The 59437-nt window shown below is 40.7% G+C and overlaps 2 protein-coding genes and 1 long non-coding RNA gene across 3 annotated transcripts; 2 read left to right on the top strand and 1 right to left on the bottom strand.

Annotated features, from left to right (window-relative positions):
* The first annotated feature begins 9029 nt into the window (after positions 1-9029).
* Positions 9030-30002, top strand: LOC116355376 (uncharacterized). Its single transcript, XR_004204391.1, has 2 exons — positions 9030-9604; positions 23912-30002. It is a non-coding gene; the product is annotated as an uncharacterized LOC116355376 (long non-coding RNA).
* A 12172-nt stretch (positions 30003-42174) lies between these two features.
* On the bottom strand, positions 42175-52345 carry LOC109875507 (zinc finger protein 180-like). The gene is made up of 2 exons (XM_031798756.1): positions 51745-52345; positions 42175-43353 (listed from the first exon to the last, which is right to left on the bottom strand). The coding sequence occupies exons 1-2, from the start codon at positions 52073-52075 to the stop codon at positions 42464-42466; spliced, it is 1221 nt and encodes a 406-aa protein (XP_031654616.1). The 5' UTR covers positions 52076-52345; the 3' UTR covers positions 42175-42463.
* Positions 52346-52700: 355 nt separating this feature from the next.
* On the top strand, positions 52701-58688 carry LOC116355351 (zinc finger protein 180-like). The gene is made up of 2 exons (XM_031798752.1): positions 52701-53607; positions 56463-58688. The coding sequence occupies exons 1-2, from the start codon at positions 53205-53207 to the stop codon at positions 57431-57433; spliced, it is 1374 nt and encodes a 457-aa protein (XP_031654612.1). The 5' UTR covers positions 52701-53204; the 3' UTR covers positions 57434-58688.
* Positions 58689-59437: the final 749 nt, after the last annotated feature.

Genomic DNA, 59437 nt, shown 5'->3' with positions numbered 1-59437 from the left:
ACGTATGATGCTTTAAGCACGCTGTTTGATTAAATAAATAAGTGACTAGAGGGATGACTAGAGGGAGCCAGTCATCAATATAACCTGACTAGAGGGAGACTGAGAGCATCCTGGCGGGCTGTATCACCGCTTGGTACGGCAACTGATCACCGCCTGGTACGGCAACTGCTCCGCCCTCAACCGTAAGGCTCTCCAGAGGGTAGTGAGGTCTGCACAACGCATCACCGGGGGCAAACTCCAAAACGTTTTGGGACTCTGTAAAGTCCAAGGAGAATAAGAGCACCTCATCCCAGCTGCCCACTGCATTGAGGCTAGGAAATACTGTCACCACCGATAACTCCACGATAATCGAGAATTTCAACAAGCATTTCTCTACGGCTGGCCATGCTTTCCTCCTGGCTACCCCAACCCCGGCCACAGCTCCCCCACCCCCCGCAGCTACTTGCCCAAACCTCCCCAGCTTCTCCTTCACCTAAATACAGATACCTGACCGGTTTGGCGGTGGGTCAGTCATGGTGTAGGGTGGCATTTCTATAGGGGGCCGCAGAGGTAGCCTGACTGCCATTAGGTACCGAGATGAAATCCTCAGACCCTATGTGAGACCATATGCTGGTGCGGTTAGCCCTGGGTTGCTCCTAATGCAAGACAATGCTAGACCTCATGTGGCTGGAGTGTGTCCGCAGTTCCTGCAAGAGGAAGGCATTGATGCTATGGACTGGCCCGCCCATTCCCCAGACCTGAATCCAATTGAGCACATCTGGGACATCATGTCTCGCTCCATACACCAACGCCACGTTGCACCACAGACTGTCCAGGAGTTAGTCCAGGTCTGGGAGGAAATCCCTCAGGAGACCATCCGCCACCTCATCAGGAGCATGCCCAGGCGTTGTAGGGAGGTCATACAGGCACGTGGAGGCCACACACACTACTGAGCCTCATTTTGACTTGTTTTAAGGACATTACATCAAAGTTGGATCAGCCTGTAGTGTGGTGTGGACTCCAAATCCAGACCTCCATGGGTTGATAAATTTGATTTCCATTGATCATTTTTGTGTGATTTAGTTGTCAACACATTCAACTATGTAAAGAAAAAAGTATTTAATAAGAAGAATTCATTCATTCAGATCTAGGATGTGTTATTTTTGTGTTTTTTTGATCAGTGTAGTTCTTAGCCATATTTGTAATTTGGACCACTGTGAAGAAGGAGAGGGCATTGCTTTTAACTAAGAGTATGCTGCTTTAAGTCTTTTTTCCTATGACCATAGGGGTTAAATAATTTTTCTTTGTGGAGTTTTTTCAGTTTAGTGATTTTAATTTGATTAGGTTAGTTGAAATTTTGTTTTATTTTTTTTCCAGTTTTGTTTTTTACATTACTCTCATACGGAGAGATATGTGTAAAAAATGGGGGAGGATTCAGTTTGAGGTTTTGAATATAAGTTATACACCTTGAGTGATATGTGAAGGAGTGTATTGTATTGTTGAGTGTATTGTATTGTTGTGTTTGTTTTGTTCTATTCCCGAGGGGTATAGGTCTAACTTCTTGATCCTTGGCTCTACAATGGAGTTGACAGTGAGATGGGGAGTATAAACCAATTTGAAAGAATAGTTTCAATAGAATGTGTTGATATTCTCTGTGAAATATGTTTAGATATGTGTATTAAGAATAATTGGTAAAAGTAATCATTTATAATGTAGTTAATGAACTGAACTAAACTGTTGTTCTGATCTGTTCTTTCGAGGTTATCATGAAAAGTGACATCAGGCGGTATCTTAATGCATGGAAGAGATAATTGGACCGAATAGTGTGTGTACCTCAAAACCCCCTCTAACTGGCTGAGGAAGAGTGACAAAAGCGTTGAAGAAGGCCTTCCGAACCACTTCTACCGAGAGAAAGGACCCAAGCCAGAAATGGGTGTACAGTATTAGATCTAAGCTATCAACTGCTTTTCTTTCATGTTTCTCTCATACTATGAGAGTCCACTTGGAGTGATCATGGAGAGAGATCTGTTCTAACATTTCCTTATGATGGTATATACTGGTATATTGGTTGACGAATGGACAAGACATGAATGGTAAAGATGAGACATTGAAATTGGGACATTATCATGGGCCGTCCACTTTGAACTGTAAAGCTATCTGAAGAAGAACGAAAGAGACGCCAGAAGAATCAGTGACTGAGAGGGGGGGGTTGGTCAACTGTGCCAATAAAATTGTTTATACTTTTGTGGTATCAGGTTGATTGTAGAGGTCTACACCATGTAAAATTATAGTAATTTAGATTAAGAATGCATTGAGATACTGATCTGTATTATAATCATGATTAAAAAAGTTAATAGTAGAATTATGGGATAATTATACTGAATGAATGTACAAATCTGCTAATATTGATGTGTGTTACATTGGGGTTTTTACTTTGAGTGATAAGACCAATTTGAATCACTGAGGAATGTCATTCTAAATTTTGGTTGGATAAATAGTTGGGTTGTTAATTATGATTTGGAATATGAATGATTTCCCTGACCTATTCTCTATTCCTGACTACTTCTCTGAGCATGAGGACTTAGAGGGATGTCTGTCCTATATGTTGTGAGGAGGCCTGTGTTTAGATACTGGTTCTCATGTAACTTAGGGAGCATTTCTATGTTATGTTTTTATTTTCCTCAAATGGATTATTCTGTGTTATTAAACATGTGCAAGTTTGTCTTGTAGAATAAAGTTTGTAAACTTAGAAAACTTACACATAAGCTAAGGTATTTGACATTGAGGGGATTTGATTTAAAAATATTTTAAATATAAATATATAGTATGTAATTAATGTTCTGATTCTTTAGAAGGGACAATGTCCCTTGAGAGGGGCATGTCGTGGCAGAATCAGAATTATTCAGGTAACATTTATAAATAAGATGTTTTATTCATTTTATAGTATGCTTATGTGGGAAAAATATACTTGAGCCCAGAGAGGGGAGAGGTCTGGTTAGTCTTATCTGTGAATGTGTCATGTGTAAACGTATCTTTTCAAATCAAATCAAATTTTATTTGTCACATACACATGGTTAGCAGATGTTAATGCGAGTGTAGCGAAATGCTTGTGAAGGGATGATTGAGGGGGAACCAATTATCTCTTGGCTCCACAATGTCTGTGTGCCAGTCACTGTCTCTCTGGGATCTTGTCCAGGAGGGGGTGTATTTGATATATGCCATTGGGTAAGATAATGGTGTTGGTTCTGAGTGGTACCAAGAGCGAGATAAGAACATAGTTTAGGAGACCAAAGCTGAACGATAATTTATAGGCAATGCTGTCTGGCTATGTGTGTCTTTGCTATAAAGTATCTCAGTTACAATGTGTAAGGACTCTCAGAGAATTCATTTATAGACACTGAATTGATCTGAGAGTCACAGGGTTGTGATGGAGCTCATATAATTAAAGATGGACTTTATGATAACTCTGACTTGTGTGTGGTTTGCTCTCTTGTGATTTGGTAATAAAGGACATTTCCACTACAACAGCAGACGTCCAGTTGCTGTTGCAGTCCCCCCTCTGGTGTGGTCGACCCGGGTAGGGTGTCTGCAAAGGAAGAAGTCCGCTCCATGGCTGGGCAGTGGATGTCCGGATTGTGATCGCCGTTCCGGACCCGTCGTCTGGTCGTCCAGACTGGAAGATCTGGGCAGTAACTTAGGCAGATGTTAACACGCACGCACGCACACACACTCATGAAATATATCATTACATTTCCTCCCAAATGAGCGACGTTGTGGCACTAACTTATGGTTGTATGTGGAAGTTGTTTATGGCTCTATCACTTTCTATGTGCCAAAGAAAATGAAACAAAATGAATGAAAGCATAAACAAAACAAAATATAGTTATGCCACCTTAATCATCTAATTGGACTGTATTCTATCTACGTCCATGGTCTTGGCAAAATGACCCTATCATGGCATTGTCTAATGTCATATCTAGGGCTTTCCTAATTTGCAGGGTGTTGCTTAGGGTACTATCCTAAGTTGATAACTATATGATAAGTCTACAGCTATAAGGCACTAGTTTTGGGCAATCTACAGGGATGACCTATGGACTTCTGAGAAGAAAACTGGTGAGTGCTGTAGCTGTAGGGTGGTGTTGGTATCCGAGGCGTAAACGAAAAGTTCGGACCCTATGTACGAGTTGTCAGTGGCCGCGTTATTATGAGAGTGGCTGTACCCTTTCAACCAAATCTTCTGGTGTTTGTGCTTCAACACCCTCAGTGGCTGTCGAGGTCTGTCAGTCACCACCGCATCCGCCTGTGGCAACCTCTTCAGTACCTGCGAACTGAGACGAGGATATCGGTCTGTGATATCGCAAAGTGTTTCACCAGTGGGAGTCATCGGGTCAGTTGCTGGACTGACACCAGTAGTGTCATTGTAAGAGTTGACAGTCCCCCACAAAGCGGAAGGTGTATCATCGGAAGCAGAGTATACTCTGCGCATCAATGTTTTTCTTGCTGAGACTGCCGCAGTGATTGCGGAAGTGTCCGAAGGGCAAGAGAAGTTCATCTCAACTACCGTATTGCATGACTGCAAGGAGGAGGGAAGTTGCTCATTCACAGAGACAGTTGGCTCGAAATCATGACAAGAATGGTCAACCAGATTGGCTGATGGAATGTGCCGAGATATCGTAATATCTCCTTTGATCGGATTCTGTGCCAAGTGTTTCTTAAACTTATTTTTCCAAAGGGGTGCATTTGACAGCTACCCCTCGTGAATGACTGCGTTGCAGCTAGCATTAGGGGAGGACAGTGTGGTCGGTGGAGAAGGCACTGTGGCCTGTGACCATATCTGGTTGGTTTTCCAATCCATCAATGGGAGTAACCGATCCATCACGTCTGCTCCAAGTAGCAGGGGTACAGTTTCGAGGCTGGTAACATACACAGGGTGAACGAGCGATACGTCCTGGAAGTGTATTTTCAGCATGACTCTCAATGTGAGAGGCGAGGTAGTCTGAGTGAACCCTCGAAGTGTAGTGTCGCATCGATCCACTTTTAACCTATGTTTAGTTGGCTTCAAAGCCCTTTTTAGATCATCAAACAATGTTTGAGAGATGAGTGATATTGTCGCACCCAAATCAATTAGCGTATGACAAGTTAAGCAGTCCTCCAGGACTGTTTCCAGGTATGGGTGTTTCGATTCGTGTGTAGGGGACATATTCCCCACAAAGTGGAGTGGTCGTTCGCAACGACGTGATGTGTCAATTCTGTTCAACGTGGAGGCAGATCGACTATTCCGATTTTGATTCGGCTTGGCTTTAACGAAGCGTTTTAACTTTTTCTTCGCAACTTTTGTATCAGAGTCTATAGACAAAGCCAGTGGGTTTGTTTCTTGATCAAGCGGGCCCTGGATAGGGTCTCGAGTGAGAGCGGGAGACTTTTGAATTTTAACGTCCCTGCTATGGGTGTTAATTCCTGCGGACCTGGTGTCCGGTAATTCCCTGTCTAGTCCTTGCTATGGGTGTTAATTCCTGCGGACCTGGTGTCCTGTAATTCCCCGTCTAGTCCTTGTGACTTATCTTTTACGCTTTTCTCAAATGTTTCTCGCTTTAGTTCTTCACGTAATGGAACTTCTGTAGAACATTGGTCTACGTTTTGATCATCCTTCAACCCTTTGTTACCCTTGTGCTCTGACACTTTGTGTGGGTTGGGTGCAGGAACGTAGTGAACAGGTCGATTGTAGCGGTAGTCATTTTGATGGCGACGTACTTTACAGTTATTTCGACCGTGGAGGTTATTGGAAGAAACTGTTGTTCTGCGTCATCTCTTAATGCTCCAATACCTGATAATGCACCCTCTGACTGGAGTGCGTGCTCCTGGTCACACTTCAAAACCAAGTGGTCAGGGCTCTTAGCGTTGTTAACTTTTGATGCCTCAAAAGCTGTGCTTGCAAGCTCTCTGAGTTGTAAGATAGGCAAGCCAACGTGGGCTGCAGGGCCCAAGTAGGTAATGAAGGTAGGATACATGTTCGACAGGAACATTTGTTTAAATGGTAGCAGGTCTTCCATGCCTGTTTCAGTGAGTAGGCCAACGTAAGCTGAACAAAGCCTATGATAGTAAGCTTGTGGGTGTTCGTTCCGAGCTTGTTTGACCGTGTTAGCCAGTGAGCTATCGTGTTTGCGATTCGCAGAACCACTGAATTCTAATTTCAAAGCTGTGGCAAGTTAAGCGTAGTCATTTAGCACGTGTTGCTGTTGTAGGCGAATGAACCTTGTCACGTGTCTATTTGACGTTCGCTTCAACAGGTAAACCCTGTCAGAACCCGTAGCGTTCGGGTAGCCATCCAACGCGTCCTCTATGTCAGCTAGTAACGTCTCAGTATCGTTTGGCTGACCTGGAACGGAGTCAAAGGTGGGGAAATTCTTGACGAGTTTGTCAAGGTAATTCCGTGTCAAGCGGGCGGAGAGGGTTGGCTTCATCCTGTGGGGAAAGTGGGGCCGAAAGGCCAAGAGGAGAAGCCAAGCTTTGGCTTTGTTGGCCAAGAGGCGCCATATTACTCAGTGCCGAATGGCCAAGAGAAGAAGACTGAGGGACACATGATGGAGGCAATGTCTGAAACCTATCGTCTTCACAACTTTGAGTACAGGGCTCCGGTTGCTTGGAGTCATGCTGAAGAGTGTGACCATTCTGGATTTCCTCCAGATGGTACGTAATGGTTGTATTCTGCTGCATTGCAGAGTCCACTTGAGCGCTTAGAGTACTGACTTTGGACATGTGAGTGTCGCACTTGCTCCTTTCGGTCTCAAACTTATCTGTCATGGTTTGCAGATAGAGGTCTTGAGTGAGAGATTCAGTGATGAGATTTCTTCCGCTTGCTTAGAAATCATGATTTCCATCTTCATCACCCGAGATCTCTCATCATTCATTTGGTCAGCGACTTCAATGAGTTCTGCTGATGTGTCATCCAACTTAGTCATTGTGTTCACTAATTGATCGTCTTTGTTCTGCAGAATTTTGAGTAGAACCGTGTTACTCTGAGTAACGTTCAACAAAACTGCCTGCATGTAATCAAATTCTGCCCTCCTATTTGTAGATAACTCAATAGATTTATCTAGTTTGGAGTGGACTACATCGTATTTAGTTTTGGCTAAATCGAGTTGTTCCGGGAGACAACGATTTTGTTGAAGAGTTTCTGCTCGTTCATCGTTATAAGTATTCTCAATTACTTTTAAATAAAGTGTGATTTATCAATGTTACATATATTTTGACCCGTCGTGGAGGTTAAATAAAGTGTGCTTTATCAATGTAACATATTGTGACCCGTCCACTGTGTGGCGCTGTAGAGTTATAATATCCATAACAACTACAGGTCAAACAGTGAAATGGATCACATTGTTTTTCCACCATTCATTTTTCCCACAGGGCTGTGTTTTGTTTAGGCTCACCCTGGTGTGACGTTTTGATAATCATGTAAATCTCTCTCGGACAAGGTGACTGAGGGCACACAGTGTGTTGTGAATTTATTGTGATGTTTTTAATATTGTATAACTGCCTTTATTTTGTTGGACCCGAGGAAGAGTAGCTGCTGCCTTGGCAGGAACTAATGGGGATCCATAATAAACCCCAGGAAGAGTAGCTGCTGCCTTGGCAGGAACTAATGGGGATCCATAATAAATACAAATACTTGAAGCAATATATTTGTGTCTCTTTACTCTCGGATTCGAAAATGCTAATTAACATCAAAGTAGACGACATGCAAGACTACAAATCCCTGCAAGCTCCTGCATGTCATCTCTAGCCGACAACTTTCACAGAATAGTTCACAGAATTGTCCATTGAAATACATTTTGACAATTTAATCATTGCTACATTACGGCCTGATTGGTGGAGTGCTGCAGAGATGGGTGTCCTTCTGGAAGGTTCTCCCATCTCTACAGAGGAAATATGGATAGTGCCTCGACACTATCCTGTCTCAGAGCTCTATGGACAATTCCTTTGACCTCATGGCTTAGTTTTTGCTCTGACATGCACTGTAAACTGTGGGACCTTATATAGACATGTGTGTGCCTTTCCAAATCATGTCTAATCAATTTAATTTGCCACAAGTGGACTCCAATCAAGTTGTAGAAACATCTCAAAGATGATCAATGGAATCAGGATATATCTGAGCTGAATTTCGAGTCTCACAGCAAAGGGTCTGAATAATTAAGTAAAATTATTCAATTTTAGAATAAGGCTGTAACGTAACAAAATGTGGAAAAAGTGAAGGGGTCTGAATAATTAACGAATGCACTGTATACCGCTGGCAGAGTTTTCTACCATTGGCAGTTTTGTACACAGTCACCTGATACGTGGTATAGAAAAGTCCAATCTTAGGAGAGTTCATGGGAGGCACTATACTGTGTGTCTGCAGATGTCAATTTGGTCAAAACCACTGATATAGGTGCCCCTCCACCCTGTGGCGGGATGGATCATGTCTACAGAGAAACCTAGATTCAAATACTTAGATTTGTGTGTATTGGGTATATGTTGTGAAATTGTTAGAAATTACTTGTTAGATATTACTGCACTGTCAGAGCTAGAAACACAAGCATTTCACTACACCTGCAAAAATATCTGCTAAACACATGTATGTGACCAATAAAATGTGATTCGGTTTTGATTTGAAATAAAAGTCCTATTTATCAAAGATGCTTTTGGCTGGGGTCAAAATGACTCCAAAGGATTTGAATTTGTTAAACGTCCATTTTGATACAGAAACATTAAGCCATGATTTAGATTTATTAAGAACAAGTTGATTGACAAAGTCATGAACATTTGGAAGAATTGAATAAACCACATTTTGGCTATGATAAAAGATATGCCTCTGGGGTCAAACTGATCTATGTCAGAAGTATGGTTCAATGCAAATATGTAGTGGGTGTACAGTTTGTTTTAAATTATCACTCATTAATCACGAATCAATCAACACATGCTTCTCTTTGAACGACTTAATATAATGTTAAACTTTTATGAAATCAATGAAAAATGTACTTTTGGTTCCTCAACTGCGTTGCCCACTCCAGTCAGCAGATGGCGATGTGCGTCTTTTAGGTTCAGGCGACGCTGCCAGTGTGACGAATAATTTAGTGGCTCAACAACAGCTTGTCAGACACCTCGCTAGCAAACATAGCTACAACATTCACGCTCTTTACACTGTTTTGGTGTAAATTAGTCGCTGTGTATTAAACACACTTATGTATGTATGTATGAACTTGTTGACCCATTCAATTATATATTTACGTTGATTGACAGCTAGCTGGTTTGCTAAGGTAGCTTGGAACTAGGCTAGTCGCTAATGCTAGCTTGCTAACATCCCCGAGCATGAGTTCACTAAGCTACTCTCCTGATGAAGAAGACGAGGTCTGCTGGACGGAGAAAGAAGCTCTGGTGAAAGAGGAGGAGGAAGAGGAGGATGTTACAATACAAAAACAATTAGAGGGTGAGGCTGTTACCTTTTCAGTGAAAGAAGAGGAAGACCCGTTCAGAGTGAACGAGGAGGAGGATGTTATAGTAAAAGAAGAGGAGGAAGAGAAAGAGGAGGAGGGGGTGATTTCTGTCACATTGGAGGAAGAAGAGGAGGTTGGAGATCTGTTTAACACCAGTAAGTACCGTCTCTGCAGTCGTTGAACCAGTATGCAGTAAAGGGGTTTTACACTTTAATGTTGTTCTGTGGGAATGGCTGAAGCTACACTGTAACGTGTAGAACATCAAGAGTTGACCATCAGCAAAACGTTAACAATTGATCATATGCATCCAATGACAATGCCTGAAATACTGTAGTCCTCAATATCTCCTATTAGCTTAGCCCAATATGTAGTCTTAAAGGGGCAATCAGCAGTTACATCCATTTTGGGACTTATACATGAATGATATGTACCCATTGTTTCATGAAGAATTCACTTATAAATGCCTCATGAGCTTAGTTAAACTGTCGTACCCCATCAGATCGCAAAATAGATGCATTTTTTATTCCAATGTTTGTCAGTAAGTATGAACAAACACTTTATATCCTCAAAACATGGTTAAAACTATCATGTTGATTAGAGGTCGACTGATTATGATTTTTCAATGCCGATTTTTCAATATTTTTTATTTTACCTTTATTTTACTAGAAAAGTCAGTTAAGAACAAATTCTTATTTTCAATGACGGCCTAGGAACAGTGGGTTAACTGCCTGTTCAGGGGCAGAACGACAGATTTGTACCTTGTCAGCTCGGGGATTTGAACTTGAAACCTTCCGATACCAATTAATCTGCCTATTTTTTTATTTGTAATAATGACAATTACAACAATACTGAATGAACACTTATTTTAACTTAATATAATGCATCAATAAAATCAATTTAGCCTCAAATAAATAATGAAACAAGTTCAATTTGGTTTAAATAATGCAAAAACAAAGTGTTGGAGAAGAAAGTAATATTTGGCAATATGTGCCATGTAAAATATGTGCCATGTAAAAAAGCTAACGTTTAAGTTCCTTGCTCAGAACATGAGAACATATGAAAGTTGGTGGTTCCTTTTAACACGAGACTTCAATATTCCAAGGTAAGAGGTTTTACGTTGTAGTTTATTTATAGGACTATTTCTCTCTATACCATTTGTATTTCATATACCTTTGACTATTGGATGATCTTATAGGCACTTTAGTATTGCCAGTGTAACAGTATAGCTTCCGTCCCTCTCCCCACCCCTACCTGGGCTCGAACCAGGAACACATCGACAACAGCCACACTCGAAGCAGCGTTACCCATCTCTCCACAAAAGCCGCGGCCCTTGCAGCGTAAGGGGAATAACTACTCTAAATCTAAAAGCGAGTGACGTTTGAAACGGTATTAGCGCACACCCAGCTAACTAGCTAGCCATTTCATATTGGTTACACCAGCCATTAGGCTGATAGACTTGAAGTCATAAACAGCACATGAAAGTGCTGTTTGAATGAATGATTACTGGCCTGCTGCTGCTCAGTCAGACTGCTCTATCAAATCAGACTTAATTATATCATAATAACACACAGAAATACGAGCCTTTGGTCATTAATATGGTCGTATCCGGAAACTGTCATTTCGAAAACAAAACGTTTATTATTTCAGTGAAATACGGAACCGTTCGGTATTTTATCTAACGGGTGGCATCCATCAGTCTAAATATTCCTGTTACATTGCACAACCTTCAATGTTATGTCATAATTACTTTGGGCAAATTAGTTCGCAATGAGCCAGGCAGCCCAAACTGTTGCATATACCCTGACTCTGCGTGCAATGAACGCAAGAGAAATGACACATTTTCACCTGGTTAATATTGCCTGCTAAACTGGATTAATAATTATAACTAGTGATTATGATTGTTTTTTATAAGATAAGATTAATGCTAGCTAGCAATTTACCTTGGCTTCTACTGCATTCGCATAACAGGCATGTTCCTCGTGGAGTGCAATGGTTAGAGCGTTGGACTAGTTAACTGTACGGTTGCAAGATTGGATCCCCTGAGCTGACAAGGTGAAATCTGTCGTTCTGCCCCTGAACAAGGCAGTTACGTTCCTAGGCCGTCATTGAAATAAGAATGTGTTCTCAACTGACTTGCCTAGTTAAATAAAGGTATAAAAAAATCGGAAATCGGCGCCCAAAAATACAGATTTCTGATTGTTATGAAAACTTAAAATCGGCCCTAATTAATCGGCCATTCCGATTAATCGGTCGACCTCTAATGTTGATATCATGGATGGTTACATTTCTCCAGCCCCATCCCTCAGCTTTTTACCGAAACGGGCAGGGAGTTCGCTTTGTTATTGTTTCTACTGCTGATTGCTGCCCCCGTTACTCCTCAAGGTCCAAGGACTGTATGTTATTTTCAGAGGTAGACTGGCTCTGGCAGCTAAAATAGTCAAATATTCCATCTAAATATGAATCGATTCTCAATTGCGATACGTTTCTAGAAACATAAATTGCTGTACTTTCATATCACATCAACATAATTTCACAATACTTTCATATCACATCAAAATATTTTTTTTTATGTGGTTTTAAAGCTTCTGAACCTGGTGGCTGGTAAAAGCTGTCATGGGATGTCAATGTTTCAAATAGACCTAGCTTGTGTATCACTATCACCAGCTATCACCAGAAATAGGATATTGGAAACTCCTTTCGATTCGTTTTAACAGCTTAAAGAAAAGGATATTGGCATGAATTACCCTCTGTGAACAACAAGCACAACATTACAAATATTTTCAGAGATGTGAGATAATTAACCTGTTCTCTGTAATATCGTATAGCTTTGCAATCGTGACATTACGTACTTTCAAGGTAAATAGGCATGTTTCTCGACTCATACCCTGACTTTAAAAAGTGATTTTGTGAGAATTAGCTTAGGAACTGTGTGTCACAGTATGACAATGTGAACACGACAGTCTCTTGGACGGGCATTATATACGCTTTGACATTTTCTGGAATAGTTTTTATTTGAAAACGGTTTTGTTTACTTGCCTGCCTGTTGAATTTGGAATACACTGTACTGTTCATCTCTGAAACTCACTGAGATAATTCCTTTGATACAGTAGTAGCAATACAGGGATATAACATCTACCTATGGGGGAGGTGTTGCTGTATACTTTGCATTCTGAAAGTATTCAGACCCCTTGACTTTTTCCACATTTTGTTACGTTAAAGCCTTATTCTAAAATTGATTATTCTTTTTTTACCCTTTCATTTAGCTAATTTATTTGGCACACCTGCATTTGGGGAGTTTCTCCCATCCTTCTCTGCAGACCCTCTCTAGCTCTGTCAACTTGGATGGGGAACATCACTGCACAGCTATTTTCAGGTCTCTCCAGAGATGTTAGATCAGGCTCAAGTCCAGGCTCTGGCTATGTCACTCAAGGACATTCAGAGACTTCTACTGAATCTAATCCTGCGTTGTCTTGGCTGTGTGCTTATGGTCATTGTCCTGTTGGACGGTGAACCTTCGCCCCCAGTCTAAGGTCCTGAGCACTCTGGAGCAGGACTTTCATCAAGGATCTCTCTGCACTTTGCTCTGTTAATATTTATCTCGATCCTGACTAGTCTCCCAGTCCCTGCTGCTGAAAAACATCCCCACAGCATGATGCTGCCACCACCATGCTTCACCATAGGGATGGTGCCAGGTTTCCTCCAGACGTGACACTTGGCATTCAAGCCAAAGAGTTCAATCTTGGTTTCGTCAAGCCAGAGAATCTTGTTTCTCGTGGTCTTAGCGTCTTAATTAAGGTGCCTTTTGTCAAACTCCAAGCAGGCTGTCATGTACCTTTTACTGAGGAGTGGTTTCCGTCTGGCCACGCTACCATAAAGGTCTGATTGGTGGAGTGTTGCAGAGATGGTTGTCCTTCTGGAAGGTTCTCCCATCACCACAGAGGAACTTTGGAGCTCTGTCAGTGACCTTCAGGTTTTTGGTCACCTCCCTGACCAAGGCCCTTCTCCCCAATTGCTCAGTTTGTCCGGGTGACCAGCTTTAGGAAGAGTATTTCATTTATGAATGATGGAGGCCACTGTGTTCTTGGGGACCTTCAATGCTGCAGTGTTGTTTTTTGGTTCCCTTCCCCAGATCTGTACCTCGACACAATCCTGTTTCGGAGCTCTACAGACCCATCCTTCGACCTCATTGCTTTTTTTTTGCTCTGACATGCACTCTCAACTCTGGGACCTTATATAGACAGGCGTGTGCCTTCCTAATCATGGCCAATCAATTTAATTTACTACAGGTGGACTCCGAACAAGTTGTAGATACATCTCAAGGATGATTAATGGAAACAGGATGCACCTGAAAGCAATTTCGAGTCTCATAGCAAAGCGTCTGAATACATAGAAGGTATTTAAAAAAAATTTTAAACCCGTTTTCACTTTTTCATTATTGTGTGTAGATGAATGAGGATTCTATTTGTTTAAATCCATTTAAAAATAAATCTGTAACGTAACAAAATGTGTAAAAAGGGAAGGGGTCTGAACATTCTGAATGAACTCTGTTTTATTTCATTTAAAAAAAATGTAACCTTTATTTAACTCCCAATCACGTCCGGTTGTGACAGCCTGGACTCGAACCAGGGTGTCTGTAGTGACACCTCAAGCACAGAGAAGCAATGTCTTAGACCGCTGCGCCACTCAGGAGCACCAAAATCATGTTCTAGTACTGTCCCCACCTAAAATAAATGTTTCTACCAATCGATTGGTTGAAATGCTATGTGTATTTGTCCTTATATAGACACACCCAACGTGTTTTAATAACATCTACTATATGTACTGAACTGGTCTGACTAGATGTCGACTGATTAATTGGAATGGCTGATTAATCAGGGCCGATTTCAAGTTTTCATAACAATCTGAAATCGTTATTTTGCAGATTTAAAAAAATAATAATAATAAATAAATAAAATTGTTTATATATATATTTTTTTACACCTTTATTTAACTAGGCAAGTCAGTTAAGAACACATTCTTAATTTCAATTACGGCCTAGGAACGGTGGGTTAACTGCCTTGTTCAGGGGCAGAACGACACATTTTTACCTTGTCAGCTCTGGGAGTCAATCTTGCAACCTTACGGTTAACTAGTCCAACACTCTAACCACCTGCCTCTCATTGCACTCCACGAGGAGCCTGCCTGTTACACGAATGCAGTAGAAGCCAAGTTAAGTTGCTAGCTAGCATTAAACTTATCTTATAAAAATCAACCATAATCACTAGTTAACTACACATGGTTGATGATATTACTAGTTTATCTAGCGTGTCCTACGTTGCATATAATCGATGCAATGCTGGGGGATGATTTAACAAAAACGCATTTGCGAAAAAAAGCACAATCGTTGCACGACTGTACCTAACCATAAACACCAATGCCTTTCTTAAACTCAATACACTGCCACTGTTCCTAGGCCGTCATTGAAAATAAGAATTTGTTCTTAACTGACTTGCCTAGTAAAATAAAGGTAAAAAAAAAGTATATATTTTTAAACCTGCATATTTAGCTAAAAGAAATCCAGGTTAGCAGGCAATATTAACCTGGTGAAATTGTCACTGCTTTTGCGTTCATTGCATGCAGAGTCGGTGTATATACAACAGTTTGGGCAGCCTGACTCATTGCGAACTAATTTGCCAGAATTTTACGTAATTATGACATAACATTAAATGCCATACAACTCTCCTTCAGTGATCTCCAATTGCTCTTAAATACAAGTAAAACTAAATGCATGCTCTTCAACCGATCGCTGCCTGCACCTGCCCGCCTGTCCAACATCACTACTCTGGACGGTTCTGACTTAGAATATGTGGACAACTACAAATACCTAGGTGTCTGGTTAGACTGTAAACTCTCCTTCCAGACCCATATCAAACATCTCCAATCCAAAGTTACATCTAGAATTAGCTTCCTATTTCGCAACAAAGCATCCTTCACTCGTGCTGCCAAACATACCCTTGTAAAACTGACCATCCTACCGATCCTCGACTTCAGCGATGTCATTTACAAAATAGCCTCCAATACCCTACTCAATAAATTAAATGCAGTCTTTCACAGTGCCATCCGTTTTGTCACCAAAGCCCTATACACTACCCACCACTGCGACCTGTACGCTCTCGTTGGCTGGCCCTCGCTTCATACTCGTCGCCAAACCCACTGGCTCCAGGTCATCTACAAGATCCTGCTAGGTAAAGTCCCCCCTTATCTCAGCTCACTGGTCACCATAGCATCACCCACCTGTAGCACGCGCTCCAGCAGGTATATCTCTCTGGTCACCCCCAAAACCAATTCTTCCTTTGGCCACCTCTCCTTTCAGTTCTCTGCTGCCAATGACTGGAACGAACTACAAAAATCTCTGAAACTGGAAACACTTATCACCCTCACTAGCTTTAAGCACCAGCTGTCAGAGCAGGTCACAGATTACTGCACCTGCACATAGCCCATCTATAATTTAGCCCAAAAAACTACCTATTCCCTACTGATTTATATCTCTACCTTGCACATTCTTCCACTGCAAATCTACCATTCCAGTGTTTTACTTGCTATATTATATTTACTTCGCCACAATGGCCTTTTTTTTTGCCTTTACCTCCCTTATCTCACCTCATTTGCTCAAATTGTGTATAGACTTATTTTTCTACTGTATTATTAACTGTATCTTTGTTTTACTCCATGTGCAACTCTGTTGTTTTATGTGTCAAACTGCTTTGCTTTATCTTGGCCAGGTCGCAATTGTAAAGGAGAACTTGTTCTCAACTTGCCTACCTGGTTAAATAAAGGTGAAATAAAAAACATTGAATGTTGTACAATGTCACAAGAATATTTAAACTTAGGGATGCCACCCGTTATATAAAATACCGAACGGTTCCTTATTTCACTGAAATAATAAACGTTTTGTTTTTGAAATTATAGTTTCCGGATTCGACCATATTAATGACCAAAGGCTCGTATTTCTGTGTGTTATGTTATAATTAAATCTATGATTTGATATTTGATAGAGCAGTCTGACTGAGCGATGGTAGGCAGCAGCAGGCTCGTAAGCATTCATTCAAACTTTCGTGCGTTTTGCCAGCAGCTCTTCGCAAGCACAGCACTGTTTATGACTTCAAGCCTATCAGCCTAATGTAACTGATGTGAAATGGCTAGCTAGTTAGCGGGGTGCGCGCTAATAGCGTTTCAAACGTCACTCGCTCTGAGACTTGGAGTAGTTGCTCTGCTAGGGCCGTGGCTTTTGTGGAGCGATGGGTAACGCTGCTTTGAGTGTGGTTGTTGTCGATGTGTTCCTGGTTCGAGCCCAGGTAGGGGCGAGGAGAGGGATGGAAGCTATACTGTTACACTGGCAATACTAAAGTGCCTATAAGCTCATCCAATAGTCAAAGGTATATGAAATACAAATGGTATAGAGAGAAATAGTCCTATAAATACTATATTAACTACAACCTAAAATCTCTTAACTTGGAATATTGAAGTCTCATGTGAAAAGGAACCACCAACTTTCATATGTTCTCATATTCTGAGCAAGGAACTCAAACGTTAGCTTTTTTACATGGCACATATTGAACTTTTACTTCTCCAACACTTTGTTTTTGCATTATTTAAACCAAATTGAACATGTTTCATTATTTATTTGAGGCTAAATAGATTTTTATTGATGTATTATATTAAGTTAAAATAAGTGTTCAGTATTGTTGTAATTGTCATTATTACAAATAAATCCCCCCAAAATCGTCCAATTCATCGGTATCTGCTTTTTTGGTCCACCAATAATCGGTAACGGCGTTGAAAACTCATAATCGGCTGACCACCGCTCAGTCAGACTGCTCTATCAATAATTAATTAAAACACACAAATGACTCAAGGGAGCCAGAGATCAAGATAACCTAACCAGAAGGAGAAAAATTCTGTTTTTATGCTCCTGATGTTTCCAGTAATGGGCTACACCAGCGGTTGGCAAACTTTTCCAGTTGGAGTGCCAATTTATCTGACCATTTCAACCCAACCTGCGTGCCAGTTAGGATTTTCATAGGCACATTTTACTGGAGCAGTTTCATTTAATTTATAATAGTAATAATAGTTATAATAGTCTTTATCTCAAAATCATTGTCTGTGATTAATCTACATTCTACATTATATCTAACTCTAAATGAAAATGATACAAATCTAAAAGTAACTTTTATTGCCATTGCCAACTATGTAAAAATAGCCTACAATGAAGCCAACAAATAAATATTTTGCAGCCTGCAGGTAGAAAATATCCTATAAATCACATTTGCTGCACATGGCCTATCTGGGCCCTCAGAATTTCCCATGCCAGTGAGTTTGGGACAGACACAACTGTTGGCTATTTATGCAAAGAATAAGAAGTAATCCGGTATTTTATGACATTTCCACTGCATCAGAGCATTACATTTTTTTCCCTTTCATGCCAAGTGGTTATCGAAAGACCATGAGCTGGAAATATTTTACGAAAATACTTTGAGGAACTATTGTCATTCGCAATTGATTTTGATTAGACTTTGTTTACTTGCTGTTTGATGTGAAGAAAAAATTACTTTGAGAAGTGTTAGAATTGCGTAAATTCGAATCTGGTATCAGGATAAATATAACAATGAGTCACCGATTGTATACAAATCAAATCAAATTGATTTATATAGCCCTTCGTACATCAGCTGATATCTCAAAGTGCTGTACAAAAACCCAGCCTAAAACCCCAAACTGCAAGCAATGCAGGTGTAGAAGCACGGTGGCTAGGAAAAACTCCCTAGAAAGGCCAAAACCTAGGAAGAAACCTAGAGAGGAACCAGGCTATGTGGCCAGTCCTCTTCTGGCTGTGCCGGGTGGAGATTATAACAGAACATGGCCAATATGTTCAAATGTTCATAAGTGACCAGCATGGTCCAATAATAATAAGGCAGAACAGTTGAAACTGGAGCAGCAGCACGGCCAAGTGGACTGGGGACAGCAAGGAGTCATCATGTCAGGTAGTCCTGAGGCATGGTCCTAGGGCTCAGGTCCTCCGAGAAAGAAAGAGAGAATTAGAGAGCACACTTAAATTCACACAGGACACCGAATAGGACAGGGGAAGTACTCCAGATATAACAAACTGACCCTAGCCCCCCGACACATAAACTACTGCAGCATAAATACTGGAGGCTGAGACAGGAGGGGTCAGGAGACACTGTGGCTCCATCCGAGGACACCCCCGGACAGGGCCAAACAGGAAGGATATAACCCCACCCACTTTGCCAAAGCACAGCCCCCACACCACTAGAGAGATATCTTCAACCACCAACTTACCATCCTGAGACGAGGCCGAGTATAGCCCACAAAGATCTCCGCCACGGCACAACCGGAAGATCACATCAGTGACTCAACCCACTCAAGTGACGCACCCCTCCTAGGGACGGTATGAAAGAGCCCCAGTAAGCCAGTGACTCAGCCCCTGTAATAGGGTTAGAGGCAGAGAATCCCAGTGGAAAGAGGGGAACCGGCCAGGCAGAGACAGCAAGGGCGGTTCGTTGCTCCAGAGCCTTTCCGTTCACCTTCCCACTCCTGGGCCAGACTACACTCAATCATATGACCCACTGAAGAGATGAGTCTTCAGTAAAGACTTAAAAGGTTGAGACCGAGTTTCTCTTACATGGGTAGGCAGACCATTCCATAAAAATGGAGCTCTATAGGAGAAAGCCCTGCCTCCAGCTGTTTGCTTAGAAATTCTAGGGACAATTAGGAGGCCTGCATCTTGTACGTGTAGGTATGTACGGCAGGACCAAATCAGAGAGTTAGGTAGGAGCAAGCCCATGTAATGCTTTGTAGGTTAGCAGTAAAACCTTGAAATCAGCCCTTGCCTTGACAGGAAGCCAGTGTAGGGAGGCTAGCACTGGAGTAATATGATCAAATTTTTTGGTTCTAGTCAGGATTCTAGTGGCCGTATTTAGCACTAACTGAAGTTTATTTAGTGCTTTAGCTTTAGCCGGAAAGTAGAGCATTGCAGTAGTTTACTAACCTAGAAGTGCCAAAAGCATGGATTAATTTTTCTGCATAATTTTTGGACAGAAATGTCAGATTTTTGCAATGTTACGTAGATTGAAAAAAGCTGTTTTTGAAATGGTCTTGATATGTTCTTTAAAAGAGAGATCAGGGTCCAGAGTAACGCCGAGGTCCTTCACAGTTTTATTTGAGACGACTGTACAACCATTAAGATTAACTGTCAGATTCAACAGAAGATCTCTTTGTTTCTTGGGACCTAGAACAAGCATCTCTGTTTTTTCAGAGTTTAAAAGTAGAAAGTTTGCAGCCATCCACTTCCTTATGTTTGAAACACATGCTTCTAGCGAGGGCAATTTTGGGGCTTCACAATGTTTCATTGAAATGTACAGCTGTGTGTCATCCGCATAGCAGTGAAAGTTAACATTATGTTTTCGAATTACATCCCCAAGAGGTCAAATATATAGTGAAAACAATAGTGGTCCTAAAACGGAACCTTGAGGAACACCGACATTTACAGTTGATTTGTCAGAGGACAAACCATTCACAGAGACAAAATGATATCTTTCCGACAGATAAGATCTAAACCAGGCCAGAACTTGTCCGTGTCGACCAATTTGGGTTTCCAATCTCTCCAAAAGAATGTGGTGATCGATGGTATCAAAAGCAGCACTAAGGTCTAGGAGCACGAGGACAGATGCAGAGCCTCGGTCTGATGCCATTAAAAGGTCATTTACCACCTTCACAAGTGCAGTCTCAGTGCTATGATGGGGTCTAAAACCAGACTGAAGCATTTTGTATACATTGTTCGTCTTCAGGAAGGCAGTGAGTTGCTGCGCAATAGCCTTTTCTAAACATTTTGAGAGGAATGGAAGATTCGATATAGGCCGATAGTTTTTTATATTTTCTGGGTCAAGGTTTGGCTTTTTCAAGAGAGGCTTTATTACTGCCACTTTTAGTGAGTTTGGTACACATCCGGTGGATAGAGAGCCGTTTATTATGTTCAACATAGGAGGGCCAAGCACAGGAAGCAACTCTTTCAGTAGTTTAGTTGGAATAGGGTCCAGTATGCAGCTTGAAGGTTTAGAGGCCATGATTATTTTCATCATTGTGTCAAGAGATATAGTACTAAAACACTTGATCCTAGGTCCTGGCAGAGTTGTGCACACTCAGGACAACTGAGCTTTGAAGGAATACGCAGATTTAAAGAGGAGTCTGTAATTTGCTTTCTAATAATCATGATCTTTTCCTCCCAAAAAATATGTACTATGTATTTTTTATTAGCTAAGTAATAAATGGCAAATGCAACTTTCGTATATACGGGCTCACTGTAATACCACGCAGGGCAGAACAGAGAACTGACAAGATGTATGTAAACAGTGTTCTTGTACTGTGATAGACATTGTTCCAACCCGTCTGTTGGCCTATCACAGTAGAGGCTGGGCGTGGTTTAAACTTGCTCAGCCTATCGCAGGCGCTCAGGCGGGTCCCCGCCTCTTGGCGCTTCTTGGAGTCCTCCCTCCGTTGATGTATAGATTCCTACTGTTCTGGTATCACCCCCTAGTTATAACAGTTGCTCAGTTCCTGCTATTGTGTTGTTCAGTATTTTTCCATCTCACTTAAACCTCGTGATGACCACCCCTCCCTATTACAACTTTATAAGATACAGCAAGTCACACCATGTGCTCAATATTGTTACATACAAACAGAAGGACAAAGCATCTGCTGGGCTGTTATCCACAGTTTTGCAACATGCAGGTCACACCATGTTACTCAGTTCTTGTCACACACACAAACAGGCAAGTAGCAAGCAGTTGTTTAATCTCATAATGATGTTCCAGTGCACAAATGTAGATACCTCACACAACCAACATCAGATAATATTTAATCATATATATGGTAATGGCTATAATATAAAATACAGAATCCCACAGAAGCTGCACTACTCATTAGTGGTGCAGCGTTAAGACAATGAGAAGTACTATCAGACATCCCCAAATGGGCACATTTTATAGGCCTAGGTCAGGTAGACTTATCCTACTTCTATATGGGTAATCAGGCGTGCGTCCTTACTCAACATTGACAGGAGTGTTTCAAACAAAAGACAATGAATAAATTAACATAACTAACACATCTTGCGGGGTCAGGCCTGGGTGGTCTGCCATGGGGCGTTTAATTTAGTATCCGTTTGGGTCGGCATGGGGAATGATTGTATTTCCCCATAGTATGTTGTACCGAAGTTGACCGACTGACTGTAAGGGAGTGTAACTTTATGACTCTAATTACTGTTCCTTGAAGGAGGGACGTGAGGTACAACACCTGTTTGGCCCCGCCCTTTTCTGGGTCGGTGAAGAGCGGTATGAAATTGAAGGAATAAATCTGAGCCTCACGCTCATCACCTGCGGAAGGCCGGGCTTCAAACGAGGCGCGGATTTTAATAGTATGTTGTACCTAGTTTCCCTACTTCAGGGAACAGTAGTTATAGACATAATGTTTACGCTTGTCATATGATGAACTTAAACTTAAATACTGGATCTTGCTGTGGGACAGGTTTTTGTATTCAGATCTCTGAAATGCTCTCTAACTACGTAACATTTGGGGCGGCAGGGTAGCCTAGTGGTTAGAGCGTTGGACTAGTAACCGGAAGGTTGCAAGTTCAAACCCCCGAGCTGACAAGGTACAAATCTGTCGTTTTGCCCCTGAACAGGCAGTTAGCCCACTGTTCCTAGGCCGTCATTGAAAAGAAGAATTTGTTCTTAACTGACTTGCCTGGTTAAATAAAGGAAAAATAAAAAAAATTGTGTCTCCTTAAAACAGGTTTTCATGGGCACAGAGATCCTAAATCCTAAATCATTTCAGAGTTTGCTAAATCCAATGGATCGGAGTCACCTTAACTTTATTGACACCCAAATCGATACTGTCAGTAAAATGGTTATTCAATGATTACACACAATTCTTAATACGGTAGCTGTTTAGTTACAGTCAAACGTTCCAACTATCATCAGCTGATCCAGGAAATCATTTTCTGAGATACAGTCAATTGACAAACATCACGACATGCAACAACAACCAAAGTGCTTCTTCATTCATTACTCTGGTAAAGACAGTTATGCCGTGCTTCATGTTGGATCCATCATCCCAAACAAATAGATGTTTATAATGTGTTATTGTCTGCTTGATTTACAGTCGGGTCTTGTTAGTCTGTTTGCACACAGAGATACTTTGCTCATAATGTGTAGTGAACTGTTCCTTGATGGATAGGCTATTGTACAACACACAGCTATTTTCCTTTATTCAGGACATTTATAATGACAACACATTACAGAGTAGCCTAGTGGGATTATTCACAAAATTATCTGGTGATCAGGTTATGAAATGTCATGAAAGACATTTTAGTTTCCATGTTTCACCTGAAATTTGAAATGATTTATAGTCCTATGTCTATATTATTGTTAGGTGGAGTTATGGGTCCTACAGTAGGTTTATGTTGTTGTTAGGTGAAGTTATGAGTCCTACAGTAGGTCTATGTTATTGTTATGGGTCCTAGTTAGTGTACAAACCCTCATTGTCAGGCTGATGGCAAAGCCAAAGAGCATTTTACTGGTTGAAGTGTTTAAGTATAAAGCAGTTGATTTGCGGAAATAACACAAAGTTAAGTTGGAGATTCAAACGAGCCTTACAATTATAATCTAACAGTAGTGTGAAATACACTCATAAGCAACCTGTAAATGGAGGCTATTTTTGCTGTCAGCCTATGAGAACTCCCCTGAGTTTTCCCCCACGGTGGTGAATTAGTGAATAGACACAGAGCTTAATGTGAGTTTCCTTGAGTAGCACTCCTGATCTTGCGCTGATAGTGTGCTGTAATATTCAGAATACATTGTGAAAAACTCAAATCTTTGCTCACCATTTTTGCTCAAGGCTACATCCATAACTTGTGGTTTCCTTGTGAGCAGGGAGAAGTTTCTACAACCAGATATACTACATCCATAACTAGCGGTTTCCTCATTACCAGATATAATGAGGAACAGAGTGGTTTCCTCATTACCAGATATACTACATCCATAACTAGTGGTTTCCTCATTAGCAGGGAGAAGTTTCTGCAACCAAATTGTGTGTGCTTTCCCCTCGTGCCGCAATTTTAGCAAACACAGAAAGTGGCCTATATTGGAGACCAAAAGTCGTCTGGCACATTGCTTAGGGTTTCAAGAACTTTAACTTATTTCTAGCCTGCAATCATCGATGTTGCTAATAATGTGAAAACAAGACTAAATATGACTATTGTTGCTCATTTTAAGACAATTGTCAAATAATTGTGTAACATTCATTAGACGTTAATTGTTGTACAACATCATGGCTACGCTGTTGGCATCACCTTTTACAGTCGATTCAGCTGTTGTGGGTCTTTAACCATCTGTCTGACTTTGTTGTTCACACAGGAGAGAGACGGGACTACCGTAGGTCCTCTGGGGAGCCTCAACAACCTCAGGATGCTGATGAGGCAGAGAAGAGTCTCTCCAGATCAGAACACCAGCAGAGATCCACAGGGAAGAGAACTCACTGCTGCTCTGACTGTGGGAAGAGATTCTCCTCCTCATCAGGCATTCAAATTCATCAGAGAATCCACACAGGAGAGAAATCTTATGGCTGTGATCAATGTGGGAAGAGTTTTGTTCAATATCGCCGTCTGAAGATACACCAGAGGACACACACAGGAGAGAAATCATATAGCTGTGATCAATGTGGGAAGAGTTTTACTCAGCTAAGCAGCCTGATATCACACCAGAGAACACACATAGGCGAGAAACCTTATAGCTGTACGCAATGTGGGAAGAGTTTTACTCAGCTAAGCATCCTGATATCACACCAGAGAACTGTCGTGACGTTGTATTAATTAATGTGACGACTGCTCATTGAATTATTAAATGTTTCTAATTGCGTGATTAAATGAATCAAGCAATTATTAACTCATTAACCTGGGGCACCATGGGCAAATGAGTTTTATTGAGTTTCTATTTCCCAAATTAACTCAAAGAATATCAGAATATCGATTTTATAACCTTCGCTAATTAATCAGTTTCCTTTACAATCTCATTCTGAACGTCGCATAATCCGTCAATCTGCACAAACCCGAGTCCCACCAATGAGTTCGTACCACACCAATCTTAGTTGAGTATTTATTTACTAGAAAGCTAAAATGATGATAAAAGATACACATACACCAAAAACACAGTCTAGGCTATTGATTAGAACTTAGTATTATGGGCCAACACACTATGGCGCGTGTTACCCAAAATGGGGATTTAAAAGAGAGAGAAAAAGTAAAAGCACACGAGAGAAATATACATTTGGATGCATTTGTCAGCTATGCTTATTTTAACCCAAGCCTTGCCCCAAACTGCCGCTCTTATGGGTCAGAATATAATGATGTAATTACCTGTGGGAGGTCTCAGATGGGAAGCTCCGCGTGGGTCGCTTTGGCCTCTCAATGACGCACTTCTCCGGCGCAACTCTCTGGTCGTCCTCACAATGTCAGTGTCCATTTGGTCTGATTCCCCGCCCTTGCTCTGGGAGGAGTCTTCTGAGGACAGACAGATCTGTAGCTCGGGGCTCACAGCTTAGGAATGAAACAGTGTAGATACCACGATTCGATGGAGAGTGGAGGTTAGGTGGTCCGGCTTGAATTCACCCGCTGAGACACAGCTACTCATCAGTAGCATGGGTAGAAAAATATTTATTTGTCTTCAACCTTGGGTTGAGTTTTGGGTTCGTTTACTTTTTAGACCTAGGCTGCAGCTTGGGTCACTTAGTCTGATCTGTTCATTCTGACTCACAGGTCTTATACCCTTGGGTCAGAAGTGGGCGTAACCGCCTTCAGGGCAATTCTCTGGGTGTACCAAGTTAAGAGGCAAGGTCTAGATTTTACTCAAATCCAATTTTAGACAACTAACTTAACATTTCAACTTTACCAAAACATTCTCTTTGATTTGGACATTTTCCACACAACGTCCAATGAATAAACATCAAGTGTATCCTAGGAAAACTCTTAAAATTACAATGTTTCCGTAAAGACATTGTCCTTTAACCTTTAATAACCAGACAAAAATGACATACATTTTCATATTCCATTGTGGCTGACGGAAACCATTGTTCCAAAGTCCCTTTATTGCATGTTTAATGTTCTGAGGCTGGTTCTCCATAGTGAAAGGAATGTTGTCTGTGGCCTAAGATTTACCATGGGCGTGAGGGGTCATAAAAACCCCACATCTTCAGACCCCTAGATCTCTCCTCCTCTGTTGGGGGTGAGAGATTATCTGTAGGGTTGTGGTCTCCTGTAACCTGACCTTTTCAGGACAGTCATGACAGAACACACACAGGAGAGACACCATATAGCTGTGATGAATGTGGGAAGAGTTTTACTGCATCTAGAAATCTGAATCTACACCAGAGAACACACACAGGAGAGAAATATTTTTGCTGTACTCAGTGTGGGAAGAGTTTTACTCTGCTAAGCAACCTGCTTTCACACCAGAGAACACACACAGGAGAGAAATCTCTTAACTGTGACCAGAGATAATCTGATAAAAGATCGCAGATCAAATATCAGAAAGTACATACATGGAGTTGTTTCATGATATCAATGAATTAATGTCACAATGTAAAATGTTTTAACAATGTACTAGGAGTATTTTAATAATGTCACAATGTAGAAGCCTAAATGTTTGCCCCTTTATCAATTGATTTCAACATGATATGGACATTAGCCTCAGGGGGAAAATCCTGGCTATGAATTGAAAGTTGTTGTTTTACACTTACCACGTTGGTGACCCACTTGAATCAAAATGCAACACTTCAAAATGTAGCTAGCTGTTTACCACGTTGTTGTCCTCAAACCAGTGATGTTTACATTATTCCCAGATTCCGTGTGGCTTTTGAGCTGTTAGTTTTAACAGGACGTGCAACCTCATCTCCCTCCTCTCGCACAATTGATTTCAACGTGATATCGATGAGTGATGACATAAGTGAGGCGTTCCTTTGTTTAGTGACCCCTAAATTTAAATGCATCACTCCAAAATGTAGCTGACTGTCTTCTGCAGGTTGTCCTCTAACCAGTGAGGGAAAATATATCTCTCATTTCCATGTGTTTTTTTAGTTGTGTTAGTTTCAACAGCACGTACAACCTGATTTCCCCCCTAATCGATATCAGTGATTTATTGCTGCTTGTTCATTTTTATAAGGTGCTTGTTTTAAATAATACAAGTAATATGATTATTGTGGCAGATGTTTGTGTATATTGCACATTTTATGTTTAGGTTTTCAATATATTAAAGTGTTTCTGCATATTGGTTATTGATTTGCACACGTTAAAACTGTGTGTTGACATTGGGGCTATCGCACCTAGCAAAATTGAAAAGAAGACTATGCCCAACGGCCAATAATCAATAAATCTGTAATCAATTTTATTAACAATCCTACATCACTCCAGTATTTCTTTACAACATTCAAATCCTAATTGTCTTTATTTCCACTACTGAAGAAGCCTGACTCAAATCACCTCATTTTAAACATCCAGCCTGACAAAAGATACATGTTTTATTATTCCATGCCTCACCATTATGATAATTATTAATATCATTAATTATTAATACATATTAACAAGGGGGTGTACATTTGGTTTTGATATTTCATATTTACAATTCATGTAACATTCAGTAATCATAATTATTTATGCAGCCAACTGACAATTTTTGGGTGCAATTTCATTGACATTGTTAGGTTGCTATTATAATATCAGGATTACAATTTATTTTGACTGCACGTTTTTCCATATTGGAGATGAGTTTTGTTTGGGCTCCTTCCAAGGGGATGAGAGTTCTAGAAGCTAGTGAGTTTTAGGAAGACGAGAGTTTTCTAGTGGGTAATGGTTTTTTTCTTGTTTTTAATTCTTGAGAGCCAGTAGACACCATGTTTATAATGTAGAAGGTGAAGCATTGTAGTTGATTATAATGTGAAATGGAAGTTGTTTTCTGTTGGTGGTAAGCACACTTGTCCAACAAAAATATACAATATATTTGGGCAAGGTGAGACGTCTGCGTCTCACATAGCCAACAGGAGATGGAAATGCGCAATGCCAAATGCTAATAGTACTCACTAAAACTCAAACTTTCATTAAAACACACATGCAGGGTACTCAATTAAAGCTACACTCGTTGTGAATCTAGCCAACATGTCAGATTTTTTAAATGCTTTTCGGCGAAAGCATGAGAAGCTATTATCTGATAGCATGCAACCCCCCGAAATACCTGTAGGGAACGTAAACAAAAGAATTAGCGTATACCCAAAATGTCCATTTATGAAGCCCGTCTGAATCAGGAAAAAGCAGCTTTACAAAACGCAACGTCATTTTTTTTTATTAAAAAAGTTGCCGATAAACTTTGTCAAAACACTTCAAACTACTTTTGTAAACCTACTTTAGGTATTAGTAAACGTTAATAATCGATCAAATTGATCACGGTGCGATCTGTATTCAATAGCAGCAAATCTTGAAATGAAGGTCCATTTTCTCTCTCTCAAAACTTCCAGCTGTGGACTCGATAACAGGAAGTGCCTATTTCTCATCTCACCAAGGATTAACTTCAAACCAAATGACAGTACTGGCGACATCGTGTGGAAGCTGTAGGCATTGTAAACTGGTCGCTATCTATTTTCCCTTGCCATAGACAATACAGGCAACTGGCGGAAGGATATTTTTTATTTGTTTGGTGAACAGTTTTCCTTGGGCTTTTGCCTGCTCCACACGTTCTGTTATAGTCACAGACATGATTTAACTAGTTTTAGAAACTTCAGAGTGTTTTCTATCCACACATACTAATCATATGCATGTACTATATTCCTGGCATGAGTAGCAGGACGTTGCAATTTTGCGCGATTTTTAACAAAACGTTGAAAAAAAAGACCCGATCTTTAAGAGGTTTAATAGATGCCCTCAATCTCACACAAATTATCAAGGAACCCACCAGGTACAACCCTAAATCCGTAAACATGGGCACCCTCATAGATATTATCCTGACCTCCAAATACACCTCTGCTGTTATCAATCAGGATCTCAGCGATCGTTTCCTGCATCCGTTATGGGTCCGCCGTCATTCGACCAACCCTCATCACTGTCAAACGTTCCCTAAAACTCTTCTGCAAGCAGGCCTTTCTAATCGACAATTTCCTCACCACCTTAAATAAACATGCCCCTTTCAAAAAATGTAGAACTAAGAACAGATATAGCCATTGGTTCACTCCAGACCTGACTGCCCTTGACCAGCACAAAAACATCCTGTGGCGTACTGCACTTGCATCGAATAGTCCCCGCGATATGCATCTTTTCAGAGAAGTCAGGAACCAATACACACAGTCAGTTAGGAAAGAAAAGGCTAGCCTTTTCAAACAGAAATGTGCATCCTGTAGCTCTAACTCCAAAAATTTCTGGGACACTGTAAAGTCCTTGGAGAATAAGAGCACCTCAACCCAGCTGCCCACTGCACTGAGGCTAGGAAACACTGTCACCACCGAAAAGTCCACGATAATCGAGAATTTTAACAAGCATTTTTCTACGCCTGGCCAGACACTCTTAAATAGAACCTGGACCAGCTGGCTACCCCAAACCCCGGCCAACAGCTCCGCACTCCCGCAGCTACTTTCCCAAGCCTCCCCAGCTTCTCCTTCACCCAAATCCAGATAGCTGATTATTCTGAAAGAGCTGCAAAGCCTGGACCCGTACAAATCAGCTGGGCTAGACAATCTGGACCCTCTCTTTCTAAAATGATCTGCCGCCATTGTGGCAACCCCTATAACTAGTCTGTTCAACCTCTCTTTCGTATCGTCCATGATTCCTAAACATTGGTGTGGGTTTTTCTTTTCTTTGCCTCTTCTTGGGAAGATTTAGTGGGTCTCATGGTGTGTGTATTTTAGGTCCCAGTTGTTGTTACTAGTCAATGTTCAGTGGACACAGAGCAAAACTGCAAGATTATGTTCTAATACTTTTATTGCATCAAATGGTTGTTTTATGCAACAGAATAGAGGGTTCTTAGAACTATTATGTCTGTGTTCTACTGAGGATGGGCCTCAGTAGACAATGACAGGGGATTTACAATGTCTTTTGGGTGATAAAACCTAAAGAGACCGCATTCCAGAGCATGAGTTAATGTTTCTGTTCTATATGGTACCAGGGAGAGATGACCCCAGGGCCAGACCCTGGTCTCTACACAAAGAGTACTGTTTTTACAGCAGATACTGTCTGCTGAGAATTATCGGTATCTTTCATACAAATCGTAATCTTGTGAACCGTTCTATACATCTATTGTTCGTCATGTAGGTTGAAAGGAGAGTATCTTGGCTATAAAAGACCTTTGTACTTTTGTCCTGTGGGTCGACCAGCCATTAGTATCGTAGAGCACACAATTGATTAACTTTATATATGTACGTTCTATTGACCTGCTCTCTTATTAATAAGTGAATAAAGATTTATTTTAAGAATAACTCAGACTTGTGTGATGAGTTTCTATCCTCATTTGATATTAAAGAAGTTAACCACCACATTTGGCGATGGGGATGTTATTCTTCACTTGGTGACCGCTCCTGATGACCTGGGTAAATGGTGCACAACAGATCGCTCAAACTTGGGATCTCGGGGAGACCACACTTCGGGAATGGAGCAGATAGATCACCTTTGATCTGAGAGGCAGCGAGCCGAGTGGATACCACATCTCGAACGTAGTTTTATAAAGAAGAGGTGAGTGAAACACACAAAGTGTAGTTTTTATAAAAGTCTCGTAGGCTCTGAGTGTGTATTCCTGTGTGAGGGGGGGCACCTTGGAGGTGTAAACAGGGCCGAGGCAATAGGCTCTGAGTGTGTATTCCTGTGTGAGGGGGGGCACCTTGGAGGTGTAAACAGGGCCGAGGCAATAGGCTCTGAGTGTGTATTCCTGTGTGACGGTGGTCACCTTGGAGGTGTAAACAGGGGCGGGTCAGTGGTGGATGATCTGAGAGTCAGTCGACTCAAAGACATCTATCATTGGTCGGTTGCGTGCAACCTAGAGCCATCCTGACACTGAATTGATCACAGTGGGGATTGGTGAGGGACCAGGGTGACTGTGGGTTCTGTGTGAAACTATTGGAAGAAGGACCTCATTCTGAAAAGTGTGACCCTCAAAAGTGGTGAATTCAAATGTTTTAAATGTGCTGGCCTGGTATGCCCTGGGTTTTGTCATTTAGCGTTAAAAATCTAGAATCTTTGTGAACTAGAGGACAACTAGAATCTGTGTGAACTAGTTTTGGCCATTTAACGTTAAAACATCCGGAATCTGTGTGAACTAGTTATGACCATTTAACGTTAAAACATCCGGAATCTGTGTGAACTAGTTATGACCATTTATTACATAGTAAAAGAGAGTAAAGTGCACCTGTAATTATTTTAGACCTGTAAATGTTTTAACCCTGTAATTGTTTTAAACCTGGACCCCATTTTAGAAGTATTGAAAAATGTAAATGTATGAGTTGCATTATCCTAGGAACTAACCATGACATAGAAATGTGAAAATATTCCTGCAGGTTAAAATATTGTTGAAAAACAACTAATTGATTATGTATGTTTGGGAATAGCATTGTGTGACTGTGATATGAGAGTTGTGTGACTGTGATATGAGAGTTGTGTGACTGTGATATGAGAGTTGTGTGACTGTGATATGAGAGTTGTGTGACTGTGATATGAGAGTTGTGTGACTGAGTCTTAATCTGAAGTTTGGATAGTAACATAGAGATCTATAGTTCTTCCTAGAGATCTATAGTTCCGCACAGAGGTCTATAGTTCCTCACAGAGATCTATAGTTCCTCACAGAGATCTATAGTTCCTCACAGAGATCTATAGTTCCTCACAGAGATCTATAGTTCCTCACAGAGATCTATAGTTCCTCACAGAGATCTATAGTTCCTCACAGAGATCTATAGTTCCTCACACAGATCTATAGTTCCTTACAGAGATCTATAGTTCCTCACAGAGATCTATAGTTCCTCACAGAGATCTATAGTTCCTCACACTGGGGCGGCAGGGTAGCCTAGTGGTTAGAGTGGTGGACTAGTAACCGGAAGGTTGCAAATTCAAACTCCCGAGCTGATAAGGTACAAATCTGTCGTTCTGTCCCTGAACAGGCAGTTAACCCACTGTTCTTAGGCCGTCATTGAAAATAAGAATTTGTTCTTAACTGACTTTGTCTGGTTAAATAAAGGTTCAATAAAACACAGATCTATAGTTCCTCACATAGATCTATGCTTAATCAGATGATTGACATGTGGATAATAAGCTTTAATATAACGTTATCTTGGGGTTCCGTTCCTTCACTGCCCATCATAGAATATCACGGGGTGGAATTGAGAGCGGGATGATATTTTAGAAAGCAGCGGAAGGTCTATAGTTCCTGGGAGGCTTGATTTTACCGTGGTCTCTGGGAGGTTAGAGAACCGTTGACAAACCAGTCATTGTCCGGGAAACAAACTTATATTTTGGCTATACACCGACACAGTTCAAAGAACTGCAATGTTTTGGCTGTTTTGCCAAGTAAGGTACCAAGGTGGCTGACGAGCTGTTGATGTTGAAGAAGCGTCCCGTCCACTAGATTATACGTCACAGTGGCAGAATCACTGAAAGACGTACATCGCCATCTGCTCGCTGGAATTGGTATCGCAGTAGAGAAAATACTTTCAGACAAAAAGTTAAACTGCGACTGCCCCTAAAAAAAAAAAAAAACAACGACCCTTTGAAAACAGTCTAGGTGGCATCCAAAACATTTATTATAGTGTAAAATGTACTACAAAGTGTAGCTAAATAGAATAACTTTGGTCATACCCAGTCAGCACGTGACAAGGTGACTTTTATCAATATACACTCTAAAAAGTAAAGGTTCCTGGAGTATCCTTTAGGGGTTCTACAAATTGAAACTGTGGGGGAACCCCTAAAAGTTATTTGAAGAACGTTTTGTGGGAACCCCTAAGTTCTTTGAAGAACCCCTTATCGTGGTTCCTCTAAGAACCTTTTGTGGTTCATTTTTTAAACTCCCTGTCCACCCTCCTCCCTCCATTATAAAAACATATTTTAATAATAACAATATTGATTTAAATAATGAATTGTTTATTTAGTGTCACCACAAATGTGAATTAATATTTACAGACCATAATAATACATTTACTTTGTATAGTGCTTTTCATGACATTTAAAACAAATAGAAATGATGATGTACAATAAAAACAACCTACATTAAAAATGAATAATAGGTAAACTAACAACATTGTAGACTTGATGCTAAATACAGATTTTTCAGCTTTAGTGTGTATATCATATTCACTTAGTTATGTTAGGAAGTTTGCCATCTTTATGACCGGTCCTGGTAACTTCACCCCAACTTCTCTTCTCCCCAGAACACAGTAACTTAACATAAGTGTTTTTCTGACATTTTGGGGAAATTTAAGGGAAAATAACAAATACAGCCCTAGTAGAGACCCAAGTCCCATGAGGACGTCCTCGAGGGCGTGGATGTTCTCCCCATCAAAGGCCAGCGAGATTTCACTCTCATGGATTTCCGCCGATGTGCAGTGAAGAGCGGTGAAATTTATGTCAACAAAAGTAAGAAAAGATTATAACAATTAACATAAAAAATGTTCAGCTGTCGTTTTATATAAGCATGCACACCTATGTTTATGAATAAACAGATGATTTGTGCATAGGCATACCTTGTCACGGACATAAAGGCCAACGGGGTCCTCTTTTTTTTAACTAGGCAAGTCAGTTAAGAACAAATTCTTATTTTCAATGACGGCATAGGACCAGTGGGTTAACTGCCTGTTCAGGGGCAGAATGACAGATTTGTACCTTGTCAGCTCGGGGGTTTGAACTATTCCAACGCTCTAACCACTAGGCTACCCTGCCACCCCAAGGTACAGAGGTAGGGCAAGAGCAGAATCACTGCTGTGGTCTCCAGTCCTAGTAAAGTAAAGCAATGATCTTGCTAATTTTATTACAAAATACATTAGAGAAAGGGAAGGAATAAGAGCAAATACCTCTTCTGTATTGTCCTTCAGGGACTGTCAAAATAGCAGGATGATGTCCTTACCCCTGCCTCGCCTCTCTACCTCTGATAGTCCTTGAATTAACTTTGTGTCTATATCCATTCCATGGACTTGTTTCATTTCTGAGAAGATCTGAAAAGATCATTTGCACACATTTGTATGCTACTAGATTTCAGTTTGTATTGACTGCTATGTGGGTTTAATGTACACTTCAAATGCAGCTGTCCTACAACATATCTGTACCTTCTCCTTGATCCCAATTGCATTGTGTCCATGTTCTGTCTTATAAGAATTTCAAAGGAAGAGAAAATGTGTCAAAGAATAGTCTTGCAAGCATTAAATATATATATATATTTGGCATCGACATACAATTGAATGTAAAATAGAAGAACATATTGAAGAAAGCACTAGCCAATACTGTACTGCCATACAGCCCTAAAATCACATTTCAAGATATCTTTGTACACAAATTGTTCAATATTTGATCAAGCTGATTTGAAAGATTATACGCCACATTTTTCTGCGTGGCAATACTGTGTTTTGATTCTGAAGGGCATTTATATAAAAGAGGTAGTCTAGACACCGTATTAATACCATTATGCATTTGAATCCCATCTACAGCTACCATCTAAGCTATTATTTTCCCTCCACAAGGGGGCAGACATGTAACGTTTCCAAAATGGGATAGTATTGTCCATGTAACGTTAAACCCCTTGTGAGTTAATAGTATTCCATGCTGTAGCAGGCTATATAAAGAGGAAGCATTGACGATTCAGATCATTGTAACATCTCGTCTGGACAGTTCACCATCCTTAGTTAGATAGTTAACTTTAGCTAGTTCCTTACCACAATAGGGAGAACTGCTCTAGATTGGAAACGTACGTTAATGAGAGTATAGCCATGTTGGCTTTATGGAAACGATATACAATATATGGGAAAGAATATAGTTTAGGGAAATAATCCAAACCTAGTTCTGCCTAGTTAGGACATAACGTTATCTAGCTAGATAACAGTATTGTACTGTAGCTCATACAACGCCGACGGTCAAACCCGGCTTTCTAATATTTACGGTAATTAACTATAGTAACGTTATGGAAGTTATTCACAAAAAAACATCATTGTCTTCGTTATTCATTATTAGTATGTTATATTATTATAATAAATTATTTCGATACATTTTCAGAGCCAAACATCAACCCAACTTAACTTTTTTAACTGTTGTCGCATCCAAACTTGTCACCATCGTTTTCAGTTGTAATTGCGAAGTTCCCGGAAGAAGTCCAGCAACAACGGAGGTTCCTCGATGAACCCACCTTCTAACAAGTTCTTTGCAGAACCTTTTGGGGCTGTTTTTCATTGACCAAGAACCCTACGGTTCTTAGGGGATCTGAGAACAACTCTCAGATTCAAAACATGCTGATTAGCATCAACGATCAAGTCAGCTGCTGCTGCTCCAATACAGTATGAGGTGAGACGGTGAACTGATGTTGAACTGGGCAGTCAGCTGCTGCTGCTCCAATACAGTATGAGGTGAGATGGTGTTGAACTGGGCAGTCAGCTACTGCTGCTCCAATACAGTATGAGGTGAGATGGTGAACTGATGTTGAACTGGGCAGTCAGCTGCTGTTGCTCCAATACAGTATGAGGTGAGACGGTGAACTGGGCAGTCAGTCATTCATTCTGCACTGAGTCTGGTCTATCATTGTTGGTATTGAAAAAGCCTACTGCACATTGTGGTGGAAATTCTAACCAATAAAAGACTTTGCCATTTCTTCAAACAATCAACCTTTATTTGATAAGAATTGCAATAATGTAGCTGGTCAGCCCTACACTCTGAGGTGGAAGGCCGAGAGCTCGATGACACAAGGAGTTCTGAAGCCTTATATAGTCAAACTATCTTGTGCATATAGAAAACACGTGATCTTGGTATGTGTACATGTGTGGAGAACGAGACACAGACTAACTGTGAATTGGTCTTCTCGTTCTGTAGCAACAGCTAGTTATTCTAGTCTTCTAGTGAGGTGTCAAAACAGGAAATCACTCTAGACACAGTTCCTCTGAAGTAGATCAACGGTTCCCCGAATTGGGCCAAGCAAGCTCCTTTGGCCTGTCTGTCGAGAGGGCGTGTGGTTGCACACCCACACAAACATACACAAACTTCTCAACATTGAAGAGATCCTTCAACACATTAGAAGTCATATCAACTTAAAGAGGTTAACATAGATTTTCCCTCACAACATTGCACAGAGATAAATCAGACCCAGCCTGAACTGTGTGATGTAGTAGGGAGTTGTAGTTTCTCTAGAGATAAATCAGACCCATACTGAAATGTGTGATGTAGTAGGTAGTTGTAGTTTCCAACAGGCCAATATTCTACATAGTTTAGCGCATAAAACGTTTTTATTAACTACAATGACCATAATCCACTGCGCGCCTACCTGTGTTTCTTTTACACCTGTGTTAAGTTGTAAATAAAGAGTAAAAACTCAGACGATAAGTAAAGCTCAAACCAAGTTTATTTACCCACTAAGTCACAGCTGCATAAGACCAAGACATATGCACACAAGCACTGCTATTTAACCCTTTCTGCTGAGTCTCTTACACCTCTGTTGCTAGGCAGAACTTTTGTGGTATCAGTTCTTCCTCACTTCATCTGACCTGACCTCGGCCTAAATTCCTCCCTACCTCACGGCTGTCCTGTTGACTTGTACCAGACTGTGGCCCTTCTCCACCCCACCTCATGGCTGTCTTGTTGACTTGAACCAGACTGTGGCCCTTCTCCTCCCCACCTCACGGCTGTCCTGTTGACTTGTTCCAGACTGTGGCCCTTCTCCTCCCCACCTCACGGCTGTCCTGTTGACTTGTACCAGACTGTGGCCCTTCTCCTTCCATAGGATCCCTTACTTCTAACAATAACACATTGACAGAATGTAAACGTTCTACATTCCCCTCTCTCAAACAGTGACATGAATAAGGATATTTAATATTTTCAATTTCAGAAGTCAGAACCCATCACCTGCTAAGAGAGAAGAATGCACAATGGTCAATGCTTTCCGGTATACTTGGGACATCCCTACCCTAAACCCTTCCTTAACCCTTTTAAATGTCAACTTCAAAGGTCTAGGGACGTCCCAAGGATGTATCTCTACCTGAAAATACATTATCTAAGTGATTGATAGTTGGTATTCAGCAGTCATAAAGCCTTATTTCCTTTAATTAACTACTAAAATAGTGATTTTGTCAGACAGCAGCTCTACACTTTATTGACTGACTGATCCATTCATCCTCAGCCTTCCTCTCCTCTGAAGACCCAGTGAGGGTGCTCAGTCAGAGAGCTGTTGAGGGACTGGTTAGGAAGAAACACTTCTACAGCCAGAGAGGTGAGAGGTCACATATGGTTTAGATGGTAAATACTTATGTCCCCTTAGCAGTTAATTGCGTCAGCAAAAGGTAATATGTTCCATCATCTATGTTTATTTACATTAGTGCAAATTGTCCACTGATATTGGTGTAATTTCTCACCCTTCTGGCTGTATGAACGATAATTCAGGCAGTCTCTATGGGGGTGCCACAGGGTTAAATTCTTGGACCGACTCTCTTCTCTGTATACATCAATGAGGTCGCTCTTGCTGCTGGTGAGTCTCTGATCCACCTCTACGCAGACGACACCATTCTGTATACTTCTGGCCCTTCTTTGGACACTGTGTTAACAACCCTCCAGGCAAGCTTCAATGCCATACAACTCTCCTTCCGTGGCCTCCAATTGCTCTTAAATACAAGTAAAACTAAATGCATGCTCTTCAACCGATCGCTACCTGCACCTACCCGCCTGTCCAACATCACTACTCTGGACGGCTCTGACTTAGAATACGTGGACAACTACAAATACTTAGGTGTCTGGTTAGACTGTAAACTCTCCTTCCAGACCCATATCAAACATCTCCAATCCAAAGTTAAATCTAGAATTGGCTTCCTATTTCGCAACAAAGCATCCTTCACTCATGCTGCCAAACATACCCTTGTAAAACTAACCATCCTACCAATCCTCGACTTTGGCGATGTCATTTACAAAATAGCCTCCAATACCCTACTCAACAAATTGGATGCAGTCTATCACAGTGCAATCCGTTTTGTCACCAAAGCCCCATATACTACCCACCATTGTGACCTGTACGCTCTCGTTGTCTGGCCCTCGCTTCATACTCGTCGCCAAACCCACTGGCTCCATGTCATCTACAAGACCCTGCTAGGTAAAGTCCCCCCTTATCTCAGCTCGCTGGTCACCATGGCATCTCCCACCTGTAGCACACGCTCCAGCAGGTATATCTCTCTGGTCACCCCCAAAACCAATTCTTTCTTTGGCCGCCTCTCCTTCCAGTTCTCTGCTGCCAATGACTGGAACAAACTACAAAAATCTCAAACTGGAAACACTCATCTCCCTTACTAGCTTTAAGCACCAACTGTCAGAGCAGCTCACCGATTACTGCACCTGTACTTAGCCCAAACAACTACCTCTTTCCCAACTGTATTTAATTAATTAATTTATTTTGCACCCCATTATTTTTATTTCTACTTTGCACTTTCTTCCATTGCAAAACTACCATTCCAGTGTTTTACTTGCTATATTTTATTTACTTTGCCACCATGGCCTTTACCTCCCTTCTCACCTCATTTGCTCATATTGTATATAGACTTGTTTATACTGTATTATTGACTGTATGTTTGTTTTACTCCATGTGTAACTCTGTGTCGTTGTATCTGTCGAACTGCTTTGCTTTATCTTGGCCAGGTCGCAATTGTAAATGAGAACTTGTTCTCAACTTGCCTACCTGGTTAAATAAAAATTTCCCCTCAGACACACATTAGTTCTTTGACATTATGAAGTTAATTTGTGTAAAATGTACTTTTCCCTACTCATTCACCCCATCTCTTTACATTGCTTATGCATATTCAGTGGCCTGACTATGTCCAAGGCCCATCCTGGTAGATCTGAACCTAATGCAGTTTGTAGTGATCGGATGACAGAAGTCACATTCAGGTGCCGGGTGTAACTGAGGCCATAGACGCTCCATATCCATTACTTTGAGTGTTTTATATAATATGACTGAATGTGTTTTTTTCTGTGTTGCATGGGCAGTCAAGAAATGGAACAGCAAGGCCACAGAACATGACATAAGCAGAGCTGTGGGCTGTTTACCACTCCACCACACCTTTAGCAGGCTGGAAAAATGGGATTGATCTGGTTGATCCATTTGTTTGTGTCTGTTTTCAGTAGTTTATCCTTTGACATGGGATTGATACTGATTTTCATACTCAGAGGGACCAAGAGTCTTTCGATTGGTCAGTCATTGGGTTCATATATCCATCACTAACTTTAAGCATCAGCTGTCTGATCATTGCACCTCTACACAGCCCACCCGTAAATAGCCACACCCACCTCATCCCCGTATTGTTATTTATTTTTGCTCCTTTGAACCCCAGCAATTTAATTGCTAAATTGTAATTATTTCACCACTATGGTCTATTGCCTTACCTCCTTACTCCATTTACACACTGTATATATTTTTCTGTTGTGTTATTGACTGTACTTTTGTTTATTCCATGTGTAACTGTTGTTTTGTCGCACTGCTTTGTTTTATGTTGGCCAGATCGCAGTTGTAAATTAGAACTTGTTCTCAAATGGGCCTACCTGGTTAAATGAAGGTGAAATTTCAAAAATAACATTGTTGTTGAAATCAAATCAAGCTTTATTTGTACAGCACATTTCAGACATGGATGCCACACAATGGCTTCACAGGAAAAAAACAAATATTTAGTACACAATAAACAGAAGACTAATGAGCACCCTATGGAAATTCCATTGATTAAAATATTAATCGGATGTAATATCCAACCCAAAATATAAGCTTGTTTTTTAGGAGGGGTTCTGAAAGACACTGAGGGTGTCCACTGAAAATTGACTAGTAACAACAACTGGGACCTAAGACACCCACTAAATCTGCCCAAGAAGAGGCAAACAAAAGAAAAACCCACACAAAACTTAGACAGGAAGTAAACCAAAAAGGTGGAGCAACTAAAGGTGTTGACTCTACACATCTATCAAGACAACTGGAGCACTGGGCCAGACACTCTTAAATAGAACCTGGACCAGCTCAGGTGAAACACCTTCCCACTAACAAGATGGACAAGCCAGCTCAAGTGTAACACATACTGACTAACGAGGTGACACCAATCAGTGCGTCCTAAAGTCCAACCTCAAAACATAAATGGAAAAACCAAAGCCCATAACCATCCCCTTTAAGACAACAAATTAGAGGTCGACCGATTATGATATTTCAACGCCGATACCGATTATTGGAGGACCAAAAAAGCCGATACCGATTAATCAGACAATTTTTTTTATTTATTTGTAATAATGACAATTACATCAATACTGAATGAACACTTATTTTAACCTGATATAATACATCAATAAAATCTATTTAGCCTCAAGTAAATAATGCAAAAACAAAGTGTTGGAGAAGAAAGTAAAAGTGCAATATGTGCTATGTAAGAAAGCTAACGTTTCAGTTCCTTGTTCAGAACATATGAAAGCTGGAGGTTCCTTTCAACATGAGTCTTCAATATTCCCAGGTAAGAAGTTTTAGGTTGTAGTTATAGGAATTATAGCACTATTTCCCTCTATACCATTTGTATTTCATTAACCTTTGATTATTGGATGTTCTTATAGGCACTTTAGTATTGACAGTGTAACAGTAAAGCTTCCGTCCCTCTCCTCGCTCCTCCCTGGGCTCGAACCAGCAACACAATGACAACAGCCACCATCGAAGCAGCGTTACCCATGCAGAGCAAGGGAAACAACTACCCCAAGGCTCAGAGCGAGTGACGTTTGAAATGCTATTTGCGCGCGCTAACTAGCTAGCCATTTCACTTTGGTTACACCAGCCTCATCTCGGGAGTTGATAGGCTTGAAGTCATAAACAGCGCAATGCTTCACGCACAATGAAGAGCCGCTGGCAAAACACACGAAAGTGCTGTTTGAATGAATGTTTACGCGCCTGCTTCTGCCTACCACCGCTCAGTCAGATACTTAGATACTTGTATATTCAGTAAGATTATATGCAACGCAGGACACGCTAGATAATATCTAGTAATATCAACCATGTGTAGTTAACTAGTGATTATGATTGATTGTTTTTTATAAGATAAGTTTAATGGTAGCTAGCAACTTACCTTGGCTTACTGCATTCGCGTAACAGGCAGTCTCCTTGTGGAGCGCAACGAGAGAGAGGCAGGTCATTATTGCGTTGGACTAGTTAACTGTAAGGTTGCAAGATTGTCTCCCCCGAGCTGACAAGGTGAAAATCTGTCATTCTACCCCTGAACGAGGCAGTTAACCCACCCGTTCCTAGGCCGTCATTGAAAATAAGAATGTGTTCTTAACTGACTTGCCTAGTTAAATTAAGGTATAAAAAACAACATTTCTATTTTTTTTTAAATCATCGGCCAAATATATTTGATTTCCGATTGTTATGGAAACTTGAAATTGGCCCTGATTAATAGGTCGACCTCCACAACAAATATATCCTAAATTTTTGATGGACGAGTTTGCTCACCACCAACAGAAAACAACTTCCATTTCACATGATAAACAACTACAATGCTTCACCAATACAAACATGCCGTCTACTGGCTGTCAACAACTAAAAACCGGTATTTCTAAATATTAATATACAATAGTATTATTTTTTTCACATTTTTCTTTATAGAATCCGAAAACTCACTTGCTTCTAGAACTCTAGTCCACATTTTATTGAACCTTTATTTCACTAGGCAAGTCAGTTGAGAACAAATTATTATCGACAATGACGGCCTAGGAACAGCGGGTTAACTGCCCTGTTCAGGGGCAGAACAACATATTTTTACCTTGTCAGCTCGGGGATTCGATCCTTTCGGTTACTAGTCCAACGCTCTAACCACTCGGCTACTGAAAGTACGTTGAAATTACGTTGTTTTAAAGTAATTTAAAAATGACCCAAAAATACATATTTTAAACAACAACCAAACAAATATTGGACGTTGAGCAGAGTCTTCTTTTCAATTACATTTTGCTTGGTGGAGCCCCAATGTCAAAACACAGTTTTAATGTGTCCAAATCAATAACCAATATTCAGAAACAGTTTGGGACAAATTGAAAGCCTAAACATAAAATGTGCTATTTACACAAACATCTGCCACAATAATCATATAACTTGTATTTTATAACAAGCTCCTTATAAACTGCACAAGCACCAGAAACGCTGTTGTTTTGACAAGTAGCAATAAATCACTGATATCGATTCGGGGGGAAATCAGGTTGTACGTGATGTGGAAACGAACACAACTAAAAAAAAACACATGGAAATGGGAGGTATCTTTCACCTCACTGGTTAGAGGACAACCTGCAGAAGACAGTCAGCTACATTTTGGAGAGATGCATTTAAATGTAGGGGTCGCTAAACAAAGGAACGCAACACTTATTTTCATCACTCAACGATATCATGTTGAAATCAATTGTGTGATAGGAGGGAGATGAGATTGAACGTCCTGTTAAAACTAACAGCTCAAAAACCACACGGAATCTGGGAATAATGTGTACATCCCTGGTTAGAAGACAATTTGTAGAAAACAGATTGCTAGATTTTATAGTGTTGCATTTTGATTCAAGTTGGACACCAACATAGTAAACAGCATAACGACTCTTTGTTAAAAGGCTAATATCCATAGCATGCTGAAATCAATTGAACAGGGGGCAAACGTTAAGGCTTCAACATTGTGACATTATTAAAATAATCCTACTACAATGTTAAAACATTCTACATTGTGACATTAATTAATTGATATCATGAAACAACTCCTTCATGCATTTTCTGATGATTAATCAGATATCTTTTATCAGAGTATCTCTTCCCACATTGATTACAGCTACAAGGTTTCTCTCCTGTGTGTGTTCTCTGGTGTCGTGTCAGATTGCTAGACTTAGTAAAACTCTTCCCACATTGAGCACAGCTATAAGGTTTCTCTCCTGTGTGTGTTCTCTGGTGTGCTGTCAGGCCGCCAGATGAAACAAAACTCTTCCCACATTGATTACAGCTAAAATATGTATCTCCTGTGTGTGTTCTCTGGTGTACAGTCAGAACTCTAGATGAAACAAAACTCTTCCCACATTGGTTACAGCTATAAGGTTTCTCACCTGTGTGTGTTCTCTGGTGTCTTGTCCGCTTGCTAGAGGTAGTAAAACTCTTCCCACATTGAGCACAGCTATAAGGTTTCTCTCCTGTGTGTGTTCTCTGGTGGTATATCAGGCTGCTTAGCTGAGTAAAACTCTTCTCACATTGATTACAGCTAAAAGGTCTCTCTCCTGTGTGTGTTCTCTGGTGTGCTGTCAGGCCACCAGATGAAACAAAACTCTTCAAACATTGAGCACAGCTATAAGGTTTCTCTCCTGTGTGTGTTCTCTGGTGTGATATCAGGCTGGATGACCGAGTAAAACTCTTCCCACAGTGAGAGCAGCAGTGAGATTTATCACTTGTGTGAATTCTCTGGTGTACCTTTAGTGAACTTGATCTTGAGTAACTCTTCCCACAGTCAAAGCAGCGGTGAGATCTCTTCTCTGTGGATCTCTCCAGGTGTTTCTTGAGGTGTTCTAATGTGGAGAGACTCTTCTCTGCCTTGTCAGCATCATGAGGTTGTTGAGGCTCCCCAGAGGGCCCATGGTAGTCCCATCTCTCTCCTGTGTGAACAACAAAGTCAGACAGATTGTTAAAGGCCCACAACAGCAGAAATCCACTGTAAAAGGTGATGCCAATAGCGTAGCCATGATGTTGTACAACAATTGACGTCTAATGAATGTACTGATTATTTGACATTTGTCTTAAAATCAGCAAGAATAGTCATTTTGTCTTGTTTTCACATTAGCAGTAACATCTAAGATTGTAGACTAGAAATGTTATTCATGTTGTTGACTTTTGGTCTCCAATATAGGCCATTCTGTGTTTGCAAAAAATTGTGGCATGAGGGCAATGCACATGCAATTTGGTTGTAGAAACTCCATGCTAATGAGGAAACCGATAGTTCTGGATGTATATCTGCCTGGAGCAAAAATGGTGAGCAAAGATTTTAGTTTTTCACAATGTATTCTGAATGTGAACGGGGGAAAACTCAGGGGAGTAACCTCCATTTCCAGGTTGCTTATGAGTGCATTTCACACTACTTTGGATTATAATTGTAAGGCTCGTTTGAATGTCCTGCTTAATATAATGTTTGCGTCATCGTCGCAAACCAACCTCTTTGTACTTAAAAAAACACTTCAACCAGTAAAATGCTCTTTGGCTTTTTCATCAGCCTGACAATGAGGGTTTATACACAGTTTGCAAAATTGGCCCATAACTTCACCTAACAACAAATATAGGAAAATAGCTCTGTGTGTTGTATAATAGCCTATCCATCAAGGAACAGTTCTCTACACATTATGACCAAAGTAGGGATGTTGGTTCCAACATGGAACACGGCATAACTGTCTTTAACAGAGTAATGAATGAAGAAGCACTTTTGTTGTTGTTGCATGTCGTGATGTTTGTCATTTGACTGTCATTCAGAAAATGATTTCTTGGATCAGCTGATGATAGTTGAACATGTGACTAACAAAATAGCTAAAGTATTAAGAATTATGTGTAATTATTGAAGAACCGCGTTCATGACAGTATCCATTTGGGTGTTGTCAATAAAGTTACGATATTTGTTTATTTTATTTATATTTCACCCTTATTTAACCAGGTAGGCCAGTTGAGAACAAGTTCTCATTTACAACTGTGACCTGGCCAAGATAAAGCAAAGCAGTGCGACAAAAACAACACAGAGTTACACGTGGGATAAACAAATGAAAAGTCAATAACACAATAGAAAAATCTATATACAGTGTGTGCAAATGGAGTATGGAGGTAAGGCAATAAATAAGTCATAGTAGCGAAGTAATTACAATTTAGCAAATTAACACTGGAGAGATAGATGTGCAGATGATGATGTGCGCAGATGATGATGTGCAAGTAGAAATACTGGTGTTCAAAAGAGCAAAAAAGTAAATAAAAACATGGGGTAGGTAGTTGGATGGGCTATTTACAGATGGGCTGTGTACAGCTGCAGCGATCGGTAAGCTGCTCAGATAGCTGATGCTTAAAGTTAGTGAGGGAGATATAAGTCTCCAACTTCAGCGATTTTTGCAATTCGTTCCAGACATTGGCAGCAGAGAACTGGAAGGAAAGGAGGCCAAAGGACGTGTTTGCTTAGGAATGACCAGTGAGATATACAGTGGGGCAAAAAAGTATTTAGTCAGCCACCAATTGTGCAAGTTCTCCCACTTAGAAAGATGAGAGAGGCCTGTAATTTTCATCATAGGCACACTTCATCTATGACAGACAATGAGAAAAAATAAATAAATCCAGAAAAATCACATTGTAGGATTTTTTATGAATTTATTTGCAAATTATGGTGGAAAATAAGTATTTGGTCAATAACAAAAAGTTTCTCAATACTTGGTTATATACCCTTTGTTGGCAATGACAGAGGTCAAACGTTTTCTGTAAGTCTTCACAAGGTTCACACACACTGTTGCTGGTATTTTGGCCCATTCCTCCATGCAGATCTCCTCTAGAGCAATGATGTTTGGGGCTGTTGCTGGGCAACACGGACTTTCAACTCCCTCCAAAGATTTTCTATGGGATTGAGATCTGGAGACTGGCTAGGCCACTCCAGGACCTTGAAATGCTTCTTACGAAGCCACTCCTTCATTGCCCGGGCGGTGTGTTTGGGATCATTGTCATGCTGAAAGACCCAGCCACGTTTCATCTTCAATGCCCTTGCTGATGGAAGGAGGTTTTCACTCAAAATCTAACGATACATGGCCCCATTCATTCTTTCCTTTACCCGGATCAGTCGTCCTGGTCCCTTTGCAGAAAAACAGCCCCAAAGCATGATGTTTCCACCCCCATGCTTCACAGTAGGTATGGTGTTCTTTGGATGCAACTCAGCATTCTTTGTCCTCCAAACACGACGAGTTGAGTTTTTACCAAAAAGTTCTGTTTTGGTTTCATCTGACCATATGACATTCTCCCAATCTTCTTCTGGATCATCCAAATGCTCTCTAGCAAACACAAAAAGGGCTTCACAGGCAAGGATATTGTTGGAGATAAGTGTTTCCAGTTTCAGAGATGTTTGTAGTTCGTTCCAGTCATTGGCAGCAGAGAACTGGAAGGAGAGGCGGCCAAAGGAAGAATTGGTTTTGGGGGTGACCAGAGAGATATACCTGCTGGAGCACGTGCTACATGTGGGTGCTGCTATGGTGACCAGCGAGCTGAGATAAGGGGGGACTTTAACTAGCAGGGTCTTGTAGATTACCTGGAGCCAGAGGGTTTGGCGACGAGTATGAAGCGAGGGCCAGCCAACGAGAGTGTACAGGTCGCAGTGGTGGGTATAGTATATGGGGCTTTGGTGACAAAACGGATGGCACTGTGATAGACTGCATCCAATTTATTGAGTAGGGTATTGGAGGCTATTTTGTAAATGACATTGCCGAAGTCGAGGATTGGTAGGATGGTCAGTTTTACAAGGGTATGTTTGGCAGCATGAGTTAAGGATGCTTTGTTGCGAAATAGGAAGTTAATTCTAGATGTAACTTTGGATTGGAGATGTTTGATGTGAGCCTGGAAGGAGAGTTTACAGTCTAACCAGACACCTAGGTATTTGTAGTTGTCCACATATTCTAAGTCAGAGCAGTCCAGAGTAGTGATGTTGGACAGCAGGGCAGGTGCAGGCAGAGATCGGTTGAAGAGCATGCATTTAGTTTGACTTGTATTTAAGAGCAATTGGAGGCCACGGAAGGAGAGTTGTATGGCATTGAAGCTCGTCCGGAGGGTTGTTAACACAGTGTCCAAAGAAGGGCCAGAAGTATACAGAATGGTGTTGTCGTGTCTTTGGCTCTGCCGGATTAATTGCTAAGACATGCTATTCTATAAAATAATTTCTCCGTAATTAATATCACCTGATTGAGCTAATCATGTAAATGTATTAACTAGAGAGTCGGGCACCACAAAATAATATTTATAGAGCTGTTATCTTCCGAATAAACTCTTAAAGATCTAGTAATATTTTACATCAATAGCAGTCAATATCAATTCATCTTACTTCAGTCTCATAATCTGAAAGTTAACAAATCTTGGTGTTCTGCAAGAACCCTGGCTAACAATTTGAATCAGCAATACAAAATTGGGTTGAATTATTTATTTACTAAATACCTAACTAATCACACAGAATTCACATACACAAAGAATGAATTATACCTGGATAATTCTTTACGTCATAGAAAAATGTACCTAGCGGGCGGAACAGATATGACAGCTTGTTACACAAAGGAAAAGGGGCTGGTTTGAGTGGGAAGACAGGAACCAAGAGCGGGAAGACAGGAACCAAGGCAAAGCTGTGCGATCGTAAATACAGTATCTTATGCATTCTAAATTACCGCCCATTTGGAAAAGGAAAATGCAATAAATATTTACTCTGAGCTGCGCTTCAGTAGGTTGGTGGTAGATGGAAGACCGTGTTGCCAAACCAAGTCCTCTGTCCTTTGAAGAATGTCTCTGGTGGTCACTTGGATAAATTGTAGTAATGTCGTTGTGTGGTAGATGGGATACTCTGTCTGTTCCTTCCTAACCAGCGTTTGCAGCTGCGGTCGCTAACTCAACGGCTAGGAGGTATCACTTCTGTCGTGAATAAGAGTTCAAAGTTCATACCATTCGCAACCAAAGCTCATGCTGATGTTGGCTTTGTTCTGTAGTTTTATCTGAACCATTCTGACATAGGATCGTCATCCTCATATCCTCGGAAAAGGAAGTTATGTTGTCGTCAAGGGCTTATATAGTAAGGGAGAGGAGGGTGTGTTTGAAAAGTTTTATAGCCCTTGTCCCTTCACAGGGGAGGGCCACTGATTGAGCAGCCCTATCTTATGAAAATCCAAATCTCACATTTTAGAAGCTAAAATCACATTTCATCCCATCACAAATAATTTCATATTCAAACATTTAAATTGAACAACAATTCCATGTGAATCTGATAACTCTCGTGTGTAGGCTTTCCACTGTAGAGTTTATGTCATCTTATCATTGATGAGAATGTCTCAGATGACAACCGAACTGACAAGTACCACTGCATTGGGGCGGCAGGGTAGCCTAGTGGTTAGAGCGTTGGACTAGTAACCGAAAGGTTGCAAGTTCGAATCCCCGAGCTGACAAGGTACAAATCTGTCGTTCTGCCCCTGAACAGGCAGTTAACCCACTGTTCCTAGGCCGTCATTGAAAATAAGAATTTGTTCTTAACTGACTTGCCTAGTAAAATAAAGGTAAAAAAAATATATATATATATGTTAAATTGTTCAGATTACCAGAATATAGGTCATTTCCCCCACATACTGACGTTCCCAGAATCTCTATGTTAACCAAGGTTTTTTTTAAATGTAACCTCAGTAGGTTAAAGAAGGGAAATGGGGAAAGAGGTATTTATGACTGTCATAAACCTATCCCCCAGGCCAACATCATGACAGTGTCTTCTGCATAGAGGTGGATCAGAGACTCACCAGCAGTAAGAGCGACATCATTGATGTATACAGAGAAGAGAGTCGGTCCAAATTTGAACCCTGTGGCACCCCAATAGAGACTGCCAGAGGCCCGGACAACAGATCCTCCGATTTGACACACTGAACTCTATCAGAGAAGCAATTGGTGAACCAGACGAGGCAATCATTTGAGAAACCAAGGATGTCGAGTCTGCCGAAGAGGATGTGGTGAATGACAGAGTCGAAAGCCTTGGCCAGGTCAATGAATACGGCTGCACAGTATTGTTTCTTATCGATGGCGGTTAAGACATCGTTTAGGACCTTGAGCGTGGCTGAGGTTCACCCATGACCAGCTCTGAAACCAGATTGCATAGCGGAGAAGGTATGGTGGGATTCGAAATGGTCTGTAATCTGTTTGTTGACTTGGCTTTTGAAGACCTTAGAAAGGCAGGGTAGGATAGATATAGGTCTGTAGCAGTTTGGGTCAAGAGTGTGTCCCCCTATATCATGTCATGTTTCCCTCTCCTCTTTTTGCTGAGATACATGCAGAAGTAGAGTTTAATGAAGTTCGTGTTTGTAATTTTGACAGATATGGCATTCTAATGAGGAAAATGCGGTCTAACGAGGAAACGGCGGCCTAACGAGGAAACGGCATTCTCGGGCGCCACTTTTGGGCAAGACGATTGGCCCAGTTTATATCAAATTGTTGTTCCAGTTGCGCTTCGACAAGAAATACTGAGGTTGGCTCACGATGGTAGTATGGCAGGTCATCTTGGGGTCAACAAGACGTCTGAAACAGGATGTTGTGGCTCACTGTAAATCCTGTGGCGTTTGCCAGAGGACAGGTAAACCAAACCAAGCTGGCCCAGTTGCACCTTTGCAGCCCATTCTGCTATTGACAAACCTTTCAGCTGGGTTCTGGTGGACTGTGTTGATCCTTTGCCAAAAGCCAAGAGTGGTAAGTATTTCAGTTAACTAGTGATAGACTATTTATAATGCAGACATGATATAGTAGTTCATATGCATCTGGTTGAGTGACATTTTTGGCTTGGATGTAAAAAAAAAAAAAAAAAACTTTCCTACATTTCAACACAGCAAGCCAAGTAGTTCTATACTCAGGTGGGCACTTCCTCAACATTATCAGGACAGAGAAACCAGACCATCTCCTGTTCTATTAGACCCACCACTATGTCATTTCTCTCCTGTTCTATTAGACCCACCACTATGTCATTTCTCTCCTGTTCTATTAGACCCACCACTATGTCATTTCTCTCCTGTTCTATTAGACCCACCACTATGTCATTTCTCTCCAGTTCTATTAGACCCACCGCTATGTAATTTCTCTCCAGTTCTATTAGACCCACCACTATGTAATTTCTCTCCAGTTCTATTAGACCCACCACTATGTCATTTCTCTCCTGTTCTATTAGACCCACCACTATGTCATTTCTCTCCAGTTCTATTAGACCCACCACTATGTCATTTCTCTCCTGTTCTATTAGACCCACCACTATGTCATTTCTCTCCTGTTCTATTAGACCCACCACTATGTCATTTCTCTCCTGTTCTATTAGACCCACCACTATGTCATTTCTCTCCTGTTCTACTGGACCCACCACTATGTCATTTCTCTCCTGTTCTATTAGACCCACCACTATGTCATTTCTCTCCAGTTCTATTAGACCCACCGCTATGTAATTTCTCTCCAGTTCTATTAGACCCACCACTATGTAATTTCTCTCCTGTTCTATTAGACCCACCACTATGTCATTTCTCTCCTGTTCTATTAGACCCACCACTATGTCATTTCTCTCCTGTTCTATTAGACCCACCACTATGTCATTTCTCTCCAGTTCTATTAGACCCACCGCTATGTAATTTCTCTCCTGTTCTATTAGACCCACCACTATGTAATTTCTCTCCAGTTCTATTAGACCCACCACTATGTCATTTCTCTCCTGTTCTATTAGACCCACCACTATGTCATTTCTCTCCTGTTCTATTAGACCCACCACTATGTCATTTCTCTCCTGTTCTATTAGACCCACCACTATGTCATTTCTCTCCAGTTCTATTAGACCCACCGCTATGTAATTTCTCTCCTGTTCTATTAGACCCACCACTGTCATTTCTCTCCTGTTCTATTAGACCCACCACTATGTCATTTCTCTCCTGTTCTATTAGACCCACCACTATGTCATTTCTCTCCAGTTCTATTAGACCCACCGCTATGTAATTTCTCTCCTGTTCTATTAGACCCACCACTATGTCATTTCTCTCCTGTTCTATTAGACCCACCACTATGTCATTTCTCTCCTGTTCTACTGGACCCACCACTATGTCATTTCTCTCCTGTTCTATTAGACCCACCACTATGCCATTTCTCTCCTGTTCTACTGGATCCACCACTATGCCATTTCTCTCCAGTTCTATTAGACCCACCACTATGTCATTTCTCTCCTGTTGTATTAGACCCACCACTATGTAATTTCTCTCCAGTTCTATTAGACCCACCGCTATGTAATTTCTCTCCTGTTCTATTAGACCCACCACTATGTAATTTCTCTCCAGTTCTATTAGACCCACCACTATGTCATTTCTCTCCTGTTCTATTAGACCCACCACTATGTCATTTCTCTCCTGTTCTATTAGACCCACCACTATCCCACTATGTCATTTCTCTCCAGTTCTATTAGACCCACCGCTATGTAATTTCTCTCCTGTTCTATTAGACCCACCACTATGTCATTTCTCTCCTGTTCTATTAGACCCACCACTATGTCATTTCTCTCCTGTTCTACTGGACCCACCACTATGTCATTTCTCTCCTGTTCTATTAGACCCACCACTATGCCATTTCTCTCCTGTTCTACTGGATCCACCACTATGCCATTTCTCTCCAGTTCTATTAGACCCACCACTATGTCATTTCTCTCCTGTTGTATTAGACCCACCACTATGTCATTTCTCTCCTGTTCTATTATTTCGTTGTCCAGAAGTCAAAGGCACAATCCTAGCTGTTGCAGCTTTAGTCTCTCCCTCTTTCTAAGTTTCTAACATAGATTTTCATCTCTGTCAAATATGAACCTCTAGCAGGTGGACTCTATAGAATGGTGTGTTCTAATAAAACACTGTAGGAGTTATCTCCAGATCGCTATGCATATTCATGTCATGAGGCTAGTAGCTTAGCATTTCTCTCCATTGAATACAGGCGGTTGGCTCAGCCAACCCAAATCTCACATTGGCACTATTGGGGGGCACGGTGTGTAATAAATCATCACTACACGAATATCACTACATGCCGTGCCCCCCAGTCTGCGGTCAGCAGATAGACCCTTCTCAAATATATATGTTAATAAGTAACTTTTTGGAAACGGAACGGAGAAAACAAGGGGTAGCTTGTTCTCTACGTCGTCGGATTCTATAAATATCAGTCATCATCCTGGGGCCCTCCGTTGAAGAGGTATTGACGAGCCAACTCCGAATATCCAAAGTTAAAAACAAATTTAAGGCGGTACTTACTGGTTTTAATCAGATCTATCTCCTCCTCTTCATCTTCATCTTTCAATGTGACAGTAATCTCTCCTTCCTCTTTCACTCCAAAAACAGCATCCTCTTCCTTCACAGTAACATCTTCCTCCTCTTTCACTCTGAACGCGTCTTCCTCTTCTTTCACTGTAACGTCGATCTCTTTTTTATTCACAGTAACAGCCTCACCCACCACTTCTTTTTTTACGGTGACATCCTCTTCTTCCTTCTCCTCTTTCACGACAATGTTCAGCCCCAGAGCTTCTTTCTCCGTCCAGCAGACCTCCTCTTCTTTAACAGGAGGGGAGAAGTTTAGGGAGCTCATGGTCGGGGATGTTAGCTAGCTAGCTATCATTAGCGACTAGGCTAGTGCTAATTTAACCAGCCAGCTACTATAGCTGACTAATACAAAATACCGTAATATTATATGAAATAGGTTAACAAATAGATACGACAGAAGTGTGTCTAAAACACAGTAGCTAATATACACAGAAAGCGTCTAAACAGCTTGAATCTTTCGGCTATGTTGGCTATCAAGCTACCGAGGTGGTTGACGAGCTGTTTATGAAGAACCGTCGACAAGATTTCACGTCACGCTGGCAGCATCGCCTGAAAGACGCAGTTGAGGATCATGTTTTATTTTCAGACTAAGATTATTTTCAATGAATTTAATTAAATAATACTATTATATTGACACATACAAAGACAGGAAAGTGTTGATTGATTAGTGCGAATAAAAAATGTTTACTACAGCACATTTAATGCAGTTTCATTAAGTCATACTAAATCTAAATAAGTAGCTAGCTACTGTAGGTATATACTGCTCCTACATGGTGTAACAATACATCACGTAGATGTATATAATGAACAGACTAGGTCTATACTGCTCCTACATGGTGTAACAATACATTATGTAGAAGTATATAATGAACAGACTAGGTCTATACTGCTACTACATGGTGTAACAATACATCACGTAGATGTATATAATGAACAGACTAGGTCTATACTGCTCCTACATGGTGTAACAATCATGTGGGACTTTAAGGCAATGCTGTTTTAACACTGGTGAGTAAAAACTCATGCTTCCTACACTTTAACTTGTCTGAAAATAAAATATACGTTTTACTCAACTGCATTACCCACTCCAGTCAGCAGATGGCGGTCTGGGAATTTAAGGCAATGCTTGCTGTTAGTGTGACGTAAAATCTAGTGGACGGAACGCTGCTTTCAACTGCACCTACAGTTAGTCAGCCACCTCTGTAGCTTGCTAGACAAAATAGACGAACCAATAAAGCTCGTTCGACGCTTTATTGTATATAAGCCACTGTGTTTAAAGCCCACTTCTGTCGTCTAGTTAGTTATCCGATTTAATTTCATATTTACGGTGTTGTAGTTATTATTCAGCTAGCGGGCTGGTTAAGTTAGCATTAGCCTAGCTAACATCCCTGGCCATGAGCTCACTAAGCTACTCTCCTCCTGAAGACGATGAGGTCTGCTTGACGGAGAAAGAGGGTCTGTGGCTAAACGTTGTCGTGAAAGAGGAAGAGGAGGATGTCACAATACAAAAACAAGTAGAGGGTGAGGGTGTTACAGTGAAAGAAGAAGATAAATACGTTTCAGTGAAAGAAGAGGAAGATGCGTTCAGAGTGAAAGAGGAGGAGGAGGAGGATGTTACTGTAAAAGAAGAGGAGGAAGAGAAAGAGGAGGATGCAGTTTTTGGAGTGAAAGAGGAGAAGGGGGAGATGACTGTCACATTGGAAGAAGAGGAGGAAACTGAATATCTGGGCTCGGTATCCCAAATGCATGTTAAGGCATCCAATAGTTCTAGCGATGGACGCTTCCTGATTAACACCAGTAAGTACTGTCTTAAAAACAGAGGCATAAACTCTGCAGTTGTTGAACTGATGTGTGTTGTTAAAGGGGAACTATGCAATTGTGTTTATTTATAGTGTGTTTATTTATAGTCATTGATTCTTGAAGAATATAACGCATGCCTCATGAGCTTCGTTCAACTGTCGTACCACATCAGAACCCAAAATAAGCTTTTTTTTACTCCAATGTTTAGAAACAATGTAAACCAACACTGTATAGCCTCAACATGGTTAAAACTATAATGCTGATATCATGGATGGTCAGTCCTTACATCCGTAGGTCTGTCTGAATTTGAGACTAGTTACATTTCTCCAGACGCATCATCTTATTACCAAAACAGTGGTGGAATGACAGCTTTGTTATTGTTTGAACTGCAGATTGGTTGATTGATTGTGTGGCTTTTTTAAAGGGGCAACCTAGGATTTAAACAGCAACAAAATGGCTGCCCTGAGACTTAGTTTGGTAAACAGCTGAGGGATGGGGGCTGGAGAAATGTAACCACTTTCACATTCATAGAGAAAGCTATTGTAGCATCCGTAACCCAAAACCTAGAGCCCTCGTCAAGAAGTTCAGACGTAACAGTTAAGGTGTTGGCTTGACAGGCCATCCATAAGGTCAAAATTATAGTTTTAAACAAGATTTCGACGCTATACAGTGCTTGTTTACAAACAATGGCGCTATACGAGCTTATGTTTTGGTATACTACAATGAACTAATAGTATGTAGTATATACTCATTAAGTATGTAGTTACAGTATACTACAATGAACTAATAGTATGTAGTATATACTCATTAAGTATGTAGTTACAGTATACTACAATGAACTAATAATATGTAGTATATACTCATTGAGTATGTAGTATACAGTACGTTAGTATGGGTATTCAAACACAGCTATTCACCTTTTTTCAATTTATTTTTAATGCCATTACATTACAGGCGAAACATACCTACATTCCATAACATTTATGAATTGTTTGAAACCTTTGTTTTAAACCCTTCTCAAAGTTGGTGCCTTGCCGGATTTGTATATAATTTTTAAAAAATAAAACACTGCATGACTTTCTTTGTATTTATGGCAGTGTAGTTCCCTTAATGTTCAGTCAACTTTGGTACAACATGCATGCTATGAGGAGTCGCGATATTCAACTTTGGTTGAAGGATCTAAAATCACACCTGAAAAGGCCAATGAAATCCGCTCCTGGCTAGAAGTCCCGCCTTCCACAGGTGATGACGTCAGGCTCGGATTCATTCCTTCAATTATTCTGCTTTTCACCACGGTGTGAACAGGAACAATTCATGCTACTAAAACAAACAATTGGAACACAAGAATGTTTTTTGTTGAGCCAACTAAACTGACCCTTAGTGGTAGAGCGTGATCACCCCATGGACTTTGTGTGGTTCTCATAGTTTCCTAATCAAAATGTCCTGGCTATAGCAATGAGTAAGATGGCAAAAAATGCGACCTAAACAATGAAAGTTAATCTGGGTTCGGGTTAGCGACCATGCCCAAATTAATAAATGTTCAAGTTACAAACATGTTCTCAAATGCCATTGAAATGGCAGCAGCGGTATGAGAGCAATACAGCTTTCCTCAGTAGGAAATCCTGGTGGACCCACTGTGATGTCAGACTGATAATGCTCATTGGGCTGACATCACTGGTCCAAATGTCAGTCGTGAAGCTTATAGCAGTGATGCCCGTAGCTAATAGTGGTGACACCCATAGCTAACAGCAGTGACGCCCGTAGCTAATAGTGGTGACACCCATAGCTAACAGCAGTGACACCCGTAGCTAATAGTGGTGACACCCATAGCTAACAGCAGTGACGCCCGTAGCTAATAGTGGTGACACCCATAGCTAACAGCAGTGACGCCCGTAGCTAATAGTGGTGACACCCATAGCTAACAGCAGTGACGCCCGTAGCTAATAGTGGTGACGCCTGCAGCTAACAGCAGTAGCTCATGGATGTGAGTTTCAACAAGACTGTAACTCCGGTAGGGAAACATTTGTCAAATAGCGCCTACTTGGTAGTGTGTACCGGTGCTCGACCAGTCGGCGAAAGCCCACATCATCCACGACAGAGAACGGTTGATTGCCAAGGGCAGTGAATTCCATTTTCTTGGCGTTAATGGATTTGATAAGATGGTTGATGCTGTCAGGGGGAGTTTTAGGTGAAGTTATGGGTCCTACAGTAGGTCAATGTTTATGTTATGTTAACAATAACACAATAACACGCAGGACATTCAAACGAGCCTTACAATTATAATCCAATAGTAGTGTTAAATCCACTCGTATTCAACCTGTAAATGGAGGTGATTTTTGCTGTCAGCCTATGAGAACTCTCCTGAGTTTTCCCCCACAGAGGTGAATTAGTGAATAAACACAGAGCATAATGTACGTTTCCTTGACTAGCACTCCTGATCTTGCGCTAATAGTGCGCTGTAATATTCAGAATACATTGTGAAAAACTATAATCTTCGCTCACCATTTTTGCTCCACACAGTTATACTACATCCATAACTAGCGGTTTCCTCATTAGTGGGGAGGAGTTTCTGCAATCAAATTGTGTGCGCATTGCCCTCGTGCTGCAATTTATTTATTTTTTTACACAGAAAGGGGCCTATATTGGAGACCAAAAGTTGTCTGGCACACTGCTTGGGATTTCAACAATTTTAATAATTTATTTCTAGTTAACAATAATGTGAAAACCAGACAAAATATGACTTGTTGCTATCTTGATTGTCTTAATTGTCAAATAATTTAACAGGCGTCAATTGTTTGCTCCGGGCATCACCTTTTACCTCGAATTAACAGTGGACTTTGTCGTTCACACAGTAGAGAGACGTGACTATTGTGGATCCTCTGGGGAGCCTCAACAACATCATGATGCTGACGAGGCAGAGAAGAGTCTCTCCAGATCAGAAAACCTCAAGAAACACCTGCAGAGATCCACAGGGAAGAAATCTCACTGCTGCTCTGACTGTGGGAAGAGATTCAACTCTTCAGTAAAACTTAAAATACATCAAAGAATTCACACTGGAGTGAAACCATATAGCTGTAGTCAATGTGGGAAGAGTTTTTCTACATCTCGCTATCTAACTATACACCAGAGAACACACACAGGAGAGAAACCTTTTGGCTGTGATCACTGTGGGAAGAGTTTTATTCGGCAACAAACCCTGAAATCACACCAGAGAATACACACTGGAGAGAAACCTTACAGCTGTAATCAATGTGGGAAGAGTTTTTCTACATCTAGCTATGTAACTATACACCAGAGAACACACACAGGAGAGAAACCATATAGCTGTAATCAATGTGGGAAGAGTTTTACTTGGCCAGACAGCCTGATAGTACACCAGAGAACACACACAGGAGATAATCCTTATAGCTGTGATCAATGTGGGAAGAGTTTTACTACATCTAGCCAGCTGACTTTGCACCAGAGGACACACACAGGAGAGAAATCTTGTAGCTGTGATCAATGTGGGAAGAGTTTTACTCGGCCATACAACCTGATAGTACACCAGAGAACACACACAGGAGAGAAACCTTGTAGCTGTGATCAATGTGGGAAGAGTTTTACTACATCTAGCCAGCTGACTTTGCACCAGAGAACACACACAGGAGAAAAACCTTTTAGGTGTGATCAATGTGGGAAGAGTTTTACTAGATCTAGCTATCTAACTATACACCAGAGAACACACACAGGAGAGAATCCTTGCTGTAATCAATGTGGGAAGAGATACTCTGATAAAAGATCTCTGACTAAACATCAGAAAATACATGAAGGAGTTGTTTCATGATATCAATGAAATGTCACAATGTAGAATGTTTTAACATTGTAGTAACAGTATTCTAATGATGTCAGAATATAGAATGTTTTAACATTGTAGTAACAGTATTCTAATGATGTCACATTGTAGAATGTTTTAACATTGTAGTAGCAGTATTTTAATGTTACATTGTAGAATGTTTTAACATTGTAGTAGCAGTATTCTAATAATGTCACAATATAGAATGTTTTAACTTTGTGGGAGCAGTATTTTAATGAATGTCAGAATGTAGAAACCTAAATGTTTGCCCCTTGTTCAATTGATATTAGTTACTAAGGATATTGCAGGAGTTTCTTCTTGAAATCAGACATGTCTGTGTGAGGACAACTTGGTTGCTGATTGTATCAAGGGTGGGCAGTCAAAAAGATTAGTGTTTTGCTTTAGCCAGTGCGTTACCATGGCTACCACAATTTATTTTGACTACGTGTTTTTCTGTATTGGAGATGAGTTTTGTTTGGGCTCGTTCCAAGGGGACGAGTGTTCTAGAAGATGGTGAGTTTTAGGAAGAAGAGAGTTCTAGAAGCGAGTGAGTTTTAGGATTCTATAGTAAGAAAAAGGATATTAAAAATAATACTATTATATATTATTATTTAGAAATGTGTTTTTTCTTGTTTTTAATCTTTGACAGTTTGTAGACACCATGTTTATATTGTAGAAGGTGAAGCATTGTAGTAGATCATAATGTGAAATGGGTGTTACACCTGTGCTGGCTTGTCCATCTCGTTAGTGGGAAGGTGTTTCACCTGAGCTGGCCCAGGTTCTATTTAAGAGCGTCTGGCCCAGTGCTCCAGTTGTCTTGATAGATGTGAAGAGTCTCCACCTCTTTGGTTTGCTTCCTCTTAGTTTGGTGTGGGTTTTTCCTTTTGTTTCCCTCTTCTTGGGCAGATTTAGTGGGTCTCGTGGTGGATGTCTTTTAGGTCCCAGTTGTTGTTACTAGTCAACTTTCAGAACCCCTCCTAAAACCCCACCTGTTTATTTGTGGTTGTTGTCAGTGACTCTTTGTTAGTTCCACCTTCTAGTTAAGTGACATTTGGTTTTCTTGATGGGGACTGTAACATTGAGTAAAACATGCTTATATTTTGGGTTGGATATTGCATCCTATTCTTAATCGATGTCATTTTCTTAGAATGCTCATTAGTCTTTCAGTTATTACTCAGTTTTTTTTTATACTGTTTGTTGTGGTAAATATTTCTGTTTAAAAAAATTAAATAAAAAATCCAGTGAAGCCTTTGAGTTGCATCCATGTCTGAAATGTACTATATAAATCAAACTTGACTTGAACATGTTGCAAAACTATCCCAGTGACTGAAAAATCAACAGACTCTTGCTGAACCAATGAACAAATGTGCACAAGCAACACATATCTTGGTTGGCCTTATTATGAAAAACAGTATGAATTCAGTTTATCTTCCACTGTCAAAATAGTGAATGGTATGTAAGTTTTGTATCAGTTTTCAACCAACCAAGTGTATTTGTTGAAGATGAAACAGATCATTCCCACTTTTCAAGCCTGCTGAAGGCGTGGTGGAGTGGTAAACACAACCCCCGGCTCTACATCTCTGCTTATGTCATGTTCTGTGGCCTTCCCGTTCCATTTCTTGTCTGCCCCTGCAACACATTTAGTCATATTATATAAAACACAAACTAATGTATATGGAGTATCTATGGTTTCAGTTACACCTGGCACCTAAATGTGACTTCTATCATCTGATCACTCCAAGCTACATTAGGTTCCTTTGACAGTCTGGATGCAGCCAGGCCACTGAATATAAATAAGCAATGTAAAGAGGTGGGGTGAATTAGTGGGGAAAAGTACATTCTACACAAATGACCTTCATAATAACAAAGAACAAATGTGTGTGCCTGAGGGGAAATTAACTTTCTTACTGAAAAATTATGGGTGAGTAATTACACCAAAATTGGTAGACAATTTGCACTGCTGCTGTGGTACGTGGTATAGAAAAGTCTGCAGGT

The sequence above is a fragment of the Oncorhynchus kisutch genome, linkage group LG20 (genome assembly GCF_002021735.2).
Source record: "Oncorhynchus kisutch isolate 150728-3 linkage group LG20, Okis_V2, whole genome shotgun sequence".
NCBI classification, from domain to species: Eukaryota; Metazoa; Chordata; class Actinopteri; order Salmoniformes; family Salmonidae; genus Oncorhynchus; species Oncorhynchus kisutch.
This window is presented reverse-complemented; position numbering and strand designations above follow the sequence as displayed.

Excerpts from the sequence above, each read along its gene's own strand:
- LOC109875507 (XM_031798756.1), bottom strand. The coding sequence starts at position 52,075 with ATGAGCTCCCTAAACTTCTCCCCTCCTGTTAAAGAAGAGGAGGTCTGC. Across the intron at positions 43,354-51,744 it reads GATAGATCTGATTAAAACCA|GAGAGAGATGGGACTACCAT; the intron begins GTAAGTACCGCC and ends TTGTTCACACAG.
- LOC116355351 (XM_031798752.1), top strand. The coding sequence starts at position 53,205 with ATGAGCTCACTAAGCTACTCTCCTCCTGAAGACGATGAGGTCTGCTTG. Across the intron at positions 53,608-56,462 it reads ACGCTTCCTGATTAACACCA|TAGAGAGACGTGACTATTGT; the intron begins GTAAGTACTGTC and ends TCGTTCACACAG.